General features: G+C 39.9%; 3 protein-coding genes across 3 annotated transcripts; 1 reads left to right on the top strand and 2 right to left on the bottom strand.

Moving 5' to 3' along the window:
* Positions 1 to 3212: 3212 nt before the first annotated feature.
* DCAF13 (DDB1 and CUL4 associated factor 13) lies at positions 3213 to 32051 on the bottom strand. The gene is made up of 11 exons (XM_032858545.1): positions 31786 to 32051; positions 28815 to 29014; positions 28120 to 28227; positions 23616 to 23705; positions 22158 to 22313; positions 18237 to 18314; positions 16062 to 16144; positions 13236 to 13400; positions 5651 to 5786; positions 4113 to 4276; positions 3213 to 3439 (listed from the first exon to the last, which is right to left on the bottom strand). The coding sequence occupies exons 1-11, from the start codon at positions 31853 to 31855 to the stop codon at positions 3352 to 3354; spliced, it is 1338 nt and encodes a 445-aa protein (XP_032714436.1). The 5' UTR covers positions 31856 to 32051; the 3' UTR covers positions 3213 to 3351.
* Positions 32052 to 32212: 161 nt separating this feature from the next.
* On the top strand, positions 32213 to 45149 carry SLC25A32 (solute carrier family 25 member 32). The gene is made up of 7 exons (XM_032858546.1): positions 32213 to 32546; positions 39076 to 39226; positions 41224 to 41309; positions 42438 to 42598; positions 42990 to 43103; positions 43430 to 43575; positions 44693 to 45149. Exons 1-7 carry the CDS (start codon positions 32393 to 32395, stop codon positions 44826 to 44828), a joined length of 948 nt encoding a protein of 315 aa, XP_032714437.1. The 5' UTR covers positions 32213 to 32392; the 3' UTR covers positions 44829 to 45149.
* A 10648-nt stretch (positions 45150 to 55797) lies between these two features.
* On the bottom strand, positions 55798 to 66395 carry CTHRC1 (collagen triple helix repeat containing 1). Its single transcript, XM_032858547.1, has 4 exons — positions 66101 to 66395; positions 61596 to 61817; positions 59692 to 59908; positions 55798 to 56344 (listed from the first exon to the last, which is right to left on the bottom strand). Exons 1-4 carry the CDS (start codon positions 66365 to 66367, stop codon positions 56202 to 56204), a joined length of 849 nt encoding a protein of 282 aa, XP_032714438.1. The 5' UTR covers positions 66368 to 66395; the 3' UTR covers positions 55798 to 56201.
* Positions 66396 to 72089: the final 5694 nt, after the last annotated feature.

Below are 72089 nucleotides of genomic sequence, written 5' to 3' on the forward strand. Positions count from 1 at the left end.
TGAAAGACAGTGGTGAGGGAAAATCATCCTAATGGGTAGATGTGTGAGCAATATACCAGGTTATCATTTTATGTAGAAGCAGCCTTAGATGAGATTCCTGGGCAATGGTCCATGGCAGGTCAGGATGTGGAAGGAAAGGCTAGAAGATCCGACAAGGAAGTCTGGAGTAGATGTATATGAACGGACATGAGGGAGTCAAGAGTAAGTATTTTGTACAACATGCTAATGTTCACCAACAAAATCGACCAGGGAAGAGGCACTGAAGCACTTTGTAGACAGAATAACTACTAGTTGACATTAGCCAACCTGGAAAAGGCAGACGGGGCACATGGATAGAATGGCTTGTGGCAGAGATAGAGGCTATGAATGAGCTCAACAAAATGAAGTCCCACTTACCAAAGTAGATCTAGCTATTTTGTTTCTGACTGTCCTGTTAATGACAGAGACCAATGTTGTGTTAATAGGGCACTATTCCCTGAGGAGAACAAACGACCACTTGGTGTCAAAGTGACGATATGATCCCTTTGATCCTAGAAGGGCCAGCAATTCATTTTCACAGACATACCAATGCCAGTATCCCCAGATATGTCACAAAATCTCAGCCAGCACCACTCTCTGGGCATTAACAGAATGCCTAATTCACAGGCATGAATCCCACTCCACACAGTATTCATCTAGGGAACCTACTTCAAAACAAAGGAGTAAGAGACTGCACCCAACCAAAGGACCCCACTGATCACAGCACATACGCAGTGCAGAAATAAACAATCTCATAGATTACTGGAATGGCCTAATGACATAATGTAAGCACCAGCTCAGATACAGTATGGTAAAAGGATGGGGTACCTTCCTTTCGAATTATTAAATCCACTAAATCACAAACCTTTGTGTCCAAGGACCAAGAGGGAAAAGGAATGGCTCCACCATTCCTAGTGACCCACTACTTCCCATTCCTAAAACTCTGGGCTCTACAGGGTCAGAAGAATTGGTTGCCAAAGAGGTGCATACTCTTGCTAGGGAACACTGCAAAAGTCCTACTGAACTCTTAAGTTATGACTCTCACCAAGGTACTTTGAATTTATATCCAGGGACCAAAAGCCTAGAAGAGTGGTCAGCCTCCTGGCAGGAGTACTGACTTTGACCAGAGGCAATTAGGGGGAGATGGGAAAAATACGTGCAGAACACAGGCAATCCCTTTGGGGTCTACTGATATTCCCTTGCTCCACTGCAACTTTTAAAAAGATTTTATTTATTTGACAGATAGAGGTCGCAAGTAGGCAGAGAGAGAAGGAAGCAGGCTCCCTGTTGAGCAGAGAGCCTGATGTGGGGCTCGATCCCACAACCCTGGGATTATGACCTGAGCCGAAGGCAGAGGCTTTAACCCACTGAGCCACCCAGGGGCCCGCTCCACTGCAACTTTTAATGGGTATGTATCCCTATCTGGGGAGGTTATGATTACCAAAGGTTCAGTCCCCTCAGGAATGAAGGTTTGGGTCATACTATTAGGTAAACCACCAAAACTTGCTAAGCTGACAGCTGTAGATAAGGAAAATTTTAAAAAGATGACAGAAGACAGAGAAGATGAGTATTAGTTGTGGCCCTTCAGAGAGAGGGGTTACTGACCATCCAAATTCTCTCTTCTAAAAGAGATGCATGGAAATCATGGAGGAGTTGTTCCCCAAACCTGTAAGAAGTGATCTGTATGGCACAAGGGGTGCAGCTATAGAGTCCTAGGTGAAGGGTCCCAGCTGCCACTACTGCATTACTATAAGGTCATGCTTCCCCATGGCTGCTCCCTGCCACCGACTGGGCACAGTGAGGGTAGTAGTGCTGGCCCATTCTTGAATACAGGACTCCTCAGACAAGCAACTTTGGTTCCAGGACACCCCATCAGCCTGGCCCAACCTTTCTTAAAGTGACACTGCATTCCTGAGGCTCCCCTCCTTTCTTCCTGCTCTCCTGTCACAGGTGTCAAGCCTACAGATCAGAGAGAAGGCTCTCCCTGCGTACTCCTGCTCCCGCCTCTTAGTCTTTTACAGATAGTTCCTGCCAACAAATCTCTTGCACATCTAATCCCATTTAGGTATCTGCTTCTTGTAGGACTCAAATTTCACCAAAGCTCATGTTTTTGGATCAGTTTTTGCATACATACATCTCTGAAACCACACCCAAACTAACAGCAGTATAGTGCGAAAGACAACTTGGTTCATCTTGCAAATCAAATGATAAGGCCTATAACAGATCACACGAATTAAAAGGTAGATGGTTGATCTCTTCTCAGCCTTAAGAAAAATATGGTGAAATACCCAAGAAAGCATAAATAATACAACAATCATACAGCTTAAGAAACGAACATCAGTAAGAGTGGAAGTCTCCTGTATATCCCACCTTATCTTCCTCCCACTCTCCAGATTTTGAGCATTCCTGTGCAATTCTTTATATTTTTACTACAAATATATGCATTCTTAACATATATATTTATGTGTTTTAAAAAATCTCTTCTTTCAGTTTTTTATTTAAGGAGTTTCCACAACCAGCGTGGAACTCAATGCCAGGCTTGCATCGATGACCCTGAGTTCAAGACCTGAGCTGCAATCAAGAGTTGGATGCTTAACCAACTAAGCCACCAAGGTACCCCTAAAAATCTCTTCTTTAGTTAAAATTTCCTAAAATTTGGATTATATATACTCATAATAAAGTTTATTAAACCACAATTTAAAAAAAAAACCCAACACAGAAGTATTTACGATTTACCGAGAATGAAGAGAAATTAGCAGAAATGGATCAAAGTTAAAACGCTGAGGAAAGGATGTTTTATTATCTTAACTTGACCATAAATTATAATGATTATTTATAAAAGTTATATAAATGCAACCTGATTATCTTTAAAGTCTCAAAGAGCCAAATACAAATAAAGCACAGAAAATTAAATGAATTAAAAAAAGTTCTGAAATAATTCTTCCACACATTATATGTAATCACCGGAAGAATCATTGCAATAATTACCCAAAGTAATACTAAAAGTAACAAAAGAGATGTTTGGTCATAAATGTAAATTCAAATGTACAGTATATCTACAATAATAGATCAAAGTGTATCTGCAATTTCTAGCAGTAATAAACATGTTAGTTGGCAATACTGTATTCCTCAATGAAGGACAAGCAGATCAAGGATAAAATGTTGGATAGTCTTATCTACCAGGCGATCTTTCAGGACAGTTTTTCAGAGTAGTGTTCTACACATGTAACTGAGCTGTTTGTCATTATTCTAGAGCCAGTAATTTATTTGCACAGTCTGCACATCAAAATAAAACAAATAATTATACATCAGGATTGGTAGGAATACCAAGTATTATTTCACAACTGCCACTACGTGTTTCTTCTTCTCTGACACAATTGCCACAGATCCAGGCTTGCTATGTTTGAGACGATTCACCTCCCTAGAAATAAACAAAATACACAAAACATAAGCAAGTTTATGAGAAATCACCTTAACCAAAGAAACCTTTCTTAAAAAAAACAGGGTTTTCTTTCACTAGAAAACTCCTTACTGAAAAAGAAAAATGTTTTCACAAGGAGACTGGGTAAAAAGTAGCTAGAAGTCAACTTGGCTAATTTAATTGTTTCTCCTCTCATCACATAATAGTGTCCTATTCCAAAGAGAAGAACATTCTACTGGGAAAATGGCAGTGAGCTCTACTTCAGATTCAAAATTCTATGATGAATAAAAATTTTTCTAACATGTTTCAATAAATGGATGCTATGAGTTCTTTAACTTGGAAAATATACAATACCTCTTAATTCCAGCTTCACTAGAAAGAATTTTTTAAAACATTATTTACAATACTTTTTTTTAGAATGAGCAAAAATGTTTCCTTATTTTGATGGAATTCATTTCTACTGGTTGACCTTTAAACATAATCTCAAAAAATAGGTAATAGAAATTCTCAGATAATCACTGTTTCCCCTTCAAGGAAGATTTCAAAAACATCTCTACTGTGTAACGGCACATAAATTATTCCCTTGAAAGGCATGTTTTTGTTTATTTCCGGTAATCTGAGAGGGGAAGTTAGAGAAGGGTACTGAGAGAGAATCAAATGCCCCAAATCATACTTTCGTCGGCGAGCTTCCTTCATGATCCGCTGTTCCTGGATCTGGCTGTAGATAGATTTTGGTAGATGTCGGTGACGAGCAATGCGTTTTATATGAGGATGATGTTGAAATTTCTCCTTCAACTTCTGGTTATAATCTTTGGCTGCTTTTTCTCGTGATGTAAGCTGGAAAAATGCATTTTGATATTTCAGTGAAAGGTTTGTTCTTTTCTTCAAATAATAAAGCTAGGAAGCACCGTTTCTCCCAAAAACTAAACTTCTAGGACATGCAACCAAAATTGCCAAGGTAATTCTACCCTTAACAAGGTTATGTGAATCCTATCTCTGCAAACAGTGGGCTGTATGCCTCCAATGTAGACAGATGCCACCAACTTAAAATATCAGTCCTGAGGGAGTAGGGTTATGTGGGCCACTGAATCAGACCTTCTCTGGGTATAAACAACATAGAAAAAGCACCTAAATTAATCCCTCGACATTTTTCTGTAAAAATAACTACTGAAACAGAAAACAAAAAGTGTTCAATTCTGTGATGACAGGGTCTTGTTTAACAAATGTTAAGGATATGATTTAGAGGAACTTATAATGATGAACCGCAATCTAGCATAGTGTGATATTTACCAATCACTAAGCCTAAAATAAAATTGCCTTTAATTACTGTTATCATATCTTGATTTTCCTTACTGGGGATACAGAGAAAACAACTCACACTTAACCTTTTCTTTTTAAACTTAGTATTTGTTGTTGACAAAAACACTCATGTTTGATATGAAATGTTTTCATAGCAAAAACATGAGACATTCAGAAAAATATCAGAAACAAAAAACCAACCATAACCTCCAATCCAGAGTTAGCCAGCCAATGATAATATGTGTTGTATCTTCACAGAATCTTCTTTATAGTCTGAAGATTTCTATATTTTTAAGTTAGTGTTTCACTGTTTTTGAAATTAAAAGACCTCCCAGGCACTTGTAGACTTTATGTGCCTGATTATTATTCCTTTAACAGAGGAAGCAAGCATTCTCAGTTCTAACCTACTAGTCTTTAGACGTTCTCTCCTTATCTCAAGAAAAACACAGAGAATCAAGAAGACTCAAATATTATCAAATATTTTAATTAACAAAGGCCTCTGGAGGTGCCTATGACATAAAAAAGAAAACCTCAATACAGCCTTGTCTATTTTGTTGCTAACTTATTTTTTATCACAACTATGCCAGTTTGATCAAAATACTTAAGAATATTTCTGGGGTGCCTGGGTGGCTCAGTGGGTTAAAGCCTCTGCCTTCAGCTCAGGTCATGATCCCAGTGTTCTGGGATCGAGCCCCACATAGGGTACTCTGCTCAGTGGCGAGCCTGCTTCCCCCCTCTCACTCTGCCTGCCTCTCTGCATATTTGTGATCTCTCTCTGTCAAATAAATAAATAAAATCTTTAAAAAAAAACAACAAAATACTTAATATTTCAAATAAATCCGTTACAATATAGTATTACCCACTAAATTAGAAACTAGTTTTATGACAATGAAAGAAAACGGGTTCTCTTACCACACCCAATTTTTCAGAAGCATTAGCTTTCCACAGACGAATGTTCATTTCATCAGATCCACACATAATATATTTGCTGTCAGAAGTCCATTTTACACAGATAACATGTTGCATTCTCTTTGTGTGATAGACTTCCCTATAAAAGAGGAATTAAGTAAAAATTAGGATTTTTAAAATTTAATTAATTTTATTACTATTTTTTAAAGATTTTATTTATTTGACAGAGAGACACAGAGAGAGAGCACAAGCAGGCAGCGCGGCAGGCAAAGGGAGAGGGAAAAGCAGGCTCTCTGCTGAGCAGAGAGCCCGATATGGGGCTCGATCCCAGGACCCTGGGATCATGACCTGAGCTAAAGGCAGCCACTTAACCAACTGAGCCACCCATGCACCCCTAAAATTAGGATTTTGATAACAGATTTTCTTTAACCATTGCCCACCAAGTATCTGGATAGCATTTCTGAGTCTTAAGAGAGTATAAAAGGGAAATACAAATTAATTTTAACGTACTTTTATTGAACCAGACTAACAAGGTTCTATGCTAAGCCCTGGGGAGTTAAAACAAAACAAAACAAAACAAAACTCCTGCCCTCAGAGGAATTAGAATCCAATAAGAAAAATAAATATAAATAAGCTAAACAAAACCAGATGCCCAGGAAAGTTCACAAAATTACTGAAGGCATATATACAACACAATAAAATATGCTGAAGCTAGAGTAATTTTTTAGCAAAAAGAAACTGTCTCCTCCCTCCAAATCAATTCAAGTCAATAATCATTTTTTTTTTCATTTTACTGGAAAATAAAATAAATGTAATAGCTTTCAAAGAGCACATTCTGGTATGTTGATCATAATGTATGATTTTTGTTTTGGTCGAAATGTTTAAAAAGCTTAATTAAAGTGAGAGTTGATGATTTACATGTGTGAATGGAAAGGGAGGGCTATAGAAGTGTCTGATGAGTTAAGAATCATTTAATAAATGGAGATGTAAAATATCGTACCTATTTGGAAAGGCTGTGAAACACGCTAAGTGAATTCACAGAAGATTCTATATTGGGAAAGTGTTAAAAAGAGCATTAAAAGACAAGTAAAAGGCAAGGTCAGGAAAAATAGAGACTTTTGGAGAAATGAGTTTTCCGTATCTGGGTTAGACAATTCAAAACAGAGACTTGACAGAAAGGAACCAAACTTGGCCATTTTGCACAGTAAAAGAAAACCCATACATCATGACCAGATCAGAAAGAATTCGGATTTATAAAAATTATCTGAGATACACTGTTTCTAACGGATATCTTTTGAGCTCGAATGAACATGTAGAGAAACCCAAAGAAATTTATTTCTAAAAGGGGAAGGATGGTTATAAAGAACATCCTATTATAATAAAAACTAGATGAGACAAACTGCATTTCTTTCCCCTCTCAATGCTCTGCTTTTACAAGATTCATTTCTCATAATCTCTACCTACTTAAGTGGCCCTTCTTTTCTTTAGCACTATAATGTATGTATGTATGTATGTATGTATGTAAAAAGATTTTATTTATTTATCTGTCAAAGAGAGAGAAAAAGAGAGTGAGCACAAGCAGGGGAAACAGCAGGCAGAGGGAAAGGCAGGTCCCTCACCAAGCAAGGAACCTGATGGGGGACTCAATCCTAGGACCCTGGGATCATAACCTAGGCTGAAGGCAGACCTAACCAACTTAGCCACTCAGGCATCCCATAATGAATTTAAATGACAGGAAATATGGGGCGCCTGGATGGCTCTGTTGGTCAAGTGTCTGCCTTTGGCTCAGGACATAATCTCAGGGTCCCTGGATAGAACCAGGTCCCTGCTCAGTGGGGAGCCTGCTTCTCCCTCTCCCTCTGCAGTTCCCCCTGCTTGTACTTGATCACACTCTCTCCCTCAAATAAATAAATAAATAAAATCTTTAAAAAAAAAAAAAAGATAGGAAAATTCAATCAGGATTTCACCATTAAAAATAATCTGTTGATATATGAAACCAGTCAAATCTAATGGTTAGTTCCTTAACCAAAACAGATCCTCCTTAATTGTAAAGTATGTGGAATTCTTAACCTCTAGATACCTTTATGTATGTTAAAGATTTAAAAAAGCTCACTGAAAGTCATGCTATTAGGAGATACATTTTAAAAACTTAAATTCTTTACTATACAGTCAAAGTACTCCATGTGAATACAAGTAATTTATTTGTTTGCTTAGTAAATATTGAATGAAATCCCAATAAGCCTAATTTCATTTTTTTAAGCTCTCAAATTAGTAACTTCATTGTTTTTTTTATTATGTTCAGTTAGCCACCATATAGTACATATCATTAGTTTTGATGTGGTGTTCAACGATTCATTAGTTGCATATAACACCCAGTCCTCCTTAATACCCATCACCTGGCTACCCCATCCCCCAACACCCCTCCCCTCTGAAACCCTCAGTTTGTTTCCGGGAGTCCATAGTCTCTAATGGTTTGTCTCCCTCTCTGATTCCCCCCACAATCAGTTTTCCCTCCTTTCCCCTATGGTCCTCTGTGCTTTTTGTGTTCCACGAGTGAAACCATGTGATAATTACCTTATCACAGTACTACTCTGTTTAACTTACTTCACTTAGCATAATCCCCTCCAGGTCCATCCATGTCGATGCAAATGGTGGGTATCCATCCTTTCTGATGGCTGAGTAATATTCCATTGTATATATGTACCACATCTTCTTTATCCATTCCTCTGTTGAAGGGCATCCCAGCTCCTTCCACAGTTTGGCTATTGTGGACATTGCTGCTATGAACACTGGGGTGCATGTGCCCCTTCTTCTCACTACATCTGTATCTTTGGAGTAAATAGCTAGTAGTGCAATTGCTGGGTCGTAGGGTAGCTCTATTTTTAACTTTTTGAGGAAACTTCATACTATTTTCTAATTTCAAATACTGACTTAACTGTAGTTTTTAAATAATCTATTAAAAATTTACTTCAAAAATACATGTTACCATTTTAAGGTCTTTCAGAGAAAAACAGTTTAAAAATAAAGATTATTCAAAGCACTGGCTGTGCTATTTGAGTTTGTAATAAACATTACATTACATAAACATTACATAAAAAGCAGACCACAGAACAAACCAAAACTACCTGTTCAGCAGATGAAGGCAAAGATAGAGGAAATACCACTTATATCTAAACCCAACAACAAGTACTATATATCACTACAGTGATTACAAAATCTTTAAATGACATCAGAAGGCAACTCCCTGGCAATGGGGCTTAAGAACACCTTACTTCATACAACTTTGGAAATTACTTGAGCTTTTTAGATAGACCCATGCTTGGACGCCCACAATAGCTTTGGAATAATTCAGTTTGAACTCAGCTGCGGGCCCTTGAGATGATAGGTGTCCAAACATTCTCAATTCTCTCTTTTTGTTCTTTTCCCATTCTTTCTCTCTGCTTATACATCCTATTAGAAAAGTGCTGTCCTGAATGGGAGAAGATATTTGCAAACGACATATCAGATAAAGGGATTTTGGGTATCCAAAATCTATAAAGAGCTTAGCAAACTCAACACCCAAAGAGTAAATAATCCAATCAAGAAATGGGCAGAGGACATGAACAGACATTTCTGCAAAGAAGACATCCAGATGGCCAAAAGACACATGAAAAAGTGCTCCACATCTCTCGGTATCAGAGAAATACAAATCAAAACCACAATGAGATAGCACCTCACACCAGTCAGAATGGCTAAAATTAACAAGTCAGGAAATGACAGATACTGGCGAGGATGCAGAGAAAGGGGTACCCTCCTACACTGTTGGTGGGAATGCAAGCTGGTGCAACCACTCTGGAAAACAGCATGGAGTTTCCTCAAAAAGTTGAAAATAGAGCTACCCTATGACCCAGCAATTGCACTACTGGGTTATTACCCTAAAGATACAAACGTAGTGATACGAAGGAGTACGTGCACCTGAATGTTTATAGCAGCAATGTCCAATAGCCAAACTATGAAAGAACCTAGATGTCCATCAACAGATGAATGGATAAAGAAGAGGTGGTATATATACACATGGAATACTATACAGCCATCAAAAGAAATGAAATCTTGCCATTTGCGACAACGTGGATGGAACTAGAGGGTATTATGCTTAGCGAAATAAGTCAATCGAAGAAAGACAACTATCATATGATCTCCCTGATATGAGGAAGTGGAGATGCAACGTGGGGGTTTGGGGGGTAGGAGAAGAATAAATGAAACAAGATGGGATTGGGAGGGAGACAAACCATAAGTGACTCTTAATCTCACAAAACAAACTGAGGGTTGCTGTGGGGAGGGGGGCCGGGAGAAGGGGCGTGGGGTTATGGACATTGGGGAGGGTATGTGCTATGGTGAGTGCTGTGAAGTGTGTAAACCTGGCGATTCACAGACCTGTACCCCTGGGGATAAAAATACATTATATGTTTATAAAAAATTAAAAAAAAAAATTGCTGTCCTACTATGGCAACTGTGATGCAAAGAAAATAACAGAGGGCCACATTCCCCTAATTCTTAGTATCTTCCAGGGTTGTGAGGAGAAGGCAATCCAGCAGCCCTGCTGCGGGCCTGACTGAATAATCCCAACAAACCATTCATGACAGTTTGCAGAATATCCAGTAAGTTGTAAAGGAGGCAACAGCCATATGAAAACCAACACCAGGAGTTCTACATGCAGAAAACGGAAGGAAGATCAACGTCATCAGAATACTCCAGTCATTACGCTTTTGATTCAAGCACCTTTTTAATGAGATACATAACAATGATGACAATGGCTTGCTGATAAGCAGTGATACAAGAAAGGTTAGGAATCAGTATGGCTCCCTCCAATCACAGGGTAGGAAGACACAACTACCGTAAATAAAAATACCAAAGAGTTAAACAAAAGCAGGTTGGCTGGGACCAAAAAAGATACGGATGAGTTGCCTGACTCTGAGGAGTCACTGAAAGACTTTTTTGTTTCTGGAATGAGGCTGGGATGAGGGTGAAGAAACTGAGGTGTAGACACAGGGTCGGCACCTGCACAACCCGGACAACAATGAGGAACTCCTTAAAATTCTGCACCCAAGGCCCCTGACTTAGATGCACCTGATTCCTGACCCTGCTAGAACAGAACGACCCTGAGTCAGAAAAAGGACACGATACGAACTTTGAAAATGAACATCACTCAAAAGACTCAAAAAGGTTCAGTACTATAGAAGCTAAGCTAGTTTTCAGTACAAGTAGTGACCAAAATTCTCATCGCTGCACTAAAATGGTGAGATTTCTCCAGCCTGCTATAATTAAAACACCAAATTTATGCTGTCTAGATTTATTTTTCCCTTAAGGGAAGGAAGGGTCCCAGAACAACTCTCTACTACCATAATCAAGAGCCAGTCCTCGTTAGTGTAGTGCTGAGTATCCCCCGCCTGTCTACCATCATCAATCTTTATGAAGCTGGGTACACTGCTTTACCAGCTCCATACCGTGGTCCTCTGGCACAGATCATCACCTCCCACTCTCATTATATATGTCTTCTGTTCCTTCCTCTCCCAGATTCCACTCATTCCTCTCCTTTCCTTTCCTACCTCTAATCACTGTTACCTTTCACCGAGTCCATCTTTTCCCCACTGAGCTTTAATTCCACCACGTAAGAGTAGGACACTCAATCAAGTGTATGTATTTATGCATATGCATGCGCTGCGTATATATATTTATATGGTATTTTAGAGAGAATATTCATTTATTCTTTTTAAATTTTAATGTCAATACTATTACTATATTAAAATGGAGGTAATCATATCTTCAAGTGTGAACACCACTATAATACTTTAATTATCATTTAAAAAAATTTATTTTAAGTAATCTCTATACCCAACATTGGGCTTGAACTCATGACCCTATGGACTGAGCCAGCCAGGTACCCTAAAAATCATTATTTTTTACAGGAAAATTTCCCCCAACTTACTTGGTTTTGCTCTGAATATGCTTCTAGGGACAATATAAAGCATTACTAAGGAACAACAAGAGTATGCATGAAAGTGCTCTATAAACCACAGCACACTATACAAGTAGCAATTATCTCACACATGAGTTAGGTTTTATAGTCAGCCCATAAGGCAAAAAACCAAGTGCAGTCAAAACTATCCTTAAAACCTTGAAATGCCATAGTTCTCTATTAACTAACTCAATACAGCACTATATAATAGAGATGTATAAATATACATTACATTCAGTAATACATAATATGTAGTAAAGGACCAAGCTCTACAAAGTAACATGTATCCTCACACTAGAATTCCACCGGATGTGCTTATAGAACAAGAGACAAATGGAGGACAGGACAGCTGAGTATCCTATCTCCCACTTCTTGGTCATTCCATGGCATGTAACTACTAGTGGAATGGAGGAAGAATGGTCCTCACAATTTAAACTGTTTTTTTTTCTCTTTTTTATTTTTGCTTTGAATGTATAAGAGCTGAAACTGAATAAGAAAAAAAAAGGTATTGTTATTAATTGCTCTTAAACTATATGAGGGAAAACTTTTCTACATTCTTAACATTTTTAAAATTTTTTAATAATTTTTTAAAGTTTATATTTTAGAGCAATGAAAATATTATCATGATGAAAATATATCATTGTATATTTGTTCAAACCCAAAGAATGCAGAACACAAAGAGTGAACCCTAAAGATAAAACATGGATTTAAGGTGATTAAGATGTGTCAAGGCACAGTTATTCTTATTACTAACAAACGTACTATTCCGGTGAATGATGTTGATAATGGGTGGAGGGGTAGCAGCTCTCCATGCATTGGGGCAGAGAATATATAACAAATCTCTGGGAGTGCCTGGGTGGCTCAGTTGGTTAAGCATGTGCCTTCGGCTCAGGTTAAGATGCCAGGGTAGGATCAGGTTCCATATCAGGCTCCGTGCTCAGCGGGGAGCCTGCTTCTCCCTCTACCCTCTGCCACTTCCCCTGCTTGTACTCTCATGCTCTCTCTCAAATGAATAAATAAAATCTCAAACAAAACAAAACAAAACAAAATGTTACCTTCCTCTCAATTTTGTAGTAACCTAAAAATGCCCTAAAAAAATTAAGTCTTGGGGCGCCTGGGTGGCTCACTGGGTTAAGGCCTCTGCCTTCGGCTCAGGTCATGATCCCAGGGTCCTGGGATCGAGCCCCGCATTGGGCTCTCTGCTCAGCGGGGAGCCTGCTTCCCCCCCTCTCTCTGCCTGCCTCTCTGCCTACTTGTAGTCTCTGTCAAATAAATAAATAAAATCTTTTAAAAAAAAATTAAGTCTTAAAAAAGAGTGTACTATAAACACTTAAAAACAACTCTAAAATACAGGCAAACACTAAGGTAAACACTAAGATTTCTTCTCAAGAAATTATATAAAGGTAGTTTCCTACTCAGAGAAAGAAACTGCCCAGTAGGCTCACGTTTTGCCCATAGATGACACAGTGGAAGTCGGTATCCTAAGTCACAATACCTGTATGCGAGTCCCCCGTGCACACATAACCAAACCACCTTTCAAAAAAGGTAAATGATGATCAAGATAAGAACAAACAGTTACTGGTAGTCACATACCTGCTTCTACTTTTGTCCACAGGAAAGATACGAATAGATTTATCAAAACTAGCAGACACAAACTCTTTCCCAGTGGGGGAATAATCCACATCAAGCACCGCAGACACGTGATCCATATGTACCATCACAGGAGTGTCCAGGGCGCGCATATCAAACGTATACAAGCTGTAAAAGAATGTCTGATTATTCCATACAAATAGTAATAATGCAGTACTAAAAAACAATAAGGAAATTAAGACCACTGGCGGCTAAATAATGCACACCTAAATGTATAGCTTTTTTACACAGCAGCTAAGGGATGGGGAAAAATATTACCAGTTTTTATTATTCCTAAAGATTACATTTATACACTTTCATCCTCATAAACATAAATCTCACTGTAGGAAATGTAATGCTTTCAAAAAAGTACAGAGTACAAAACTTACCTTTAATTCTACCACCCAAAGGAACAACAGGTAGTGCAGTATAATTACTTCTAATCTTTTCACTACACTAATATTTAGATATATACTCCTAACAAAATTGGTAATACTGTATAAAGTTCTATATTCTCATATTTTATGTAGCATACGGTAAACATTTATAGTTGCATATTTAAATGAGTTAAAATAATTTATGCTTAAAATTTTAAATATATTTATTTATAATTTAATAAAAAATTTCCAACTTTCAATTTTAGGTAATTCTTGAATTAAATTCCAGCATTAGAATTTCTGAAATTCAATCTGTAACTGAATGGAACAGATTCAATTAAATCTGGACAAATTCCTACAAGTAAATTACTAAGTCCAAAAGCACAAGAACTTTTAAGGTTTCGTATAGCTGACAAGTCATTTCCAACAAAGTTCCACTCCTGTCAGTGATATATAAAAGTGACTATGGCTTTTCAAAGGGTGTATTAAAATTAGAAAGCTATACTTTTTGCACAGCTGGTAAATAAAAAAAAATGAGTTCATGATTTTCAAGATTTAAAGATCCTTAATCAAGCTAAAAGAATAATGCTTCAGATGAAGCAATGCGCACAAAGGACAACAGTAACACAGCATTACTGTATTCAAGTTCCTAATATTAAATGCTTCAAGATGCTAAGATTATTGAGAAGTTTGAGAAGAAACCAGGTATCTACGTAACTTAAAAGTAATCTCTCCAAAGATTTGTGTTAATTACCAAAGGAAAAAAAATAGTAACTTTATAGTGCAGAAACTTGGCAGACACCATCTTAACTACATTACCTAGATTAATACCACCAATAGTAAGACAAAGTGACATCATCCACCCCTGAAGTGATGAACCAAGAAGGGCACATCAGTTTTGAGGTATTCTTGCAAAAATTGCATAATCTCAATCTAATAATGAGAAAACATCAGGTCAGCCCAAATTAAGAGCAGTCTACAAGATAAACTAACAAGTAAATCCTTTCCAAAAGGACTAAGTCATCAAAGACAAGGGAAGATTGAGAAACAGTCACACTGAGCAGACTAAGGAGACATGACAATTAAATGCAATGCAGAATCCTGTGTTAGATTCTAGAACAGACAAAAAAAACATTAATGGAAAGACTGATGATGGAATAAAGTCTGTAGTTTAGTTAACCTGTGTCAAAGGCAGTGTACCCATGTTAATCTCTTGTTTTTGCTAACTGAACTATAGTTACATAAGATGTTAACCTTAGAGGAAGCTGGCTGACAGATATTATTTTTGCATCTTTTCAATAAGCCTCAAATCTCAGACTTCCCAGGGAGGGAGACAAACCATAAGAGACCCTTAATCTCAGGAAACAAACTGAGGGTTGCTGGGGGGTAAAAAGGGGGAAGGGACAGGGTGGCTGGGTTATGGACTTTGGGGAGGGTATGTGCTATGGTGAGTGCTATGAACTGTGTAAGATTGATGATTCACAGACCTGTACCCCTGAAGAAAATAATACATTATATGTTAATTTTAAAAAATTTAACAAAAAATTCCACCTAAGTAAAAAATGTAAGACTTCTAAGTCTTCTAAGTTACCTTTACATGGAGTCTATACATGTTAAGGTAAGACTTGAAATTTTATTTTTCCTTTTGTCTTACTAAAGTCAATAGCGATGCTGATAACATGACTATATGAGTATCAGCAGTGAAGAACTACACATTTTGTAGGCAAATATTTTTAGTTTCTATTAAAACATGTATGGTTCAGTCACTATATGGCATAGAGATCAGACAACTTTCTCACGAAAGGCCACATAATAAATATTTTTAGCTTTGTGGGCCACATGGTCTCTGTTGCAACCACTCAACCTAGACATGAGAGCACAAAAGCAGCCATATTCAATATATAAATGAGTATCATTATAATCCAATAACTATTTACAAAAACAGGCAGTAGACAGGATTTGGTCCATGGGTCGTAGTTTACTATCTCTGGTCTCTATCACTGAGAATATTTTCCTAAAACACTCTTCTCCAGTTTGGAAGATACATTTATTTTAGAGACACAAGTGACAATTTTCTATCTTATATTTGAAGGAATACTATCTAGGAAAATGTATTTCATTAGCAAAATTTATACAGTTAAGCCACTTCACATAGAACCAAATAAGTTTTCTGGGTTTTTTTGTTTTGTTTTGGTTTTTTATTTGTTTGTTTTTTTATTTGACAGACAGAGATCACAAGTAGGCAAAGAGGCAGGCAGAGGAAGAAAGAGGAGGAAGCAGGCTCCCCGATGAGCAGAGACCCCGATATGGGGCTCGATCCCAGGACCCTGAATCGTGACAGGCAGAGGCTTAACCCACTGAGCCACCCAGGTGCCCCTAGAACGAAATAAGTTTTAAAAAGAAGAAAACTTACTTGTAATCTTCATTTGCTGCAGTAAAAACGAAAGCTTCCATAGGGTTCCAACAAATTGTATTTGTTCTCATATCTAAGATGACCTGAGAAAGGAAGAATACACTAACCCATCACCGTGAAATCAATTCCCTCTCAAATAAATTAAGTCTCCCACTTCACATCCTTTCTTTTTTAACTGATTTAAGCACATATTTAGTAAACACCTATTATGTGCACAGTACTCAGGTTGGTGCAAGAGGAAAAGAAATCAATCACTAATTGTTTCCGGAGCACACAGGCTAAACAGTAAAGACTGAAAAATACAAAAACGCTTAATAAATGGTCCCTCAACCTCGAATAACTTATCGTTTAGTCAGAAAAATGAGATATATGTAAGAAAAGTTAAAATATAATAAAAACAGTAAATGCTTAAGTATCAAATTGGGGGCAAAATTAACAGTGATTTTAGAGTTACAGAAGAAAGATTTTAAAAAGACAAGCATGATTTGAGCCGACGTGGGACGGACCAGCATAACTGTGTTTCTCAGCCAAGAACACTACTGGCATTTCGAGTAGGATAATCTTTTGCTATGAACATCCACTGTAATGTTTAGCCTCTCAGGCACATGTCCACTAAAGGCCAGTCTCTAAAATGCCCCTCTCACATTTCTAAAAATATACCCCCGGTTGAAAACTAATAAGAGTAGGAGAGAAAGGACAGAAGAAACAATGATAGTCTACTATATAGAATAATGAAATGAAAGAAAGCAGGACCTCTGCCTCCACCAAGGTGCTACATCTAAGCACGTGAAGATCAGCACGCTGGCACAGCTAAATTCTGCACTAGTTCAAGATTTAGCCAAGGCTGTGGCAAAGGTGTAACTTGCAAACATGAGTTGGAGTACTATAATAACTGCAAATAAAATTGGCACCATGTGCCATCTGTACATACTATATGTTACCTTTACTGCCTCCACCAAGGTGACCTGCATGTGACAAACCCTATTTAAATGTTGTCTCACTGACTGAAACAAATACATCAATGGAATGCAAACTGGGGCCAGATATGGAGGGCCCTGAAAGCCAGGCTATAGTTCTTTTCTTCAACCAAAAGTAACAGAGCACCATTAAAAACAGAAAATGTAAGGGCAGACGGGCCAGAAACTACTATCTATTAAACTAGATTTCATCTTAGCATTCTGCTAATAAAATATAAAATATCACGTTTTATTCTCACCAATGTACTGGAAAAATAATTATTAATATCATCATTTTATAGGAGAAACACAGATCAAGTTACCTGCTTAAGGCCTAACAGCAAAGTTTATGCAAAATCTGCCCACTAAACCACGTGTATGAGTGAAAGGATTAAAGTGGTACTTTGGAAAGATCATCATTTTTATGTAGTTCAAATCTCAATGAATATACTCTACTTCTAATATTTCTGAATTTATTACATGTAGTAAAAATAGTTCAGGAACAACAAAAGTATTAAAAGCATTTCTTTCATATGTGTACTATCACAACAGACCTATGGCACATGAATGGTGTCTAGGTCCTTCTGCACTCTTGAGTTTAAGCACTTGTCTTCAACTTTATACCCTTTTACTTATAATGGCACTCCTCTCTTTACTGACAATATGTCTGTCCCTCTAGAGAGTCAGCTTAAGGTTGTTTCAGCTTTGGTATCTAAGTCCTGGAATGACTGGAATGACTGCCTTAAAACTGCTGGGGAAATGAGCCACCTTGAACAAGATAGTGCTTATCTAAACACAACTTAGTCAACTAGTATCCATCAGCATGTAATTAAACAAATAGAGTTCGTTATGTGAATCCATTACAAAACATTCTGGAACAGAATCCTGCATGTGTCATTTGAAAACCATGGAGTGTGAAGTAATGGGATGCAATACTTGGAACTCTGAGCTCAGTAAGTACCAATTTCAGTGCCTAAAATTTACTGACATTATAGAAGATACAAAGTTGACTAGGATACAGAACTTAGTAAAAACTTAAGGGTCCCTAAAAAGCAACAAGGAGATGAGAGGATGCCATTATAATCACTTTGGCTTCTAAGAATAAGCCTATGAAAAAATTTAATTCTGAAAAAAAAATTTGTTTCACATTTTTTGGTCACTCATCTCATCGAGGAATGCATTAACAATTGTACAAAGCAGAAAACAAACTGAAACTCACCTTTTTCAGAGGAGTAGCTTGCCTCATATCATATAGTACTATATTCCTGTCAGAAGCACAACTTCCCAAGAGAAATGTCTAAAAATAACAATCAGCAGTTAAAGGCCAGGCTTGGCAGCAAACCCTGTCCATTCAATGAACAAATGATTCAATTACCCTTAATGTTTAAGATACAAAGTTATATCGAAGTCCATTTTTAAGATAGAACAATGAATCACTCATAATGACTTAGCAACCTAAGTCAAGTTATTTTCTTTGCTAAATGTGTATTTTACATGCCAGTGATGGGAGTGTTCAGATAATTCAGTGTTCTTTTTATAATAGAACAGATTTTATTTATCCATTCTTTTTTTAAAAAATTTTATTTATTTACTTGAGAAACAGAGTGAGAGAACACAAGCAGGACCAGGGGCAAACGGAGAAGCAGACTCCCCACTGAACAGGGAGCCAGACATAGGACTTGATCCCAGGACACCGGCATCACGACCTGAGCCAAAGGTAGACGCTCAATTGCTGAGCTACCCAGGAGCCCCCATTTATCCATTCTTCAATTTAAACCTATTTCCTAGCTTTCAGTAGGATCACTAACACTTCAACAGACATTTTCATAAACTCAACTCTTCTTTTTCTAAGGATAAAATTTCAGTAGTGGATTACTGAGTCAAAAGAAAGAACAAGTTTACAGCTTTTGATATTTAGGACTAATTGCTTTCCAAGGAGCTGTATCAATATACACTGCAGTGTGGAAATACGTCAATTTTACTGCAACCGGGAAGCATTAAGTAGTGGCATTTAAAAGTTCTTATCTGTACAGAAATATTTCCTAATAATATAAACTATTGCTTTTTAATAGTTAAACATTTCCTCATGTTCACTAACTCTGTATAAACTAAGCCTGTTCTTTGTCCAGCTGTTTAATTGCTGCATATATAAACTAATCTTCAAAGTTGTCAAGAGATTATCATGTTAGATGGTATAAGAGAGTATCCTGATAGGTAAGTTTTACACTCTCAGAGACTCAAAGCTAGTAAAAGGGAAAAAAAGTCAAGTCAAAGTAGCAGGGTATAAAATTGTTTGTATCAAGTATTGAAACATGAGATGCTGCAGTTATATGTGAATTTGGCCTTGTGGTGCTACTGAGAGGTCAAACGGTCAGTAGGCACCCTTCCTGCCCCCCAGCATATCCTGCCTGCAAGTCCTTAGTTTACTTATAAGTTAGTTACAGTGTTCAGGAGGCTGATATAACTAACCCTTGGCTTTACATGAGAACAAGCCCCCTACCGAGGAGCAGGGCCTGGCGGGTTTCTGACACCCGTAACTCCTGGCTTCTGCCTATCACTACCTACTGCAGGTGGAGGAAGAAGAGTTATCTACTACATAGCCCTAGGGCCAGCTACCTCCTACTGTATGCGTGTACACAGTTCAAATAAAACATCAAAAAGCTAAGGCTACAATCATGATCTCTTCTCTAGTCCTTTCCAAAACCTTCCTTTTTGGAGCGCCTGGGTGTTTCAGTCAGTTAAGTGTCTGCCTTTGGCTCAGGTCATGATCCCAGGTCCTGGGATTGAAACCCACATCAGGCCCCTGCCTAGTGGGAAATATGCTTCTCCCTCTCTTTCCCTCTACCCCCATCGCCCACTGTTCCTTCTCTCGCTGCCAAATAATAAATAAAATCTTTAGAAAAAAACAAGAACAAAAAACCCCCAAAACCTTCCTTTTTAAATCACTTCCTCTGAGACTTTCCCCTAATTAGTGACTCCTCTAAATCTTTCTTGGTTTCTCATTATGCCACCTCAAAGTCTGACTAGGTTCCATTTCTAAAAATAAAGATTTTAATCTGAGCAAAAAATTCTACCTAGACTGAAAGCCGACTTTTACGCTTTAAAATGTAGCAATGCTCAGCATAAAACTTCTGGCTTTACCAAAATTGTAGGCTTCAATATTTTAAAAGAAAATTAATTATTAATGATTAGAGGAAACAAATACACTCCATTTGTTCACAGTAACATGCCCTTCCCATTAAGTTTAATATAGGATAAGAGACATGCACACCATTTGCTTTTACCACTCAAGTTCATAAGGGTAATAAAAAAGAAAAACAGCTGAACAAATACAGTTCTGACACAGGCAAGTTTGAAAAACATGGTCACTAGGTCATCACTAATAACTAATTATGATTTTTGGAATTAACTATCAGCTCTTCTGACATAGGTGTTCACCAAAATAGAGAAGCAAAATATTGCTTACCCCTCAGAGAAGGAGGAATCAATATCTCTCTGCTCTGTTTATTTTTTTTAATAGTAATAACATCATCCTAAATTTGGGTAGCATCTTTAAAAAATATTCACATAAAATTTAATCACGGTTTATCCTCATGACAACCGTATAAAGTACACTGGAAAATATATTTAATCTCATTTTAAAAATAAAGAAGCAAATATAGAAAAAAAGTGTGACTTGTATAAGGTCACTGACAAGGTACCCTGGCAGAAAATACAGTTCCAGTTTAGCTCCACACCAAGTAGGACACAAAATGTTCCTACAAATTGCTAGTGTTTGTTGCCTGCTTCTGCCAAGGGTCACCTTGGCCTGGCTCTGCAAAGCTGGCTTGCACACCCCCCCACCATGCCGTATCTCACTTCTACAACCAAAAGGTGATGTAGGATGGAGTGAGGAAGATACAGAACAGATAGAAACGCTAGACCAAGGTCAGCAAACTTTTTCTGTAAAGGACCAAAAAGTAAATACTTTAGACTTTGTTGGCCATTCTGCTCTCACAGCACAATATATAAATAAAAGGGTATGGTTATGTTCTAGTAAAAATGCGATTTATAAAAACAGGCAGTAGACTCACAACCCAGTTTTCCAAACCCTGCTCTTGACCTGTAGCCCCTCCAGAAGTGTGCAGATAGGATATGCTGGGGGCAGGAAGGGTGCCTCTGATTGTCTGACCTCTCGGCACTACAAGGCCAAACTCACATAAAACTGTAACATCTCATGTTCCAATACTTCATATAAACAATTTTATACCCTGCTACTTTGACTTAACTTTTTCTCTTTTATCAGCTCCGGTCTCTGAGAGTACAAAACTTTCATATCAGGATAATCTCTGATACCACCTAACATTATAATCTCATGATAACTTTGAAGATTAGTTTCTACATGCAGTAATTTCCTTTTCTTTCTCCAGGAAAAGGCATTTCTACTGAGCCTTTTGGACAATGAGTTCATCTATTGTTATGTATTCAGAAATAGCTCAGGGAAAGGTCTTAAGTTCAAGGGCTAGTTTAGCTTTTAGGGCAGCCTCCTTTCCTAAATTCAGACCTCTAAACAATAAGTAGAGTTGAATCTCCAACTCTTCCCTCAGACCTCAAAGGACGTAGGATCACCATATCAGACATCTGAGCAAAGAAAAATATAACTATCACCATGCAGCATAGTACTAATCATGCATATTATTATTATAAATCATTAGCGCCCTTGTCACTTACAAATAATTAATTCTCAATGCCTCTTCTGACCTCAAAGAGAGATAAGAAATTAACATTTTCCCTAATATACAATGATGGAATCTGTGGAACATGAGCACCAAAGGCATGAGTAAACTATCATTTTACTGACATTTTACTTACGTGAAGGCACGGTACACCATTTGCTTGAATTCTACTCCCATGAGCACATGCACACACCTTCCTCTAAAGGTATATTATACTGATATATGGGACTAAACTGTGGGCAAACATGTTGAGATCTCACCAAAGGTAACAGAACTCAGATATAATCAGGAAAACGAACCAAATGCCAGAAGCCCATTACAATTTAAACAAAATTCTTATAGCATACACTCAAAGTTTCCTAAACAGAGTTGAAATTATTAAATAAAGAAACAGCAAGCAGAACTATTTCAAAAAGCAACATTACCTCAATTGGGTTAAATTTAACACTACTTATACTGTCGAATCCCCAGGTCATTGAACAGATAGGACTTGTTCTTTGTTCATCCCAAATGTCTACTTGCTGTCCACATGTGGCAAAAACAGCTTCTTTCCAGTGATGATCAATTCCTGTATACACTGTCTTTAAGAGCAAAGATGTTGTTAGAGATGGGTCTTTCTATCATTAATATTTCAAATCTATATATTTTAAATATATTTACTCACACTTTCATCTTTTTTAAGAAAATCCCTATTTAGAAAGAAACTCAGTAGAGCATATGACTCCTTATCTCAGGGTCCTGAGTTCAAGCCCCACATTGGGCATGGAACCCACTTAAAATAAAAATTGAAAAAAACCTCGGGAGGGTGGATAATAATATTGTTAAAATCAATAAAATCTTATAAATTTTGAATTATCCACTTAAAAGATGAGATTGATCTATTCAGAGCAGATTAAAATCTGTCTTTATACTATGTGGTAAAAAATGTTTGCAAAGCAAATTAAAGGGAAATATTTAGCCAACACTTTACGCTTTTAAGAACTCTTAGCAGCATCTGCAGGCTTCCAATTATTTTCTATTCACGAAGGCAAATCTGACAAACTTTTCCACAGTAAGAATTAATCCCCATTAACACAGATACAGGGGTAAGATGAAATATTTCAAAAACATTTGGAGCTCCTAGAGAGAAGACATTTTCAAGAATGAAACCAATTTTGTTTCAGAATTAATGCCTAATTTTTTTACCAGTTGCAAATTATTTCCATCTAATACTCATGTCCCACCTCCAAGTGCCTTTAAAAACATTTACAATTTCTTGAAATCTGAAAAGCAGAACTTAAATATATACCAACATAATACTAAAAATGACAAGCCCATTTTACAAATGTATATATTTAAAGATTAAATCTAACTTTAGAAGTTCCCTTCATATCAAAATGTAAGCATTATGAAACATGGGCAGGCCATATGATCTGAATTATACTTAAGCTATAACTAAACCATATCATCTGATTTACAGAATAATATTCTAAGAAATGTAAATGAGATTTATACAAAAAGCATATTATAATACCTCTTCATTGCCTAAGGGGTTCTTTCAAGTAAGAAATTCTGAGCTTTGTGTAAGATCTATGATAATATAAATCAGAGAGAAGCCGAAGCATTATTTTTCTTATAGATTTCCTCCCATGGACTTGCCATAGGAAATGTTTCATTGCATCCTCCAGGTAAACACAGAAACTGAACCCAATACAATGAACACCAAAGACCCATTCAAATTCTTCAGCTGCAAAGGACCTTAACTGTATTAAATATTGCTTAAAATAGGTCAATTGTTGCAGCCTAAAGTCTCATTTACATCTTTTATTTTTTAATTAAATTATTGAAATAATTTTAAGAGAAGAATTTTAATAGACAAAGTATAGGTCGATTTATTTCTGTACCTTTCCTAATATTGTATGTAATGGTTCTTCCTCTTCTCCGTAGCCCGGTCCATCCATTTTCCATTGCTTCACAGTTTTGTCATCGCCAACCTTGAAACATTAATGATTCAGGTGATAATGAACTACTCTTATTAACTGTAAACTTGATAACATATACATCAAATTATACACACCCTGTGTTTAAAAAAATACATGTCCCAAATCCTTCCAGTACTGTATTTGTTGATGCATTTTACGTCCCACATGTTACAGTAAAGATTTGTGACAAATACACAGAGTAGATAAAATTAAAAATAAGACAGGGGCGCCTGGGTGGCTCAATGGGTTAAAGCCTCTGCTTTCGGCTCAGGTCATGATCCCAGGGTCCTGGGATCGAGCCCCGCATCTGGCTCTCTGTTTGGCTGGGAGCCTGCTTCCCTTCCTCTCTCTGCCTCTCTGCCTACTTGTGATCTCTGTCTGTCAAATAAATAAAATTTTAAAAATAAATAAATAAAAATAAGACAATGTAAGTAGAGCAAAAGGAGAGTAGAAACAAAGTTAGGTCATAAATATGGCAAAAAACTGCATACTATGATAAGAATGGCATTTCAAATAAGGAAGAAAAGTGGATTATAATAAAATGGTATTACAATATCAGGTTAGTCATTTAAAAAGTTTGAAGCAATCTGACACCTGATATAAATATAAAATTCCATATAATTTTAAAGGTAAAAAATTAAATACAAAACATAAAAATAGTAGACAGAAGTCATTCTTATAATCCTGCCATGGGTAAAGCCTTTCTTTGCATGACAAAACTATTAAGTCAGTGGTTTTCAAACTGTGAAATGCAGACCTCTGAAGGATCCTGAGAATTTTTCAGGGATCCATGAGGTCAAAACGATTTCCATAATGTTGTAAAGACATCATTTGTCTTTTCACTGAACTGACAGTTGTGCGGATAGTGAAAAAGCCATGGCCCAAATGAAGGCAAGGTAACAAACAATGGTAATTTAGACTTGGGTATGTAGCAGATTCATTCAAGGTATTATGGGAAATAAGCTACAAAACAGAATGCACAATATAACTTAGTTTAGGGTTAAAACATAAAATAATCATATACAGGGTGCGAACAATTCTATATATACACCAAACTACTAGTTTTTAACTGAAAACTAGTATGAATGTAAAAACTTTCTAGGTTTTTACATTCATATTATACATAATCTATATCTACTTTCTAAATAAAAATATTAACAAAAATATATATTTATCTAGGACAGAAGTGTAAATTTAGTTTTCCTTATAGCAAACTCAAAGAGGGAAATCCTTCCTGCAAAACAATCCATAGCGCCCATGATATTAGAACAGGTAAGTGATTAGGGAAGAAGTTTTGGTACTAAGGTCAGATAGGAATTTCTTTTGTTGAGGAGTTGAGGATGCAATTTAGGTACTGAGGTCTTTGCTAATCTGGCCTGACCCACTGGAATTTTAGCATTTATGGAAGACAGGATAAAACTGTCATTGAGAACATCTACCCCAAAGACTGCTGCTTTCGATCAAGCTTCTTCTACTATCTGCAAACTCAAAACTGAATTCCTTTGTAATTGACTATGCTACTCTATACAGTCTGTTGAGTATAAACCTCAGCAGATCATCAATCCTGAGAAAGGTTTAACATTTTGTAGAAACGAGGAGCCAAGCAATATATGCCTGGCCGGCATAGCTTATCTCAAGGCTGAGTAAGCTGAAGAAAGACCTGTTGGTGCCACAAATTGAGATATAGTCAATATCGTGAAATTTAGCTAACAAAGATTTATCTTTTTCAACATTGTGTACTGAACATTTTTTGAAACATTAAGTCCTAAAATTCGGCCAACAAGTAGTTTTCACAGGTCTTACCTGAAGAAAGGAAATGAATAGTGAATATGAAATATTTTTCTGACTTTTTAAATTTTAAGCATTAAAAAAAAAAAAAACCCAGCCAGTAAATCCTCTGCCTGGGATATTAAACTAATCAATATAACCCAAAGAATAACCAACGGGAAGTGTAGTTATAGTCAGTCTGCTCCAACTTCCCACCAATTCCTTCTATAACATACTGTATACAGGGTGATGAAGCTTGTTTAAACCCCTTTACGGGGGCACCTGTGTGGCTCAGTGGGTTAAGCCTCTGCCTTCAGCTCAGGTCATGATCTCAGGGTCCTGGGATCAAGCCCTGAAACTGGCTCTCTGCTCGGCGGGGAACCTGCTTTCCCCCCTCTCTCTGCCTGCCTCTCTGCCTACTTGTGATCTTTGTCAAATAAATAAATAAACTCTTTAAAGAAAAAAAAGACCATCTCTATGACAATGTCAGTTTCTACAGCATGTGGAGATGCCTTTCTCCTAAAAAGTGTTAGCTAGGGGATCCTGGATGGCTCAGTGGGTTAAGCCTCTGCCTTCAGCTCAGGTCATGATCCCGGGGTCCTGGGATTGAGCCCCACACTGGGCTCTCTGCTTGGCGGGAAGCCTGCTTCCTCTCTCTCTCTCTCTGCCTACCTTTCTGCCTACTTGTGATCTCTGTCAAATAAATAAATAAAATCTTAAAAAAAAAAAACAAAAAAAAACCCTTTACCGAAAAATACCTAAATTCCCCGCCTATTAGCCAAGTAGCCTATTTTGGTTTTTAACAGCAAGTAAGTTTGTCCCTACACCAAAACAAAATCTTTTAACATTAACAACTATTCCTAAGGCTGCTATATAGGAAAAGCCCATTTCTTCTTTCACACAACAATCTTTCAAATATATATTTCTTTAAATCTTCCAAATATTTAAAGGTTTCCCAGAAGTCATCTCCTCCCTTTGCTATTCCTTTCCCATCTACCTTGGCACCCAGCATGCTACTCAAGATTTACACAGTTGATTAGTGCGTCTGTATACACGAGCTGCTATATATATATACAGGTCAAAACATATGAAAGGACAGATACCAAACTGCCAACAGTGGTAAAACTGAAAGATTAAAATCACAGGACCCTTAACTTTCTATTTTTTACAGATCTATATTCCTAAAATATTTCTTTCAGTCTTTATCCTCGTTATCCTTTGTAGTCATTCACACAACCAATGATCCTTTCCCCCTGGGACATTAAGCTCATTTACAGGCTCTTCTAGCTCTCTGGCTACTCCCAAAACTTTTCCTACCTCCTAGGAGCAGGCATTCTCCAAGGCTATTTCCCTGACATTTCTGTATTTCTACATTTTCCCTGTCACTTTCCCCCAGTGATGCCATACCATGGCTTCAATCTTTATTTCTGTACTGATGATACCAAGTTTAGTTCCAACTTTCTTCAGAACTTCAATTCCAGAGCTACATCTGTAAGGGCCTGACAGACCTCTTCACTCACATAGCCCACTGCAGTCCAGTTCATCATACCATGCCCTTCTCATTCCCTCTCTCCTCTAAAGTTTCTGACACTCCTGACTTCCCCACTCCTGGAAGGAAAAGGAATCTTCCTAAACGACCCTCAGTTGCCAAGCCTGTCATACCTCCAAAATGTTTCTAAACCTAACAACTACTTTCCACGGTCTTCCCTCCCTAGCACAGATTCATTATTGCTTATTAAAACAGCCTCCAAACTGATCATTTACTGCTGTCAAATTCATTACTTCAAAGCACAGCTTAGATTCATTCCTGTTACTAAACTTGCAATGAACTTGAGCAGATATTTGCACACCAATGTTTATAGCAGCATTATTCATAAAAGCAGGAAGGTGGAGACAATCCAAATGTCCACTGACAGATGAACGGATAAACAAAACGTATGTACGTACAACAGAGTATGATTCAACTATAAAAAGGAAAGAAATTCTGATACCTGCTACAACATGGGTGAAGCCTGAAGACATTATGCTAAGTGAAATAAGGCAGACACAAAAGGGAAAATATTATATAATTCCACTTGTGTGAGGCACCTAGAATAGTCAACTACATAGAAAAGGAAAGTGGAACAGTGGATGCAAAGGGCTGGGAGCAGGGGAATAAGGAGTTATTGTTTAAGGGACATGAGCTTGATTGGGAAGATGAAAAAGTGGTGACAGTCACACAATAATGTGAATGTACTTAATGCCACTGAAATGGACACTTAAAAATGCTTAGGATGGTAAACTGTACATTCTGTATACCTTACCACACACATAAATACTTCTAAAATTTACTATCTGACAAAGTACAAATTACTCATCTCCAACACTGAAAATCTTCCAGAGTAAACCACCTTTCCAGCCTTGCCTTGCATTAATCCCACATCTCAGTGTTCTACAGAATATTAATTCGAATACACGTTAAGTATTATTTTAAAAAAATCAAGAAGTATGAAGAAGGCTGAAGTATATAAAGAAAACTAGGACTTTTCAAGGCTTTAAGAAGTTGTACTGGGTTGTGAAACTCCAAAAGGCTCTTGGAAGAAATAAATGTATTCAGAAAACATTAGCTCAGTCTTATACAAGTTGAGAAGAGTTAATGACTTAATTGCATTATACTTACAGTAAAAAAAGAAGTCCCACAAAAGCGAGTACATATTCCTCGTACAAAACCTTCATGGGCTTGTATTGTACGGATACATTTCCGTTTAGTCAAGTTCCAAATTCTAACCTATGATAAAGCATACCAGGAAATTTTAGTGAACTATAAACATAAAATGTTCAAGCACAGGAGTACTATGTTCCAAGAAAAATAAATTCACACTGAAAAGCCTATGACTCACTCTACTAGACTGCTAAAAACAAAATCCTCTAGTTTAAAATACTGCAGTGCATATGGACAGTATATCAACAAGCAGAAAATTCAATCTGTTATGTACTCTGTTGATTCCAGTTTAAAGTGTTTCAAAACTTTCTTTTCTTGCCAGAGTGGAAATAAGTGTTGAATCATTAATAACATCCTCTGCTGGGGGCGGGAGGGGGGGGGGACCCAAAACTCACAAATACCTTTACTACTGTAAACATGCTTGAGACTTCAGCTCAATTGAGCCTTAAGCTGTTACATTTCTAATTTCTGAGGCTTAGATAAGAAACTATGTAGTTCGTAATTCAAACAGAATTCATTCTTGAGAATAAAAAAAAATAGGACACAGAAAAATGAAATCAAAGCAATTAAAATCCGCAGTAACACAAAACTAGAAAACATTTGTAACATAACTATTTTTAGTTTAAAATAGGAATGTTTAGAGTGACACTTGCCTCTCCATCACATGCCCCAGAAAGGACAGTAGCCAGGCTCTTTGGATGCTTTGCCAAGCAATTGACTCCATCTCGGTGACCATCCAGAGAAGCAAGGAATGGTTTTGCAAATACCCGTTCCAGTTTGGTAGCATTTAAAGCTCTTACGTATTCTCGTGGGACCTCAAAAGGATGTAAGGTAGGATCATAGTTTCTTGGAACTGAAATAAAAATGACTTCTCTTAATAAAATAATTCACTTTTAATATTTCCTGTGGTCTTCCTCAGCTAATTATTCAATTTGTTACTCAATAAGCCTTTGTTAGGAACACTGTTCTATGCCTAGCACTGTGAAAAATTCCAAAGTAGATGCCCTTTAACTCAGAAACCTTTCCAAAGGTTTCCAAAACTACCGGAAAATCATGGAATGCATACATCTTGCAAAATAATTAGACCCTACATATAACCTCAGCTTTTACTTTTATATGTCCTACTACATTCTTTAACTGGGTTGCAAGGCTTTGATGAGCAGGGCTTTCACCACATTTTTCACTTTACTACTTATGCCTAGCACAGTGCCTGGTACAAAACAAATCTCTGACAAATGTTTACCCAACCGAACTCGAAGCTCCTTTTGAGGCAGGTAACAGTATTAATCCCCAGTGCTAACCATTATATTGATACACACTTTTGTGATTATGATTATAGTAACTTTTTATTGAGCATTTCACACATTTGTTTACTTACTTAAAAAACAGTTTACCATGTCCCAGGCACTGTTCCAAATACTGTATATTAATTCATTTAATCTCCACAGTACTCTATGGGGTAAGTTCTATTACTATTTCCCATTTTATAGCTGGGAAACTGAGGCATGGAAAAGTAACTTGCCTATGAAGTGATAAGGCCAGGATTCAAACCAAAGCAGTCTGGTTTCAGAATCCATGTTCTTAACTATTACCCTATGCTGCCAAACATATTGTCTCAGTTTACAGTTGTGTTCTAAGCACACATGTCTAAAAAACCCTTAATGTTGAAAAGTAAATGCATCTTCTTACTCCACATCTTCAACTTGCTTTTTTTTTCTCTAACTCCCTATTACTGGTACGATATCCAACATTCAATCAAAAGTAACACCTAAACAAGAATGAAAGAATAAGAAAAGGTAACAAATGGGGCGCCTGGGTGACTTTGTTGGTTAAGCAGCTGACTACTGATTTCGGCTCACGTCATGATCTTGGGGTCCTGTGACTGAGCCCCGTGTTGGGCTCTGCGCTCTCCCAGGGGAGTCTGCTTGAGACACTCTCTCAAATAAATAAATAAATAAATCTTAAAAAAAAAAAAAAAGGTAACAAATGTCTTCCTTGATTTATGTTTTACAGAGCTCCTAAACTTCTATTTTTCCATTTTGCTATTAAAACTTCCATCTAAACGTCTGCCTTCGGCTCAGGTCATGATGTCAGGGTCCTGGGACTGAGCCCTGAGTCAAGCTCCCTGCTCAGCGGGGAGTCTGCTTCTCCTTCTCCCTCTGCCCATGCTCCCTTGCTCGCCCTCAAATAAATAAAATCTTTAAAAAGAAAACTTCCATCAGAAACTATATAGAAATAGGAAGATATTAAAGAAAATAAGACACTCAGTAACATCAGATGACTAATAACCTCCTAACATGGAGAGTCTATGACCAGCCAGTCACTCACTCATTCCTTCCTTCAGACATTTATAAAGTAAACACTATGTGCCAGGTGTTGTCTAGACGCAGTGGATATAGAAACAAATATGATTCTTCCCTTTTATGCAAGCTCAGTCTGATGGAAGAGACTGATAACCAAAATAATCATGAGACAATGTGATACACACTCTGATGTTAGTACAAAAATGTGATCGAAGAATAGGAGGATGCTTCAAATGGGCTGGGGGCGGGGGCAGGCAACCACAGGGAATAAGTAGGGAAAGATTACTGCTCAGTGGAAGGAGCTAAATGGAGTATGGGTGTGTGCCACAGGCCTTCTGAAAGAGAAATGTCCGAAATGTACTCAGAAATCCAAGGGTAAATGTAAGCTACCTGCAAGGAAAATAGTGACCAGTGAAACTAGAGAGGAAGATGGGACCAGAGGTTCAAGGAGCAAGGGTGATGTCAAGTCCAGATGACGTAACAATTTGCATTTTAAAAACATTACTATCTTGTTACTGTAAACATCTTGTGAACAGACACCACATATTTACCTCTCACAATTTATTCATATATAATGAATAATCTCTACTATTCAATCAAAATACCGAAGTATCATCTGAGCTTCATCTTCTATGGCTTATCCCCCTCACTCAAACTCCGAAGACATGGCCCTTCTCTTATGCTTTATTTTTATTCCTGCCTTAAAGCCTTTGTTATTCTCTTCAGACATGGTTAATCCCTCGTCATTTAGATATCATGATCTATAAGTGATAAGTAGTCAGGCTGCTACTGGGGGAAGAGACCTATAAAACCAATAAATAATAAGTCTTACTAATTTCACTTTGGCCATTTCCCCATCAGGCCTCTCCACAAAAGTTTAGAAAACTGAGGGCTTTACGTTTCACCTTTGTCTCTTCCCACATTTAGAAGTACGTAACTTTAAGAAGTTAAGTGGCCAAAAGTTAGAGAGGTTTAAAGCAGACTTCCAAATCCTTGAATTCACTTGCTTGGCTTTCAAGTTCCACTTCTCTACAACTGGAATCTGAGAAAAGTCAGAGAGCAGCAGCTGGAAAGGGGGAGGCGGAAGCATTCCAGGTACGACCAACTTTCTCACTAACCACTAGAAAAAGTTCTTCAAAAACGGCCTTGAAGAGAAGTTACCCGCTACCCCGTCCCGCAATATCCTTATCTGCACAAAGTTTGGCTCGGCAAAAGGGAACGGGGAAAGAACGAGCCTGGAGCGCCAGTGTTCCCCCAGATTTGCTCCGTGGCAGCCGAAGGCGGACTCAAGGCTGGCGGACTCCCTAATAACTTGTCTCACCTCTTTGTAGGTCCAGTTTGGTTTCGCGTACATAGTTGTCCGGGTTCCGGCTCAGCATCTTCACCTTCATTTTGGCTGCTAGTCGCCCCCGAACCCTCCAAGCCTTTCCTCCGCGTTCGGATTACCACCGCCTCCACAGACACATGCTACTTCCGCTTCTTCAATACTACTTCCTGTCATGTGACTTCCACGGTGTGGAAGCCGGCTGCCTCAGCAGGACCCTGCGGCGCTCCGTAGTTTTGCCGGCAGAGGTTGGCCCGAGGTGGTTCTTCAAGAGTGCTCCTGTGTCCGCCACCCTCGGCCCGAAACGGCAGCAGGTGGGGGCGGGACGGGGCGGGGGCGGGGCCTTGACGGAGGCCGGCGCCCCGCCTCCTTCGCGCTCTCCGCAGGCGTGACGTGCTACCTTTCCCCTCTCACGCCGGCTCTCCGCTGGGGTCTCTCCGCTTAGTTACCGCGTCCTAGCGCTGGTCCCGGAAGTAGGCTGTCCACCCCGCCACCCGCCTCCCGCGGTTTCTGCTCCTGGGCGGCGACGGTCGCCACGGTGGCGGCCACTGCATCTCCTACCACCTCCGCGGCCCTGGGCGCGGTATCAGCGGGCCCTGGGACTATGACGGGCCAGGGACAGTCAGCGTCAGGGACGTCGGTGTGGAGCACGATATTCCGCCACGTCCGGTACGAGAACCTGGTGGCGGGCGTGAGCGGCGGGGTCCTGTCCAACCTCGCACTGCACCCGCTCGACCTCGTGAAGATCCGCTTCGCTGGTAAGAGCCCGCTCTGACCCTGGGCTCCTTCTCCTTGCTGGTACCCCGAACTGGGTGATAAAGACTCAAAAGTAGGCCTTGCTCTCCCCAGCCCCTTGCGTTCTCCTAGGCGAGCGTTGAACCAAGTGCTGCTTATACTGCCTCACCTGGAACTAGATTTGAGGAAGGGGAGCCTGAGAAAGGGATCTGGCTGTCCTCGTCCCCGTTCCCCAAGTCTAAGGGATGGACAACAGAGATAGAAAATTCTGAGAAAAGTTCAGATTGGCGTAGGATGGGGGACTCACCTTCGTATTTGTAAATTGAGAAAGGGATTGGCACATTTTAGGGTTCGGCCCTCGCATGCGCTAATCATTCACCGTTGGAGGTACTTTGAAATCTTAACGGTAGCCACGTGTTTGGCGGTGGACCTGAGGAAAAAGTGCTTGGGGTAGGGCTAATTCTCAGCGGGTGACTGGGAATGGGTTTAGGATAGGATTCTCTTGAAGACTTGTTTTTTGGTGCTTATAGTGTGGTACAAAATCCCATGAAGGAATAGATAGCTAGAATCCAAGTGCTCTTTTTTAAAATTTTAGGGTTTATTAAGTGCAGTGAGGTAAGTGAAATTTACAAAGTACCGTAGACGTTAAACTCAACAGTGAATTCTAGAAAAGATCGTTCGGAAGAAGGTCTTGATAACTTTACTGGGAAACTATTTTCTGGCATTTGGTTTTCTTACTACTACAAGTTGAGAATTAGATCTGCAGAAGTGGTTCATCTTCAAGAATCAGACTGATTCTATCCACCTTAAATATATTGTTCCCTTAATATTTGTAGATTGCTGTACAGGATACAGAGGCACCTAAACACAGTTCTCATCCTCGAGGGAGTTTCGGTCTAACTGTAGCCATGAGAGTTAGTCACATAAAAGATAATTCTAAGACAACATAAAACCAAGGGCAAAATCCAAATATCAAAATATGAGTAGAGACAGACTGTCAGGAAAATTTTAGATTGCTGATGGCCATATGTGTCTGTATGTGTAAGGTTCCATTAGATTTTGAGGTTCCACACAGAAGGCCTCATATGTTGACAGCTGGAAAGGAGACAAGAAGCCATTCTATGGAGGAAAATCAGTGAAAATCTTGGAGTATACTCCCTAGAAGAAAACCCAGAAAGGCATATAATTTCCATGGAGTTTGTAACACATGCACAGATAAAAATTAAGATGACAGATAACATTGAGCGTCTACTAAGAGCAAGGCAATGAGCTAAGAGTTTTACATATATTATCTATCTCATTTACTACCCTGAACAATCCTGTGAATTTATTATCTCCACTATACCAATGAGAATAATAGAAGTTGACTTGCTCAAGTCTCAAGTTTATAATGGCATGGATGTGGGATTTGAACCCAGGCAGTCTAATTCTAGAACCCTTGGACTCTTAAACCACTCACCATTCTACCTCTAGGAATCCCTAGTATACAGTGACTTGAACATGAAGAAAAGAATTTTGGATTTGGCTGCAGGTACAGGCCTGTATGACTTGGTGTCTCCCATGTTTTGTCTAGGAGAAGAGGTGACAGTTGAGATGATCATTGAGGAATAGTGTTGGCTTGGTGAGTTTAAGCAGGGCTGTGAAGCAGATTATGCCTGAAGAAAGGGAATTCTTGGTACCTGAGAAGATGGTAATCTTGATGAAATGGGGAGAGTTTTAGGAGACCAGTGTGGCCAAAGTAATAGGTAAGATGATTGAGACTGGATGGAGGATAAAATTAAAGATCTGGGAATCAAAGCAGGAGTTTGTAATGATAAAGTGTGGCAGTGAAATGTGATAGAAAAGGGGGAAAATTTAGGAAGATGAATAACAAATCAAAATAGTTGATTGGCCAGCAGCACTAATGCTGTAGTTCTTATGCTTTCATAAAACTTAGGCACTTATAATGAAATTGTAATTACCTAGTGACAAGGGGTATTAGCCTTGAATGCCCCATTGAACTGAACCTGGAATATTTCCGTGAGTTCAGGTGCAAATTCAAAATTTTGTGTCCAGTGTGGTAGAAAGATTAGAAATCACTTGTGAGAAATGACTGGAAAAACTAGTTTGGCTTCAGGTGGGTGGAGGGCAGGGACAGATGACTTAAGATATTTGAAGAACTGCCATGTGTGAAAGGGATTTATCTTATTATGGGTTGATCCAAAGACTAGGTAGAGGTTGAGTGGAAATGATAGGTAAGCAGATTGTGACTGTCCCACGTGGGGGTGCTCAGAAATGAAACTGGTGATATCTGGAAGTGGTTCAGGGCTAGAAGATAGAAGATACCCCTGTGTTGAGTGGAAAAGTCAGTCAGATGAGGTGATTGATGAGGACCCTTCTAACTTTAAGATATTATTTTATTTTATTTTTTTAAGATTTTATTTATTTATTTGACAGCGAGAGAGTTCACAAGTAGGCAGAGAGGCAGGCAGAGAGAGAGGGGGAAGCAGGCTCCCCGCTGAGTAGAGAGCCCGAAGCGGGGCTCGATCCCAGGACCCTGGGATCATGACCTGAGCCGAAGGCAGAGGCTTATCCCACTGAGCCACCCAGGCGCCCCTTTAAGATATAATTTTAAATCATCCAAGAATGATGAGAGAGAGGGGTGCATGGCTGGCTCAGTTGGAGGAGCAACGACTCTTGATCTTGGGGTTGTAAGTTCAGGCCCCATGTGGGGAGTAGAGATTACTTAATAAAATTTAAAAAAAGACTGGTGAGATAGATAGAGCGTGTACGCCTCAATGAAAAATGAGGTATAACGGTAATTTTCTAAAATAACTTGAAAGCCCAATAATCCACAAGTTAATCGAGGGATGAAAGTATAGAATCAAGTAACAAGAATAGCATACAGTCCAGTTTTGTACATATAGTATAGTATTGCCAGCCCTTGTAGCTTAAATAAACTAATACGTCCTGAATGCTTTCTCTGTGCCATGCATGGTTTTAAGGGCTGTATATGTATTCATTCATTTAGCCCTTTGTATTTTTCATAGTTAGGTTCTATTATTTCTCCCATTTTGTGGATGAGTTAGTGCAACCACAGAGTAATCAAGTAAGTGACTCAGAGTCACACAATTAAGTGTCGGAGTGGAAGGGGGCTGCAAAGGAAATTTAGGGGCCAGAGAAGAAAGAAAAAAATCAGGAGAGTGTCATGTGAAATTAGGCCAAAGAAGAGGGTTTAGGAGGTAGACAGTCTTAAGTGCTGCTAAATAGTTGATGAGAAAGAGAAGTTTCCCCAGATTCACTTCAGGCTCTCTAGAGCTCTTGCAGTAATGGGTGGAGGCCCAAATCACACCGCAGTGGACTGGGGCGGTCGGGGACACAGTTCACACCATCACACCATCGCCCTGCTTTCTAGCCTAATTTCCTACCAGGCCTTCCCTCCCTCAGCTGTACACTTTATATATCGAATCCCTGATGTTCTCCCAGACAGTGCCAGGCACTGTGATACCTGCACGTATCCACAACAGCTGTTGCGCTTGTCTAGAGACAAATCTTTCTCTCCTTTCCCCAAAGACAAGTTTCTAATCAATCTCAAGGCTCTACGCTAGCATCGTCTCTCTCACATTCGCTGTCACTCTACTGCATCTCCCCAGTTCTTTCTATACAGAACATCTTTTTGTTTCTTCTGTAATCCTATAACACTTCATTCACCATAGTGCTCCTAACTGGGCAACGTGATTGTTGCTGTTTGGCCTTGAAGATTATGTCTTCCTCAGGGTCAGAGTTTGTATCCTACTTGTGTTTAGATTCCCCCTTTGCCTGGCAATAACAAGGAGTCAGTAGTTTTTAAATTTTTGTATAAAGTGACAGGTGTACAAATCACTGTTTTTCAGATTTATAGATTTGATCCTAACTATATAGTGGAGAGCAGATTATAGCATCAGGGAAGTACAGGGTGTAGAATGTTGTTGCCTGTTACTGAGATACTTAATACTCTACTTCTGTAATTAAGTGACTTGTCAAAATAATAAAGAAATCATTGGTTCATCCCCATGAAAAGCAAAGATGGTGTTTTTGTGGTTTTGTTTTTCACCTCAAGAGAGAAACTGTGTTGTGAACTTATTACTGAAAGGAAAATGGAAAGGTACTTGGAAGAAATTTATCAGGAGAATAAGAGACTTGAAATTCAAGGAAAACATCAGAAAGATTATGAAATACACAGCAGAATATTTCTTGAGAGCCAATTTGTTTTTAAACTTGATATCTTGTATAAACTTCACGACAACCTGTGAGGTGGGTCATATTTATCCCCATTTTATAAATGAGGTTGCTGAAACTCAGAAAGATTAAGGTCACGTAGCTAATTAGAGAAATTAGAGATCAAACCAGGTCTTTTGACAAAGCCTCATCTACTTTAATCTCATTTCATGGTGTAACATTGTCAGGTTAATGATGAAAGAAATTGACTTTTCTCCCTTTCCCTGGCAATGGTAAACAGTGATTCTTTGCCAGACTCCATTATGTGGTGGTGTAGTGGCAAAGGGGACAATGAACTGAGCATGCTTTTATGTGGCCAGAGGACTGTCATTTGTATAAACTTTCTAGAGGGCAGTTTCAGTTTGTACTCATAACCTTTGACCCATATTAATTTCCATTCTAATAGTTAATTCTAAGGAAATAGGGATTTGTATGTTGTACAGAATATTCTCTAGAAACCCTTTAATAATAGAAAAAAAAATATGAGAACTTACATGAATGATGTACAAATGATGGAATATCTATGGGAGGAAAAACCATCACATGATTTTTTTTTTTTTAAAGATTTTATTTATTTGAAGGAGAGTGAGAGAGAGAGCAGAGAGAGGAGAAGGTCAGAGGGAGAAGCAGACTTCCCAGAGCCGGGAGCCCGATGCAGGACTCGATCCCAGGAATCCGGGAACATGACCTGAGCCGAGTTGGTTAAGCAGTGGCTTAACCAACTGAGCCACCCAGGTGCCCCATCCATCACATGATTTTTAAAAAAACTTTTGGAAGTCTTTTTTTTTTTTTTTTAAGATTTTATTTATTTGAGAGGGAGAGAGAGAGCACAAGCAGGGGCAGCGGCAGGGAGAGGGAGAAGCAGGCTCCCTGCTGAGCAAGGAGCCCAATGTAGAGCTCAATCCCAGAACCCTGGAATCATGACCTGAGCCACCCAGGTGCCCTTGGAAGTCTATTTAATTACAAATAACAAGTCCATGATAACAAGGAGGAATTCTGACAGTATACTCTTGAGTGAAGAAAAAAGCAGTATAAAAAACTATATGTAGTAAAAGATAAATGTAGTAAAAGATAAATTTAACATTCTTTCCATTTCCCCATAGGAAACAGAAGGCACATTCAAAATAAGAACATTCAAAGGACTGTTTACAAAGATACGAGATTATAGCAAAACCACAACAAATACTGCAGAATTCTGGAGCTAGAAACAGTTTGGGCTGTTGCCACCTTAAGGGCCAGATGTCAAGGCGAGAAGGTCCTTGAGAGAGGGCCACCTTGAGCAGAGCTGCAACTGTCAGTAGAGAAATGCAGCCTGCCTGAGGTCACCCCATAGGAAGGGAAGTGAAAGAGTAAATACCTTCCTCCACTCTCTTCTATCCCTCTGATCTCTTGTCAGGCCTCCCCACTAGCCCAACTCAACTAGAAACTAGAAGACAAGGTCAGGCTGCCAGGCAGAACGTGGTAGAGAGGGATGGACCATGGGTCTGGAAAAGAAACAATATTCAGGATATAATAATTGAGCAAATCTATCTTGAGAGCCTACAGTGTAGAAAGCACTAAGATAGGAGTAGAAATATGGCAGCGAAATAGTAGTAGTCTCTGCCCTCACAGAGCAACTTCCTACTGGGAAGCCAGAATAATTGAACAATAATGATTGCAGTGAAGAGTGTTTTTATTATGGTAGGGAAAGTGTGTTATACCATGGGTGCAAAGAAACTTGAGCTCATCTAGGGGATAGGAAAGGATCACCAAGGGAACTTATTAAGCAGACTTCAAAGAGGAATCGAAGTTAGCTGTGTAAAGGAGTTAGGTGACTGAGAAGACCGAGTGTTCATGGCAGACAGAATAGTCTGTGTAAAAGCTTTAAGGTTCAGAGACTATGTAAGAACTGAAAGTTGTTGAACATTCTAGCAATTTGCATCAGATTTTTTTGTTTTGTTTTGTTTTTAGATTTTATTTATTTGACAGACAGAGATCACAAGTAGGCAGAGAGGCAGGCAGAGAGAGAGGAGGAAGCAGGCTCCCTGCTGACCAGAGAGCCTGATGGGGGGCTCGATCCCAGGACCCTGAGATCATAACCTGAGCTGAAGCCAGAGGCTTTAACCCACTGAGCCACCCAGGCGCCCTGCATCAGATGTTTTGAAGAGAAAATAATACAGAGTAAATAGTTCTGAAAAATAAAGAGGAATATTTTTCTTTATCTAAAAAGTGTTTTCTTCTGAATTTATCTCCTTACTGTGACAATGTGACGTCTAGGTCTATACGTGATTCAGAACTAGAACTTTGCTCTCACCTAATTTTGTGCCTTTACTGCAGTGAGTGATGGATTGGAACTGAGACCAAAATATAAAGGAATTGTGCATTGCTTGACTACCATTTGGAAACTTGATGGACTACGAGGCCTTTACCAAGGAGTAACCCCAAACGTGTGGGGTGCAGGTTTATCCTGGGGACTCTACTTTTTCTTGTGAGTAGATCTGGGAGATTTTACAGTATTAAATAAAAGAAGTTTGTTTTTTCAGTGATTTTTACATTTCTGTCAATGAAACAAGATGAGTCATCTCATCAGTTTCTCTGAATAGGAAGGGTCAGAAAGAGCAAAAGGCTTATTTCCTTTTCTGTCAGCTATTATCAGAGGCATTCGGTCTGGAAGAAAAGTTCTTAATAGGAAAAAGGTGAAGGATGAGTCGGAGAAAGGCTCTTACAGAAGCCACTTCTATGAGATGAATTCAGGAAGATGCCTTACCGAAGTCGTTCTGATTTGTAAGGAAGTTGGAAAGCCGACGAGGACAGGTCTTGGGGTCCTCATAAGAACACATGCCACGGGAGCTCCCTCTTAGGAACAGAACGTAAAAGCCAGTGCGTGGCTATAAGAGCTGGAGGCGCATCACCTCTTGCCTCTCATTTGACTGGCTCCATCATCTTCCTACCTCGTTCATTTCCTTCCTCCTTCACCTGTCAGGTATCGTCACCATGTGAAAGAGCTGCGATTCCATTACCAGTGAAGAAGCCGCAGAAAACACCTGGGACAGGCACACTCGGGTTACTGACTGTGCAAGAGTGTGGGAACAAAGCAGTGGAGGAGGACATGCTGCCCTGATACTTGAAACTGAATCCAGGAACGGGGAGGCTTGTCTTTGTTTTAATAGATGACAGTTTTAGAACATCAGTACCCAGTCTATTTGCCTTTTTCTCTTTTGTGTTGCATATTTTAGTTTATCTCCCATAATTTTATGGCATTCTCCAAACCACAGTCTTTTGCGGGGTGGGTGGGGAGAGGAAGAGGGAGAATCTTAAGCAGGCTCCCCACCCAGTGCAGAGCCTGGCGTGCAGCTCGATCTTGTGTCCCTGAGATCATGACCTCAGCCAAAATCAAGTCAGACGCTTAACTGACTGAGCCACCCAGGCGCCCCCCCCCCAACCACAATCTTAAAATATTTTTAAGTGAATGCAGAACAAATTCAACCTTAATATTGTTTAAAAATGTATTTTTCTTCTTTTTTAGTTCTAAGACACACTTAGATGGGTGAAATATAGGTATGAAATTTATTATGAATTTTGAGTTGTGTACGTTCTCTAAATAGAGTTTCTAAGGACATGGCTCATGGATGTAAGGTTTAGGTAATGAGAATTTCTTATAAAAGTATACTTGTTTCATGTTAGAATAGAAACGGTAAAGTTTGGATTTATGTGACTGAGCTCCTCTTCCAAGTGGAAAATGGAAATCGGAGTTAGAATAGACTGATCTGAGTCCTCTGCTGAGAAACATTGAGTGGCTCTTGATTTTCTGCCAAATAAAGCCCAGACGTCATTCTGCCACTCAAGTGTGGCTCCGTTTCCCTGTCTTCCCCCACCGCCCTTATTATAACTTTTGCTTACGCTCATCAGTTTTCCCCCTGAAGCTGCACCTGTCCCCACACCCCACCAGTGCCACCTACACAAGCCTTCTGTGATCTCAGCCATAGTTTCTCAATCTCTTATGACACCATTTGTGATGTCTTTGTTAGGTTACTTGTGTGCTGCTTGTGGTCCTTGTTAATCCACTAGGAAGGACCTACCCAGTGTTTTATCTAGCAGAATTGCCAACCACAGTACCTGAACGCTATGTGTTCAGCACTTCTTTGTTAGGGGCCCCCTTTTGTCCTTTTGCCTTGTCTGCCCCACAGCTGTGCCACTGCTACAGCCCCTCCCCCCAGTTTTCCCATTGTTGCTATTCATTGATGAGTATGTGATTAAAATATTTTGCATATGTAGTGGTAGCCATATTCATTTTGGGGGAGGGATGATAAACTCTTGGAGTAAACCATTTCCAGCAACCCATTCTTGAAACTTTCTTTTTTGCCGTATGCATTGACTTTTACTTGTGGGGTATTGCTCTTAAGTTACACACATTTTAAACAGACCTTACTGTTTTAGGACACCAATTCAAATATTTATCAAACTGCTTATGTTTAATTCTTTTAGTTACAATGCCATCAAATCATATAAGACAGAAGGAAGAGTGGAACGTTTAGAGGCAACAGAATACCTCGTCTCAGCCGCTGAAGCTGGTAAGGCAGAGTGGGGAAATGTAAAATAGCAACTTCCAACTTGATTTTCATTTTTGTTTTTTGTTTTATTTGCTTTTTCCCCCCCATTGAACAATACAGTTGAAGTATGCTTTTGTAACCAGTTATCACATGGAATTTCTTAGAAAGCAGCTACTCTTACTGGTTACTCTGGACAGATTTCGAGAATTTTAGTTATCACAAAGAAATAAAATTTAGAAAAATGTATGAATTCTTGATAGTTTGAGATGATTTGGTATGGTGTTTTCTTTAATTAAAGTATAATTTCAGTTTTCAAATTAGTTTAGTAGCCTTGTTAATTGCCTCATGTTTATGTAATATTCCAAAGAGAAAAGCAGAGCAGGACCCATAAATCTTTATTATAACTCTTAGTTTTATACTTCGTTTACTGATAGTTCTTGTCTTAAAAAGCCTACTCATTTTTTAATACCTAGCAGCTAGCACAGACTGGAATCACAGTGGGACTTAATAAATAAATGTTTGTTGAATAAAGGACTACTTAGGAGACTCAGCAAATGAGAAACTTAACCAGATGAAATTTTTTATATACAAAATTGTCACTTTCTGTAATGAATGTAAAGTATTATGTAGTTCTTTAAGTTTGGAGATGCGTTGGCTACTTTGAATAGATTTGAGGAGGATTGTGGTAAAGTTGGGGTAGATATATATATGTACATGTGGAAAATATTGAGGCGTTGGATTCCAGATCCTTTTCCCCTAATCTTTAACACCTCTGGGTTATACTTTGTCCTCCTAAATATTTATACCTCCTTACCAGCACCCGCTTCTTAGGACCCCCGTCTGTCCCTACACAAGCATACTGTTCAGGAGCCAGGACGTCTTTGCTGTCCTCACACCTCAAGGGGAAGGTGTTTCCCATTTCCATCTCCCTTTTAATTTACCTCCCACTCACCGAGTGAGGAACATTTTTTTGGCCGCCAAAAACTATGGCTACCCTTTAACCCCCAGACTTCCTCAGCGAATACATCTTACTGTTGCAGGTACAACCCCTGGGCAACCCCATTGTTTATATTAATGAACTGTTCTTAATCCGGATTGTGGGAAGTGACAACCTGTATGCTGAGTAATCTTATTTAAATTTGGTTTTAGGAGCCATGACCCTCTGCATTACAAACCCATTATGGGTAACGAAAACTCGCCTTATGTTACAGTACAATGGTGGTGTTAACTCCTCACAGCGACAATATAAAGGAATGTTTGATACACTTCTGAAAATATATAAGTATGAAGGTGTGCGTGGATTATATAAGGTAAAGAATTATCAATATATTTTGAAAAACTGACCATTGTAACTTCCCCTGACTCTCTTGTCAGAGTTCTGAATGACCTGTAGTCAGTCCTAAAAAGAAGCCCTACTGAGGCAAGAAGCAATTTAATAAAAACCGAAGTCCTAGTGTATAATATGGAAATTGTGCTTTTATCTGTTTATCCTCATTACTATAAGGTACATCACGATGCTGGCGGGTGTGAGAAGGCCTGTCTAAAATTCTGTACAGTAACCATTTCTCTGAGTCACACATTGAGGTCACCCACTCCTTACTCCCATCCCTAGAAACCGTGTCCTTTGGGAACTGGCTTAGTTTTTGTTTTTTATTGTTTTTTTTTTTTCTGTTTTTGTTTTTTTTAATTGTTCCCATTTAGGGATTTATTCCTGGGCTGTTTGGAACGTCACATGGTGCCCTTCAGTTCATGGCATATGAACTGTTGAAGTTGAAGTACAACCAGCATATCAACAGGTTACCAGAGGCCCCGCTGGTAAGATGGTTCTTCAAAAAACAGACACAAAAACAATGGATCTCATTTACATTTATGGGCATTTAATAGATGGAGATTTTGTCCACGTTTACTCTGGTAATACTGCTATGATCATGACTGCCACTAATTTAATGTACGATTAAATATAGGCCAATGACACATATGTTAAAAATAGAACCCCTTATTTGTACAGCGCTTGTGTTAAGAGGGGAAACCATGTTTTTCATTTACAGTTCATTTAAAGATTTTCCTGTACAATGTTTACTTCTGTATTTTTAAAGGACTCCTGCCTAAAGAAAAATTAATGTCTTATGTTGTCATTTTAGAGCACAATAGAGTATATATCTGTTGCCGCACTCTCCAAGATATTTGCTGTAGCAGCCACATACCCGTACCAGGTCGTGAGAGCCCGTCTTCAGGATCAGCACATGTTTTACAAGGGCGTGCTGGACGTGATCACAAAGACGTGGAGGTGAGAGCACGCGGCGTATCAGAACGGCTCTCAGGAGGGGCCCTGCATGCCTCAAACTGACTAGTTGCTGTTAGTCGGATAGCAAAGGCCAGTGTGCTGTGCTGAAAACATGGTCAGTGGCCCCTGCTTTTCCATTTCCCATTGACTACCTATAGAACCACAGACTTAATCTCTGAGCCTTGATTCCTTCATTTGTAAAACTAGAAAATCTAGGCTGACAGTGTTGTTCTAAAAATCAAATGAGATTGGGGCTCCAGGTGGCTTGGTTGGTTTAGTGTCTGACCCTTGATTTTGGCTTAGGTGATGATCTCAGGGTCATGAGATCGAACCCTGTCTCAGGTGCTGCACTGGGTAGGGAGCCCTACTCGCAGTTCTCTCTCTTCCTCTCTCCTCCCCATCCCCTGCCCCTGCTTGCAAAAAATTCTGTGCTTGAACAAATTGATATACTAAAATTTAGGTGTCCTAAGATAGTTGAATGGCATTGAATATGGGAAGTCATAAAAATCCTAGTTTAATATAATTAAACTGCTGCTTGCACAGTAACTTGCAAACGCTTGTCTCCATGTATAGAAGAGATGCTCACTCTTCAGCCTGTGGATAACCTGTTACAGATAGACATCCCCATATTTTTCTGCAATTCTGGAAGGATTCTAGAGCAGAATATTTTGGATGTTTACACTGAGTTCAGTATATATTTATTGAGAATGCAAGTGACATGTTCCAAGGCCATATTCCCATTCCAGGCATTAAGGAAATAAAGTTTTATTTTTGTATGTGCTAGATTTACTGTCGCCTGGCATTTATATAAGCTGTAAGATTTTTGATGCCTCCTTTAGTTAATCAGTTAATAGCATGCTTGTACCTTTAGAGACATTTGAAAGATGGTTGTCATTACAGCACTTTTCAGTTTGGGAGTGCCTCTGCCCTCTCTTCTGAGTCAGTCACAGAAGGAATGGAAGCCCTACAAATGGCTCGCGGACTGCATTACTTCGGCATGTTAAGAACATGGACTTGAATCACAGGGAGGCTATGCCCTATGCCCTATGCTAATGAAACTTTTGTATCTTCAGGCTAGCTATGTAGGAAATTAAGCATGTATGTATTTTTTCCTTTAAAGGAAAGAAGGCGTTGGTGGATTTTACAAAGGAATTGCCCCCAATTTGATCAGAGTGACTCCAGCCTGCTGTATTACTTTTGTGGTATATGAGAATGTCTCACATTTTCTACTTGATCTTAGAGAAAATAAAAAGTAAGCTAGAAGAAGATAATTTCAGTACATCTGCTTAAGGGAGCAACTGTTCCTTTGTGTTTGAGATGTAAACCTCAGAAGAAGACTGCACAGCAACGTGGGTCACATGGAAATCAGTCTGTAATCATTAGAAGTCAAAGAACTGCTAAGACTTTGCAATGTTTTTCCGCTTTTTGCCTTCTCCATTTATATGGGACTTGGCTACCTCGGCCAGAAATGGCTCCATCGACACAATAGTAAAACTGACATCAAGCGGAGAGTTTCACAAATTTCTGTATTTCCCTGTTCACGTAGAAGCTGATTATAGCATTTGCTAAATGGATTAGATGAATGTGCTTCTTTTTCTGAACTCATTTGCTTGGATTGGCTTTAAAATCAGTCTCTGTGCAATAACAAGAAAATGGCTTCTGAAAAGAATTATTATGGCTGTTTCAAGGGTAAATTGAACTTGAAGGATTTTGCTGGGAAAAGTACTGCTTAAATCCAGACCATTTTTGAATTGGGAAATTTTGGTGAGGGAAAAAAAACACTGTTAAGTGTGTTTTCGTTTTAATTCCATTGGAATGTGCTAATTTGAAAAGTTACATACTTCATTTGAGAAATGTCTGATATTTGTTATTAATTTTTTTTTCTCCAGGGGCTCTGTAATTGTGGATCCAGTTACATTTTTTGGCATAGGTACTTAGTGTCTCGTAAAGTTATAAAATCTGAATTGGGATTCAGCTGGGTTAGCATATTTGGCTATAAATCACTGATTGGCTGTAGGTGACTAATAGATCACTTCATACAGACACGAGAATGATTGGAATATGTTTTTGAGAAACTGTGTGGAAGTGAGAACTAACTTCCTACTTCAGCTCTCTGACGTATGGGTTCGGATCCCAAATAAATGATTAATCTTCATTGGTTGTTCACATTCAGGTTTAAATACAAATTACATTGATGGCCATTATTGATTTTACTTTTATGAGCCATTGCAAATATCTATAAAAGCCTGTCCCCAAAGGATGCCAGAAAATATTTTTATTTATCATAAACCTTTATGAATGCTGTTGCACTTCCATCTATTTGTTATAAATAAAACTGTGGTTTTCAAAGCCATATTTAAATGGGTCTTTGAAAACGGGTCTATTTTTTATATTTTGAAAATGACATTGTTTTAAAAATACAGAATAGTAAGTATCTAATTGTATTTAATCTCTTGTAACATGCACAGAATACTTTATAAATTAAATGTGATGTATTTTTTCATACTTCTGGATTTACTATAATTCATATGAAATCCTGATATTTGTCTCTACATGGAAGACCGGCTATAGTTACTGTTTGGAGTTTTGGAGGTAGTGCCATTCTTTGAATGCCTCCTGTGTACCCCCATATTACTAAAACATAATTTCTGTCTTCTAAGAGCATACAAACTTAGAGAAAAAAATAAATAAGCGTTAAGTAACTAACAGTTCTAGGCTAACAGACAAGAAGATTTCTACAAAGCTCTGTAAGAGTTCTGAGAAAAGAGAATTCATTCCACTCATTCAACAACGAATTGTTACTGAGTTCTTGCTCTGTGCCAGCAGTGGAGATAGAGCAGGAAATAAGCCAGACAACATTCCTGCCCTCAGGGGATTTTCATTTTAGTGGGAGTGTCAGAGAACATAAATTATGCATAATACAATCTCAGATAGATTAAATGCTATAAATAGAACTAGAGCAGAGTTGGAAATTGTGCTGCTATCTTAGGATGGTTAGGGTCAGGAAAGACCTCTTTGAAGAGAGAATATTTGAAATATTTTGTAAGAAAGGAGGAAGCAAGCTACAACAAGATAAGGAATTCTAGGATGGATAGACACATTCTAGGCAGAGAAAATATGAAATACAAAGGCCCTGAGGCAGGAATTAATTTACCCGGAGGGAATGAGTTAAGGATAGGGTAACCAGGGAGGAGGAGGCTAGAGAAACGGCCCTTATAGTATGGAAAGAAAGAGTGCAGGATTGGCTTCAGATTTCAGCCTTCCCATTTGCTGGTTGGCCTCAGGCCAATCAAGTTTTCTCATTTGTAAAATGTGTCTTAGATTTGTTCCTTTGCGGAGGAGGGTGATATGAGGATGCTTGGGCAAGTGATCATTGAGGGAATGCTCTTAGGATCATAGGTAATGGAGTGAAGAAAATAGGGGAAGAAGTAGTTTCAGAAGTTCACCTTTAGCCTCACCCTACAGGACACTGCAGTATGAATTGGACCACAGAGATTATTATCCTGCCCTGAGGTGAGAGGCTGTGCTATTGTGTTCTCACAGCAGGCAGTCATTCACTACCTGTCACGGTGGGAGGAGTGGAGGCTAGGTCCCTCTTTGAGGGAGCAGTCCTCCAAATAAGGTGGGGATGACAGCTGTTAGCAGCTGGGGATATGCGTGCACCAGCCCTGTAAAAAGGGATTTGGTGGGTCATCAACACAACATCTGCAAATGAGGATGTTAAAAGTAGGTAGCTCAAAGGATTATTGATCAGATTAAATGGATCAACCCATGTCAAGTGCTTAGCATTTTAGAAATATTAGCATGGACCAGCTCTTATAGGCCATGGTCAGGGGTTTAGATTGGGGGAGAGATCATTCTAGCAATGGTATGAGGAAACAGGAGACAAGAAACAGGGTTACTAGTTAGGAAGCTTTCACAGACACCTAGTGAAGAGTTTGATGGAGTTGGAGATAGTTTATAGCTCGGTGAGAACTAGAGCAGGGTTCGTGGAAGAGAAAACTTGAAGCTTGGCCTTGGTGGTAGAGATTTCAAAGGGAACCACGAAAAAAAAAAAGCACAGGTGACATGTCTTGAGCAGTGGGTTCTCAATGTAGTAAAAAAAGGAAGAAATAGAAGAGAAAGCTGAAAGACCAGGACCAGGCCATGAGAACTCTCTTACTACATGTGTTTGGGTTTTATTTGATGAGTAAAAGAGAAGTGAGAGTCATTAACAGAAGAGAGAGACACAGTTACATCGTAAGGGTGACAGAAGACAACCAATCAGATAAGAGGAGCAAACTCAAAGGGAAGGGGTTATCAACCATGTAAATATTTCAGTAAGGTGAAGATGAATGTCGCTGATAACTTTAAGCAGATTCAAATTATAGAAGCTGAAGACAGATTGCAAGCAGTTAAGCAGGTGGGGCAAAGAGCAAGTATTCATTTCACTCGAGGCTCTTCTTCCTTGGATTTCAGCAGATAAAGGAAAGGTAGAGCGAGAACTTTAGCTTGAAAAAAGTTCTGGGAGTCTAGGAGGGGGTGCGAGCCGGAAGGTTGAGGCGAAAACAAAACTTGGAGCTCAGCATCACAGAATGAACGCATGGTAGAATGGGAACCAAGACAATGTTGGCTGCCATGCCCTGTGAAAAGCAGGTTGTTATGTTTGCAGTGTGTGCTTTTGTAGCGTGGCCGTTTTAGAAAGTCGTGTTATTTAAAGCCATACTAGAAAGGGGTTATCAACTGAAAAGTGTGTTTGAATTCAGGAGTCATCAGAGCAAGGTCTGTCTGTAGAATGGACACCTTCTGAACACAGAATCCTCCAGGCAGAGTGTTGTTACTTAATAGCAAGGCCTCTTTAGTGATTGTAAAATTGCAGAAATAAAATACCATGAAATGATTTAACTATTTCTTTTCTGAAAATACATTCTTTAACATCAGAAAGTATATGAAGTTTTGGGTTACTTTGGCTAAGGTCTTAAATGTCTTTCCAAGTGAGTGAATAAGAAATAGACTCTGCAGGGGCACCTGGGTGGCTCAGTGGGTTAAGCCACTGCCTTGGGCTCAGGTCCTGATCCCAGGGTCCTAGGATCGAGCCCTGCATCAGGCTCTCTGCTCGGCGGGGAGCCTGCTTCCCCCTGTCTCTCTGCCTACTTAGGATCTCTCTCTCTTTCTCTCTCTCTGTCAAATAAATAAATAAAATCTTTAAAAAAAAAAAAAAGAAAGAAATAGATTCTGCAAATATCTCTAGTCAATACCCTGTTACCAGCTGCTTGGCGTCTGTTTCCCTTCTGAGACTAGTAGCCGGAATTTCTTTTCAGAACCTCTCTCCTCCCTCCATTCACACCTTTGTGGTTTAGATGGAATTGGCCTCACTTGGGTGGGGCGGGGGGGGGGGGGGCTGATGCTGATTAGCAGAGCCAATCTCAATGGGCCATCTCTGTTCACAATGAACGTTTGGAATTGACACAGTTGCCTAAACTGGCCCAGTTGGGGGTGACTCTTAAAAAGACTTTTTTCTGTGTGTCCTGACATAGATTCTCTCTTTGCTGTTTCACCAATTAGGATTCGTACCCGAATTCACAAAGCCCCTCAAAGGCAATTCAAGATTATGAATTGGAGAGGGGGAGTTTGGAGTCAAAATGAAATCAAAACCAAGGAAATGACGAGAAAAAAATGGAAAGAAACGGGGTCCTAAATCATGACATATGAGATTCTGGATCAATTCTGACCCCCAGCTGCATGTACCTCTATAGTTTTCAACTGAGTGAACCAATAACTTTCTTTATTAAGAAAGTTAAGACCCAACTCTTTCTATTACTCCCTGGGACTGGAAGCTTCCCAGATGACTCAGAATCTGTGATACAGACCCTAAAGTCTCTGTGTCATTTTCCCATCAACGGTGATGATGCTGACCTCTTCGTTTCTATGGAAATTGATGTTTCTTTTAGGAAAAAGGAGCACTTCATGACCCTTCCACAGGTTGTATAGGTTTTTGAAAATGTTTTTACCTTAATTGAAAAACATAAGCTATTTAATATTTATAAAGATTTAAAGAGGTTATTTAACTCACCATGAAAAGCAGTAAAGAGGAAGACTGACCAGCAGACATAGAAAAATAACTAAAATCTGCTATTGGAGAAGGTCCAACTGTACAAGTGTTGGATGATTTGAAGTTGTCTCCAATGCATTTTCTGACATCAAATATTACAAAATCGTGGGTTTATATTAAATTTCAGTATATATCGTGATGTCAGGCATGTTCTACTCAAGGCTAGAAAGTGATAAAACCAGTTCACACACAACATGTCAAAAAGCAACAAGAAGTTTTTGTTAAGTGATTCACATTAACCTCTTTCTCGCCCAGGCTTAAAATGTTTTCATAATTAGGGGGTGCCCAGGTGGCTCAGTCCGGTGAGCATCTGACTCTTGATTTCAGCTCAGGTCATGATCTCAGGGTCCTGCAACTGAGCCAGGGGCAGGCTCCTGGCCCAGCGAGGAGTCGGTCTCCCTCTGCCCCTCCCCCTACTTGCGAGCACTCTCTCTCTCTCTCTCTCAATAAATCCTTAAAAAAAAACCTAATTCATAAATTGACAAAGTAAGTGAAGCATGATAGGATATTATCATCCTTAGCAGTAGTAAGGCTGAAATTAGAGAAATGAGGCTTGTATCTGTGTAAAAGAAGTTTCGCTTATATCAAGCCTCGGAGTCATTCACACCCATGCTTCCAGCCCCAGAGAGCACTGGACCAAGACTCTTAGAGCCTGTCCTTGTAAAACACAGCAAGAAGGGGGCGTCTGGGTGGCTCAGTCGATTGGATGCCTGCTTCTGCTCAGGTCATGCTCCCTGCTTGGAGTCTACTTCTCCCTCTCCCACTGCTCCTTCTCTCTCTCACTCACTCACTCTCACTCTCACATAAATCCTAAAAAAAAAACAAAACATAACAGCAAGGGGTTATGGGGCTGAACTCATGCTGTGAGCAGCTTGTTTCCAAAGAGGAGAGAAAACACTAATGGTCACTTCCTTGTCCCCAACTCCGATCAATTAATTACCTTCTTATCAATCTAAACCCAATCTGGAGACAGAACACACAGCAAGTTTAACCAAGAGAAGTTTAAGGAATTGCTAAGCTATGATAAATATATTACAGGAACTCTTAAACAGTGCCCTAAAGGTGAAAAAGGGAGACAAGGAAGGACAAGCTTGGAAGAGGGTCCCCCTTTGAAATTCAGACCTCTTGAAGAAGGTACCATCACAGACCACCAGATGATGAGAAAGTCTGCTGGGTTTACTGAGCCAGAGCTGGTTTAGCATTATATGATAAACAGGAAAAGATCCCTTAGGACACAAGCCAAGTCTTGTTGAGCAGGTTGCCTAGGAAATTGGGATATTTTTGCAGGTGCAAAACCAGGGCAGATGTCCACGTTGGAAAGGCTTCAGAAACAACTCTAGGGCACAGGCAAGCCGAGACTTGTGGGTGGGCATGCTGGAGAATCAGGGGCACCACCACAGCAGAAGCCAGGAGTATGGGGTGTCCTCAACTGCAGGGTCTGGGGCTAGAAGTCCTGGTTAAAGGACTGTGCATTCTGGGTGTGCAAGGAGCAGAGTACCACCAGACAGACACGCACACACCACTGAGAGGAGCAAGAAAAAGCACCTTTCAGCACACTGAAACCCAGGAAGACAAGCTTCTTTCTTCTGCAGTGCCCCTCCAGTATTCTCTTAATAGGATCCTTCTAGAGGAGTCTTAAAGAGTCCCGCTCATTATCACAGTGTAGGTACTGAAGAATGAATTTAGAGCTCAGACGTAATAAATTGATGAGTAGTTTGACCCTTTGGAGTGCTTAGTTTCATTTGCAACCTTATACACACATTCCAATTCCTGCACAAGGACGAAGCAACTAACTGTATTTTAGCCCTCTCATGATACAGCTCTCCCGATAGTGCCTGCCCTTCCCCCACATGAGAAAACACAAAGCCCAACGATCATTTAATCCATGGCTGGCTATATTAATTACTCCCCAAATTCAGTCATGGCCCCAATGAATATTTTGTTAACTAAAGACTACATTGTAAAGTTGACCTCCACCAACTTTTATACAAGATAAAAATGGGAAGGAGAGAAAGGAAGAAAAGGGTTAGCATGTATAAACAGACATATAACAAAGAGAAAATATCCAAAGCTACCACAGTCCTGGCTTCTGTCCTTGTTCACAAGGTCATAGTTGATAGCTATAGCTTCCACCTTTAACCACCCATTCCACATGTTCCTTGCCCACAGACAGAACCCACAGCTCTGTCTTCTTTACCTGGTAAAGTAGATCCAAATCCTCCTCTCTGAAAGTTTTGGATGCCCAGTCACTCTGCTTTTTCAGGTTTTCCATTCATCTTTGACACTGAAGTACTAAAAAGAACTTCAGAAAATCTTCTGGGTTCCAAGCATAGTCCTTCTTGCTTTCACCATAGTAGTAACTAATTTCCCTTGGTAATTGGGATCCACCAGTAAAAACGATAGATTAACTCCTGTTTTTCACCTGTTGGTTCAGTGGTATAAAGAGTGCAAAATGGCCAGGTGGCAGTCTGTGGTAGGTAGGCTTCTAATGTGGATTCCATGAACCCTGCCCCCGTTGTAAACAACCTATTTCTAGTAGAGCATTGTTAGGGCCTGTCAATAGAGTTGGATATCAATTCTATGATTATATGATATGGCAGAAGGAATTCTTCAGATGTAATTAGGATCCCTAAACAGTTGGCTATAATCCAAAAGGAGACGAACTTGGGGAAGCCCAACCAACCCAGTCAGGCAAGCCCTATAAGCAGCAGAGTTCTCTTGCTGGTCTGGAAGAAAAACAGCCATGTCGTAAGAGGAGGTGCCACATAGCACCTGGGAGCGACCTCTAGGAGGTAAAAGCAGTTCTCAGCTGACAGCAAGAAAACAAGGTTTTTAACAACCCAGCTGCAAGGAACTGGATTCTTCAAACAAACACGTGAGTTGAGAAGAGAATCCTGAGTGTCAGATGAGATAACTAAGCCAATACCTTGATTTCAGCCTGGTGACTCCATAAGCAGAAGACTCAACTAACCTGTACCTATACCCTTGGCGCACAGAAACCATGAGATTAATAAATTTATGTTGTCTAAGTCTACTAAATTAGTTATGCAGTCAACAGAAAGCTAGTACACAAAACTAGGTCTCCTCTTCCAATTCAGTGGAACTATTTTTGTCTCCCCTGGTGGAAGCATTCCCTTCTTGGATACCAAGATCTCTAAACCAGCAGTTCAAAGTTGCCAGGACAGAAAGCAAAAAGTATACAAAAGTCTACAAAAAAAGCAAAATGGTATAATAGAGAAGCCACTCTCACTCCCACCGCTTATATTCTGGTTACAGGAGAGATGACAGCTTATGATTTCTGATCCAAGCACACACTGCATCCTATAAGGCAAAACCCTATTCTTCTAGGATGTTGTCTACCAACTGGTACCATAATGAGTCCTCGGTAAGCCATTTCACCTTTCCTTTAGACTAGCCACTCTCAAATGACGGGGTAAGTAGTAAGACCAGTTAATTCCATGGGGTGAGCCCCGTTGTTGCACTTCTCTGTCGTAAAATGAGGTTTCAGGATCTGAAGCAGTGCCGAGTAGAATGCCATGACAGTGGGGTCCATGCATAGGAGTGCTGGCAGAAGTATTATTGGCACGGTGGGGGTGGGGGGTAATCTATATCCAGAATATATGTCTATTTCCATGAGAATGAATCTTTGCCCCTCCGTGGTAGAAGAGGTCCCCTAGGTGTTTGGCTTGTCCTCTCAGGGAATGGTGCCAATGTTACATGTTCAGTAACACTAGCCCAGCCAGCCTTTTAAGGAAACTCCATGTTGTTGAAGAGCCTCCATCCTTGCCACCAGGGTCTCTTTGTTCATGGCTCCATTGAACTAGCCCTGGCGTGGCTGGGGAAAGGAGCTGACATCAACAGTGTAATATTTTGTCCATCTCACTATTAAAAGCCTGCTCTGCAGTGGATGTTCTTTGGTAGGCATTCACGTGGGACCCAGATATCTTCACAGTCTGTGCCAATTTAAAGAGGTCTGAACTAATGTTCTCGTCCCCAGCCAACATGTCCTTAATCCCAGTCCCATTTCTCAAAAATATTACCCATCTTGGTTAACTTCTCTTTTCAACATTATTTCATCCAGCCTCCTTTTCACCCACCTTTCCTTTCCAGATTATTCTGAAGCAAATCCCAGACAACATATCACTTTACCTTAAATATTGCAGTACCTCTAAAAGATAAACATTATTCAAAAATAACCACAATATGGGGCATCGGCTTGGATCAGTCAGTGGAGCATATGACTCTTGATCCCGGGTTTGTGAATCCGAGCCCCATGTTGGGTGTAGAGATTACTTAAAAATAAAATATCTTTTTTTTTAAGATTTTATTTATTTGACAGATGGTAGAGGCAAGAGAAGTAGCAAGTAGGCAGAGAAACAGGCAGAGAGAGAGGAGGAAGCAGGCTCCCCACTGAGCAGACAGCCCGATGCGGGGCTCAATCCCAGGACACTGGGATCATGACCCGAGCCACCCAAGTGCCCCAAAAATAAAATATCTTTTAAAAATATTTTATTTATTTATTTGAGATAGCGAATGAGAGAGATCGAGAGAGACAGCACAAGTGGGGAAGGGGGCAGAGGGAGAGGGTGAAGCAGGCTCACCGCTGAACAGGGAGCCCTATGTGGGGGGTTTGATCTTAGGACCCCAGGGTTATAACCTGAGCCAAAGACAGATGCTTAACTCACCGAGCCACCCAGGTGCCCCTTAAAAATAAAATCTTAAAAAAAAAAAAAAAAAAAAAAAAAACTTAGGGCGCCTGGGTTGCTCAGTGGGTTAAAGCCTCTGCCTTTGGCTCAGGTTGTGGTCCCAGGATCCTGGGATCGAGCCCCCCTGGGATAGAGCCCCGCATCAGGCTCTCTGCTCAGTGGAGAGACTGCTTCCTCCTCTCTTCTGCCTGCCTCTCTGCCTGCTTGTGATTTGTCAAATAGATAAATTAAAAAAAAAAAAAAAAAAAAGAGGTACATAGTCTGTTCCCTCCCTTTTTGGAAAGCTATCAGTCATTGACAGTCATTGCTAGATCCCTTAATTTGTGAGGGGTTGAAAATTTGTTATTCTAATTCCATCACTCCTCATTTGTTATCTATACCAATACACACTACAAAGTACACACACACTTCCATAAGGAGAAATTTCCCTTCACCCAAAATATGGTTCATATTGAGAAAGCAGAATAAATGCTTTTTTTTTTTTTTCTATTTACCAATTTTCAAAGTAACAGGTTGGTTTGCTGGTATCCTCCAAGTTGACCAATGAATTTTATGTTAATATCATTATGAACTCCTGCATTAAAACATATTTGATGTGTTACAAACCATTGCAGTTATTAAGTTTATTGACGCTTACATTGTACTGTCTTTGCCAGAGGGAACCAATTCAAGTTGGCTCTTGGATCCTTTTCGGTTATCTTTCATAGCTGCCTTGTTTTCCAGTATGCCAAGACGTTCCAGACTCACATTGTATGTTTCCTGCCCCAGAGCTGAAATCACATCTTTCTTCAAGGAGACTTAGTTCCTTTTAGAAGGAAATGGAATGTGGAGATCATATTACTCGATGGGTCATCATTTCTAAGCCTTTTCTAGGTCATTGTTTGCAGGCCAAAAACTAGGAGACTTTGTTGTTATTGTTTTATAGGCTCATTTAAGGTAAAGTACTTTAGGAGTTTATACGGATACTCCCAGTTGAAGTCTAGGATTCACTTAACTTTGTCAGTCTGACACCTGCCCTTCCTTCCTCATGAATTCTTTCTGATTACCTTGGCCAGAAGTAACAAAACATCCCTTGAATTGTACCACCCCTCCAACAACTTTTCTGTCAATCAACATATTGATCTTCGATTTATTGTTATTTTTGTATATATCTTATCCTCCCTACCAAATGGTAAACAATTTAAGGACAGAATTCCTCTTTTTATTCTTTGTTAAAAGTAACAGCTTTTTATTCTTTGTTAAAGATAAAATTCCTAAAGTGCTAATGTATTTCTTGACATGTAAATACCTCTTTTTTCTTGATATTCTTCAAAATATGAAACAGTACTATGCATGCACTAAAATTTTAAATATGATCGTTAAATGACCCCAACTTTTCAGAAAGAAAGTACTAAGAATGCTAATTTTAGTGGCAGTTAGGTTAACATATTGAAGTTGTTTGAAATAAGTTTTATTTCACAGATATAAAACAGTTCTGAACATTTACAACTTGTACAAAGACTGATATGGTAGCCTTCCTGTTTCAAAAAATACTATCCTAAGAGACCAGGAAAAGTTAAAGACCACAATGACATTCCAAATTACAGGTTCAGGGAATGGGGACTATGAAGAAGGTATTCTAATCAACTACAAAATCCTGAAACCATTTCTGATGGAAGGAAAATGAATAATACTGGATTTTCCAAACAGTGTGAGATCACACTTTGGTCTGAAATACGTTTATCTTTGTTTCTTCTTCAGTTGTATACATAAAAATGATATAAAAATGCCACTAAAATGAACCCTTTAAAGGTTTAATTAAAAAAAGAGGTAGGGAATGAAAATTAGAGGATTTATTTGGGCAGTTCTTCAATAATGATGCGAGAAACTGAATTCCATCCCGTGGAGGCATCCCCTTTCGGGTAATCCGAACAGGTCCCGACCCAGATGGCAACATCCACTAGTCCAGCTCCGATTCCTTCACAGAGCCCTTCCACTGCAGAACAGAGAGGAAAGTTACACCCTTCTTTAGAACAAAAAGCAAAAATCTTCATCTAAATGTTATTACTCTAGCAAGGTAGCTAACAAATCTACTGAACGCACAGTGAATTAAAAATTCTAACACTTAATAAGGACTTCATGAAGATAAGTTCTCTCCTCCTTACCACATAAGTATTTTTTAAAAAAATGTATACCTATCCATCCGATGATATAAGCTGAACAGGCAGTTTTCTCACAGGTTTCAGCCATAAAACCAGAATCTGTTTAGTTACCGGAAGTTACTGTTCAGGTGACCAGAAACAAAAAAAAAGCAGTTTCTTTAACTAAACTGAAGAAGCCCACACTTTTGAAAGCCATGACTTTTGGGGGCGCCTGGATGGCTCAGTGGGTTAAGCCTCTGCCTTCAGCTCGGGTCGTGATCCCAGGGTCCTGGGATCAAGCCCAGCAGGGAGCCTGCTTCCCGCCTCTCTCTCTGCCTGCCTCTCTGGCTACTTATGATCTCTCTCTGTAGAATAAATAAATAAAGTCTTAAAAAAAAAAAAAAAGAAAGCTATGACTTTTTATTTGATATGCAGGACTTTTTGATATGCAAGCCTTTTCCAACACTTACCTATACACTTGGTGCATAGAAGGACTTTTGTAACATTAAAAGAAATGCTAGCATAATCATTATACCAGCCCTTCAGTCTGGGAATCCCATTTTACGTAGAATTTCCTCACAGTGAACAAACCAAACACCCTGCTTTTCCTCAGTGTTCTTATGCTTTATTAATACAACTTTTCTTAGGGTCTCTGGACTTCCACATACAAATGTACAACTTGCATTCCATCTTACCAAGGTCCTTCTATATTTAAAAAAAAAAAAATCCCTCAATGGTCATTTTAAGAAACAAAAAGATATGTGTCTGTGTAAGGGGGAAAAGGAACCCAAGGTTGCCAGATTGTTTCAGAAAATGAGTCCTGACGTAGAAGTAGTGAGGGATGCCACCATGTAACCAGTCAGGTTTCCCATTTGGTAGGTTAGTACGTTCCAACTGAGCCTCAGGGATGTAGGTCTGAAGCAATCTTCTTCCTTGAGCTCACACCTCAGTGAATCTAAGGTAAGTCCCTCAGAATCCAGGGATTTGACTGTGGTTCGGGCCCCTTTCAAAGCTGGGAGAACAAAGCAGTGTGATCACAGTCCCGCTTAATCTAGGGCCACACTGGGTGAAAATGTCCAGAAATACTCATGTTCTCCCAAGGTCGGCACACCCATGGCCTAGAAACTTGTTCACCACACGTACAGGACGTAAGACAAACTTGAGTCTACCCCTAGTCTCACATGAGGAGGGTCAATTGGTCACTTCATGGTTTTGAACCTGTGAAATAATGTTTTTAGAATGAATGAGCATATGTACTGGGATAAGGTAGTATTGCAACTTAATAAGCACCCGAAATATGTTGGATTAGGGGCTTCTAGACCTATTCCCCTCCTAGCCCCAGGTAATAAGGTGACATTTAAATGTTTTTCAAACTCCCATGGGCATATCCAAGGCTTTAAGTCATCCTCGATGTGCTAAGTGTATCTCCTTTCTCTCAGGAAAGAGTATCTGTGCGCAAGGGAAAGTGATTTCATTACGGAGGTAAACTTCTACCGTCTTAATACAAAAACTGTTATAAATACCAAATTATTTCTGACATTCCACCCAAGTGATCACACCAAATAACTTCCACACCGTGGTTGGGAACTGCTATGTTAAATAATTTATAAAACATATGCATGTATAGGTCACAGTTCCTGAGCCTAAAGGCTTAAATTATAGCAAGATATTAACACAAACACCTTAAAGGTAATACAATAGAAAGTTAGTTGCTTATCCCAACTACACATATCCCATACCTACTATGTAGTATATAATATCTAGCATATATACATATACTATGTCCATGTATATATTATATATATACTATGTATATATACTAAACATATATCACTTCCTAATCAAATTCTGATTTTCTATCTAGGTTTTTCTTATTGCAGGGAATAAGATAAGCACCCATCTGTGCTTCTCAGATGGAAAACCATATCCTTTCCAGCACAGGTATCTAAGAACTTGGTGATGAAACTTTTTAACTTGATCAAAGAGAGGGCTGGGGAGACAAGAGGGCAGGCAAGGAGCTGGTTTCTGCTTGCCGGAACACTGATTGTACTGTCCTGCCTAACACACTTTATTTCCCTGGACCTTTTCTATGTGCCAAGAGAGGGGGTTCAAATATCTTCTTTGTATCTCAAGGATAGTGCGGGGATTTGAGGAAGAATGCAGAAGGGATGGCCATGATTTCTTAGGAATAAATGTGCTATGTTAATTTTTGGGTTCAGTATCTGACTTGGGTCCCCAAAGCATGCTGAAATAGAACTGCTTCTGATTGATAGGGAGGGACCTCTTCTCTTCCCTCTGTCATTGTTACGTACAAGGTTAGTGAGACATCCCTGCAAGACATGAGGGGAATGAAGCCAGTGATATATACATCTTGTGATTCTCCCAGCGTGGACCGTCACAGTGTGCTATCCCACTGCAACTCAAGAAACCGAAATGGCTGGCAGTCAAATACAGTGGTGTGTCTTGAGTGATAACATTAACAGAAACCTCCCTCCCCCTCTCTTTCTTGGTATCTTCCAAACTTTCTTTAATGAACCTTAAAATCAAATAAAACAAACTAATAATGTTTTTTTTTCTTATAGCTTAATGACCACTGGTTTAAATGATTGTCCTTTCTCTTACACTAGGCAGAAACAAAGATATAAAGAGAACTATAGAAATGTTCTCTTTACAAATTCAGCAGACAATATCTATCCTTTTAAAGGACAAGGCAGAGAAATGATCACCTTACCAAGTGGACCTCAACCCGGGATGAGCATTAGAAATTCCAGTACCTTGGCTGCATCTAGCCCCATGAAGTCAGACTCCTCAGAAGGGTGGGACCCAGGTGTGGGGATTTAAGTGCCCTAGTTGAACCTCATGTGCAGCCAGAGTTGGAAACCACTGCTCTGTGGTATTATGGGCTGTTTTGCCATTTCATCTAATTCAGTGATTTTCAACTTTGGGGGTCTTTTAAGAAATATAGTCTTATCTCCAGAGATTCTGACTCAGTTGGTCAGAGGCAGGACCTAGGCATCTGCATATTTTTTTTAAAGATCTATTTCAGGGAATTCTGAAATGTAACCGGATGAAGAGTTAGGTGCTGAAAACTTGCTATTGGTCTCTTTATCACAGGCTGGTGAGCTAACATGATAGCGGGTTCCAAACCAGTCTTCTGACTCTAAAGACATCAGGCACACCCTGCAGTCGCTATTTTACATACCAGAAGAAGTACGATGAATATTAATTGTTGAATTGAGTTCAGGGCTTCCTTGGTCCAAATAAATGATGGCTTCGATGGGAAGAGGTCCAGAACATTCAGCTCCATTGAACGTGAAATACCAACGCTGACAGCATGCACTTCTGCATTTTAACCGAAGGGAGCCACTGAACAAAACTCTCAGAGCGCTGTTTGAGCGCATTTTTGTGAATGTACACTCCTATCACAAACACAGATATAGGGTGTAATTAGCATTTTCAATTTCCATTTACAAGATGCTTTCAAGTTGTAGTGTGACCGTTACTCCACTTTCCTTTTCCTCAAACTACATTTTAAAAAGCTTAACTTTTACAGAAGGAGAGAGAGAAAAGACTCCGATATTAGGAACTCTAAGAAAATCAAATTATGGCATTCTTAGAATTCTTCACGCCACTGAAGGGATCTTTTAGTTTTACTCAAAACAGCTGGTCTTCAGTATTTTAAGCCAAACCAGTCTATATATCTACTTTACTTTTTTCACTCCAAAACTACTTCCTGGGCCCTACGTGCTGGGCTTTACAGTTACCACAGTAAATGAAACAGAATCTACCCTCATGGTCCTTACATTCTAGACTATATATTTATTCTTAACCGGTCTCTTTTTGACCAATAGCAAACAGTATCAGGGATAAAGCATAGGTAGAGGTTTTAGTCTTTACCTATAATGACACAATTAGAAGACCCCGGTTTTTTTTTTCTCTAATGGCTCTTTGCAAAATTCATCTCTCTACTGGCTCATGGTCTACTATCTTTTACTTTCAGAAAGCACCGAAACTCATTCTGACCGCTCCTAAAAGAAACTTAAAAACACATTAATAATTCAGAGTCGTTTTAGAGAGAACGCAGCAACTTCTGATAAACTAGAAATAAGTAACCAGTCTGTCAATGTCAGGTGTTTAAAGAAGCAGGTAACATTCTGACACATTTTAACAAAATGCTTTTTAAGAAGTCACATAGGAAAACAAAGCCTGCGGTAATACTAGTACACAAAAAAATCAAATCAGGGCGGTCTCACGCAATTTCATAGTTAATCAAGCAGACAGTAAAGAGCTGAGATGAGGTCCATCTCACAGTTTTGTGAAAGTAAAATCTCTTCTACTTGCATTTGCCTGGTGGTAGGAGTGGTTAATATCAAGGAATAACGTAATGCTGAATAATAATAATATATACACGGAACCATCTACAACTGGTCCAACAAAAGAAGAAAGAGGCTTAGGAATAGCCCCAGCTTCTTCAGTTCTGTGCCATCCCAGTCACCTCGCCAGTTGCTTTCGAAGCAAACACTAATTAAAGTGACTGAATCATTAATCAAAATGTTGCAGAAAAATTTTAAATGCTCACTGTAGTACATCTCTGGACCATTCCACTTTTCTTAAGCTTAGCAATTTTAAGCTACACGGGCTACCCAGAATGACAAATACCAACACACTTTCCACTTGGAGGTAATTCCTATCACATGGTTAATTTCTTGGAAATTTCTTCCCACCCTTATGCCTGGGACCACAGCAGAATTTCTTACACTAATTCAAAGTTAAGTTCACTTTTAAACAAGACTAGAAAGTTGCTTACTGTCCAACACAGATACTTATGCTCTCCTTTTTTGTTTGCATTTTTTAAAAAGGAGTAAGTTATTTTAGATATTATTAGGGTTAAAATAACATGGTGATTTATCTTAGAAATACCTTTATAAAACTAACTCTGAAATGTTATCTTTTTTATTCATTAATTCTAACTTAGCTACAGGGTCCCTACTCCTTAATTTTGTAAAAAGTCTTTCAGCAAAAATAAAATAAAATCTTCAATTCATACTCAACTGAGACAACTCAAAGGCTTTTCTTCAACTTTAAAATAATTCAGGCTTTACTTACCGCAATTTTCCCAAGATCTATGCCATAATTGAGCGAACTCCATGAACATTGCTTGTAGTTCGGTGTCCAGGACTCCTCAAAGCTTTCCCTCAAGCATTCGCCCTTTTCTCCTTTGAATCCATCCCGACCTGGGATCCCAGGGGTACCAGGAATGCCATTGGCCCCAGGGTTTCCATCTCGCCCAGGCACCCCTGCTGGTCCTTGTAAGCACATTCCATTATACTACAATAGACAAAGGAAAAGGGGAAAACCCCTCACTGCTCAAGATTCAAAAACTTAATGATTAGAACTGCATTTTTTTAAAGATTTATTTTATTTATTTTAGGGGGAGAGAGAGAAAGCAAGGGGAAGGGCAGAGAGAGAGGGAGACAAGCAGACTCCCTGCTGATCATGGAGCCTAACACATGACTCCACTCAGGCTCAGCTGGGGACTACACTGGGGGTTCATTGGGGAGGGGGCTCAATCTGAGATCATGACAGGAGCTGAAACCAAGAGTTGGTCGCTTAACCAAGTGAGCCACCTCGGGACCCCTAGACTTGTATTTATTTGGAGCCCTTGGAGTCAAGAAGCCTTTCATACCACTTGCTCATGTTCTAGATGAGTTATTATAGAGAATTGATTTTAAAGTTATTTCTAAAATACTGAGATTTCTTTCCATTGCACAGACTGCTCACACACACAGAGAGAGAAATCAAAGAAGACAAAATGTTTTCATTTGCCTGCTTTTTTCCTATTGCTTATTAAAAGCATACATAATTCTTAAATTGCTGTATACCAGGGTGAACATAATTAGATATACTGCTTTTTTCTTCTAACCCTGTATGTTGTAAAGGACTATAGAGTATCATAACGATACTTTTAAACATTTTATGCAAACATTGCACTATTTGGAGATGCTTAGGTTATTTCTATTTTTTCTATCATTAGTATTATTGTAATGAAAATCTTCACCCATATAGCGATGTCTTTTGAATTATTTCCTTAAGACATAGTCCTAGGGATATATTTATCAAAAAATCTTAGCTAAGAATTCTCTTACACCAGCAATATCTTTGAATTGGATTGCACATCTCTTGCTTCTCTATATTTTTATGTGAAGGAAGTGGCCTCCAACCTCACTTCTCTTCAGGAGCTAATGGCCTGGTCACAGGTGACCACTGGCCTTCAATAGGGGGCAATAATCTGTCAAACCTCTTAAGTGCCCAGATTCTCTCTGGTCTTGGTGGGCAGGCAGCAAGAGTATCAAGTAGAAATTAAGAGCATAGATTTTCTGGATTTTAATTTGTTTATCAGCTATGTGAGATAAGGCAACTTGCTCAACATTTCAGTGCCTGTTCCTTTACCTGTAAAAGAGGGAAAATGATGAAGATTCTTATGTGGTAGGATTCATGTGAGATTTAAGTGAGATCTTATATGAAACTGTGCTTAGAACAGCGCGGGGCACACAGTGAACACTGCCCATGTCGGCCATGATGATTCTTAACTATTCTCCCAAGACCATGTGAGGCCATGACCCTGGGTAAGTGTGTCTACTCCCTTGGGTGGAGGCTACCAGCGTCTAGACCCAGGAAAGACAGCATTAGGAAACCTGTCGGCCAGCTCACACACAGAAACCATGCACACCAATACAGTGGAATAACTAGTAAAGGTAACATTTTATCTCTAATTCCCTTGTCTATTCCGGAATGGGTCCAACCCCAAATGCAATTGACTTAAGTTTTGACTTTAACATTCCCCTATTGATATAACTTGTACTATCATTCTGTATAATGATACTGTCCAATGAGAACAAAAAAATCCAAGATTCCTTATATATTAAAGTTACTTCTGGACTTAGACATGGTCATATTATAAAATCCAGTGATGCTGGTGACTGGGAAGGATGCGCATATATATAAGGTTTCCCAATCAATTTCTTGTTACATCACCAATTTCATTTGTGTTTTGATAAATGATTTTTGTCATGACTTTGGCCACTACCATTTTCCTGGTGTAAAAAAAGGCGCTATTTATTTATTTATTTATTTATTGCCAAAGAAATAGTAAGAAAAGTATTTAACAAAATTGCAAATGTATTTAGCAAAATTTGAAGACAAATTAAAGTATAAAATACGCTAAAGCAGTTTGGTTTATTCTAGTTTACTTTTCATTTTAGTAATCTCACTCGCTTTCACTAACAGATACATGTTTAGACATAGCTTTCAAGTGGGAAGGGAGAAACAACAAAACGTCTGATTTTTTTCATTATTATTCCCCCTGAGACAAGATGATACACAAAGTTTTATTTTTCTGTATATCACTAGTTCTCAATCACGGACGATTTTGTCCCCCAGGGTGTACTTAGCAAATATCTGGGGGCATTTTTGGTTGTCACAACTTGGGAGGGGAAGGTATTACTGGCATCTAATGTGGATAGGGACCACAGGTGCTGCTAAACCTCATACAACGGGCAGGACAGTCTCCACAACAAAGAATTATCTAGCCCCAAATGTCAGTAGTGCCAAGGTTGAGAATGTTTATTCAGATTTTTATCTAAAAATTGCATTTCAATGACCACAGAATTTTACTGAATTTGGTTCCACGCATATTATATCAGTCTTTCACTTTAAAAATGCTAACCTAGGGGCACCTGGGTGGCTCAGTGGGATAAGCCTCTGCCTTCGGCTCAGGTCATGATCTCAGGGTCCTGGGATCTAGCCCCGCATCAGGCTCTCTGCTCAGCAGGAAGCCTGCTTTTCCCTCTCTCTCTGCCTACTTGTGATCTCACTCTCTCTGTCAAATAAATTAACAAAATAAAAATAAGAATAAAAATGCTAACTTAGCACAGGCTTAGTACTAGGTGGGTGTTCTATGAATGTCCGTAGAATGAACCCCTGTTTCTTCCACTGGCCACCAGGGGGCAGAGCGTGCTGGAAGCTTGAAAGGAACGCTTTGAAAACTCCTGTACAGAGAAGTTGCTTTATAGCATCTGTTGAAACCTTCTCAAGGACCACATGAACATTTTTTTTTTTCTCCAGCAAAACCAATCCAATCTACAGGATGCACCTGAGCTTGGCTGCACAACAAGCTTTTCCAAGCTGGGCGAGAGTTGTGGGAAACCACAGGTACTGCAAATCCGTGGAGGAAAAGAAAAAATTGCTAGCTTTATGGAGCAAAGGGGTATTTTGTGTATCATAATTACGAATCCATAAAATGCAAACTGCACATGAACCCCAGCCATTTGGTACAGTTTTAGACAATTTGGACACTTAAAATAGAACTGTAGCCCTGAACACATTGTCTGCTTTGTGGGGCAAAATTACATAGCACATCACCAAAATGTGCAGTGTGCAATGGCAGGAATTTTTTTCCAGAGCTTTTGAATCTGGCATAGAACTAGCTGCCAGGGAGTTTGGTTTATTAGCTCAGTTTCTAATGGCAGCTTAACAAACTCGAAACTTTTTTTTTTTTTTTAATCAAAACAATGCCCTCCTCCCCTTAGGTCCTGCAATGCTTGTGATATTTGTCTGCAACTAAGATTGGCCTAAGGACTGAAGTTTATTATGTGCCAAGGAATATGGTAGTTGTGAAAGGACAGCTCTTGACACAGAACGGAGGATTGCTCTGCCCTCCATTGGGTTTGTTGATTTTGGAGGGAAGGAGCTTTAAGCAAACAGACCTTCCCATAGATTAGCCCTCAGAAAGCACTTGAGGTATTTATCTGCTCTTCTGAGAACTGTCTTCTTCCTTAGCTCCACTGTGATGCTCCTGTTGGGTGGCCACAGGCTGAGGACCCAGGGTGTCTGGAAGGATGGTCTGTCCATCTGTCTATAAACAGAACAGTGAAATGGGTCCTGGGAGGGTTAGTGCAGGGTCTTTTCATTTTCCCCTTCTGGCCTTAATCCCTCGGACCATTCCTGTCCTGGGCTGTGGTCGTCCGACAAAGTAAATTGCAGTCCACATTCCCTAGGAAGATGACCCAACATGACTCATAGGGTTCAAGTTACAAAGAGTTGGACGGATGCTCTGTGAGGGTTGTTATTCTCTCCTGCAGGCAGACGTGGCCACCAGCCCCAACAGAGGACACATCTCAGGGCTCTGGCCCAGGCCCACCCAGGGGATCAGCTCCAGGGTCTCCTAGACAGCTCCCAGACCCACCTTCTAACCTACTGGAGCTCCTCATTCGCCTCTCATTGCCGCACTAACCCTCTCCGTCTTCCCAGGGTGTTGGGGGGGGCGCGGGAGGGGGGATGACGGCTCTCAGAGGCCAGAAATTATTGGGCCACTCCCTGTATTCTGGGGCGTCCCACCCGACCCACGTCGCATCTCCGCTCCACCATTTGTTTCTCCACGTCCCCACCGCTCGCCTCGCCCAGGTCCTACCTTACACGTGGACTCAGACAAAGCGGGACAGCCAGACGCACGCACGACCACAGGCGCAGCCGTACAGACCACCCCCCACCCCACCAGACCGACCGCGTCCTCCCCCTGCGGCCCGCGGCTCTGTCCCCGCCGCCGGACTCACCAGGTCCACCACCTCCCTCTGCCGCAGCAGCGCCTTTTGCTTCCCCTTCGGGAGCTCGGAGGCGCTCGACGGCGCCCGCAGCTGCAGCAGCAAGAGCAGCAGGAGCCCGAGGAGCCGCTGCGCGGAGACGGCGGCGGGGCCGTGGGGGCGCATGGCGCGCGGCGGCCCCGGGACGCGCGGAGCAGGAGCAGGAGCAGGAGGCGGCGCGGAGCCCGGACGTGACCAGAGTCTGGCCCCGCCGCGCTGCGAGGCCGCCGCAGGCTGCATCAATGCCCCTTTCACCCGCGCGCCTCCCTCCCTCTCTCCCTCCCGCCCCTCTGGACGCCGGAGTTTCCATCCAGTAATAGGCGAGAACCCCCACCCCGAGCCCGACACTGGGCGGGCGGACAGCCGGGCCCGCCCCCTCCGGCGCCGCCGCCGGGACCCTTGCGGAGAAGCCGCGTGCGGAGTCAGGGGGAGGGGCGGGGTGGCGGCGGTGGGAGGCCACAGGTGGAGGCTTCGCGGCGGGAGTGGAGCTAGCACCGCCTAAATGAACATGGAGAGGCACGTGCCTTTGCTGGGGTCCAGGAACCGCCTCCAGGCAAGCTATTTTTCCGAGATGGCATTTGGGGGCGCAGCAGGGGTAAGGGAGGAACCATAGGTATCATAGGATTCTCCCAGGGGCCCGTGACCCAAGTGATAAGAACCGATGTTCCATAAACCAAAGAGCAGACTCGCAAATACATAGAACAAACTGGTGGTTGCCTAAGGGGAGGGGGGGTGAGATAGATAAAGGGGATTAGGAGATACAAACTTCGGGTTATGAAATAAATCAAGGAGGTGGAAAGTACAGCATAGGAAATATAGGGGATACTATTGTAATAACTTTGTATGGTGACAGATGGTGATTATACTTATTGTGAGCACTGAGTAACGTACAGAGTTGTCGAAGCCATATGTTGTGCACCAGAAACTAATATAACATTGTATGTTAATTATACTTCAACAATTTTTTTTAAAATACATTAAAAATTTTAGTAGGGAAGGAAAAAAATGAAACAAGATGGGATCGGGAGGGGAGATAAACCATAAGAGACTCTTAATCTCACAAAACAAACTGAGGGTTGCAGGGGGAGGGAGAGGGTGGTTGGGTTATGGACTTTGGGGAAGGCATGTGCTATGGTGAGTGCTGTGAAGTGTGTAAACCTGGTGATTCACAGACCTGTACCCCTGGGGCTAATAATACAGTCTATGTTAATAAAAAATTAAAAAAAAAAAACATTCAAAATTTTTAAAGAACTGATGTTTCCTAAGCGCTAACACTCACTAAGCACCAGGAACCACACAAAGTCTTTTATACATCCTCTCTGTCTTCTGGGCAATCCTATGGGGGTTTATACCTTCTCTATTTGCCCCGTTCACAGATGAGGAAACTGAGGTTCAGAGAGATTAAGCAACACCAAGTTTCTCTTTAGAGACCCATCCAGTTTCCTGGAAGTTATAGTAGACCCAACTGATGGATATTAGAGAAGAGGAACAGTCTGGCAGGGGAGCATGCCAGAGCATTTGGAGGAATGCTCCCTCCCCGGTCACTACCTAACTATAAGTAAATTTCATCCCTGTTTGTCAGAAGCAGCAAAAATCCAATGGGTTCTAAAGCCAGGACGGGCCACCTAATTTGCAGGGCTCAGTGCAAAATGAAAATGCAGGGCCCTTTGTTAATAAAAAATGAAGAATTTCAGGATAGTATTAACAGAACTATACACCAAGCATGGGATTCTTTTAAGCATAGCTACACAGGTCACTCACCCATGAAACAGCCCTGTGTAAAGCAGAACAAGGTCCCAGCCTGTGCCTTTATGTGGCAAAGCACTGTGGTGACAGCAATCTACAGGCTGGAGAGGAGGGGAGGGCAACCCCCAGAGAGTATCCAAGCACAACTCCCGAGGCTGTTACCCCCTAGGGACTTTGAATGGTCCTTCTCCTTGTAAATTTGGGGTCCAGATTGGAGTTTCAGCAAACAGCTAATCCTGTATGAACATCCATGCTTTTTTTTTTTCCGTTTCTTTTGCCTTAAAAAAAAAAAACAACTTTTTAAGCTGAAGTATAGTTGATACACAATGTTGCGTTAATTTCAGGTGTACAACAGAATGATTCAAGGACTATGCGTTATGCTATGCTCACCGCAAATGTAGCTACCATCTGACTCCCTAACATCAATACATTTTAAAACTATACATTCACAAATTATACTGTAAGATATATTAACTAGATATCATTATTTATATTTCAAAGGTAATTTATAATAATGTATAAGTGTCTTACACATACCCTGTCTCTCTGGTCCTAAAATGACCACAGATCTATTCCCACTGTGGGTTTGATGAACTTCTCTGTCTCTGTGCTTACTTCTATATACCTTTGTGTTTGCAAAGTCATTTTTTCCTACGACCTCTAGAATTTACTATTTCAGTCCAGTTGAGTTTTCTTGTTCTAAAACTTAGGTCCATTCTACTATTATAGAGTTAAGTTCTAGTTAGAGATTAAGGACTAGTTTAGTGTCTTAGATGTTATTTCCAGAGTGACCTTTCCCAAAGATTTCCAAATGTTTCGCATATTTCCTGTTCAGATATTTTACTTCTTCTATTGGACTATTCATGTACTTCTTATCTATCATAAAAACTACTTTAAGGTTGACATCTTTAAAACATTTGGTCTTCCCATTAGGGACATAATATATCTCCCCAGTTTTCCAAACCCTCTTTTATGCAGGATTTTCTTTACATATTTCTTATTGTGGCTATGATGTATTTTGCGGCGATTGCCAGTAGAATCTGTGCACACGACCCACAGACTGTATTATTTTTCTATTACTGTGTAACATTACCACAAACTCAGTGATGTAACACAACACAAATTTATTACCTGCCAGTTTTGTGGGTCAGGAGTCCAGCTCAGATTAGTGTTACATGAAGCTGAAATCAAGGAGTCAGCCAGGCGAGTCCTCATCAGGAAGCCTGACTAGGGAAAGATGCACTTCTAGTCCTCCTTACATTGTTGATAGAATTCATTTCCTTGTGGTTTATAGGACTAAGTTCCCTGCTTTTTGGCTGTTTGCTGTCTGGGGACCATTCGCAGCTACCAGAGGCCACTCTCATGTGGCCCCTTCCATAGGTCCTCCCAGTAACCCTTTGAATCTGTGGCGGGAAGGGTGTAGTACCTTTTTAAGTTTAAGTCAGGCGCATCCAGGATAAGTCAATGTCAACTGATTAGGGAACCTAAATACACCTGCAAAATCCCTTCTGTCATATAATATAACATTATCATGGCAGTGACATCCAACAGCTTCACAGTTTTGCTCATACTCAAGGGGAGGGTTTATTCACCACAGGGCAGAAATCTTAGGGAGCTGTCTTAGAAATCTGTCTACCCCATGCATCAATGGGCTTTAGCTCGGAGCTTTTGATTGTCATCACTTGTTTCCTTATAGGGTAAAAAGGGATGTTTTATAACGTAAAAAGTTCTGGCAGGTGGCAGGAAGATCAAGATGGTCAGTAAAAATATTGTAATCACACTAGTAGTAGGAGTCAGTCCACGGAATTCTGCATTTCCCTTGCAGGAAAGCAAGCACGGGAAGTCCTCCACTTTTAAATTGTTAGGCATTTGCATTATCTCTCAGTCGCCCTTGTTTGCCAAGTGCTTCTCCCATGCATCACTTGATAATGAACATTTCCAAGTATCACGTAATCATAGCTCGCCAGTCAAAATTCCCTTTCGGCAGCATCTCTATCTTCATAAACAGGATTAAAGCAATTATTTGACAGCTTGTCTTTGCTAGACCCCATGCCCAGCGTGGAGCCCAACACAGGGTTTGAACCCACAGTCCCAAGATTAAGACCTGAGCTGAGATCATGAGTCGGACGTTTAACCTCCTGAGCTACCCAGGCGCCCCCATTCTTATTATTTTCTAAAGAAAAAAGAACAAAGGGGAAAAGAAAGATAGTGATGTAAAAAATAACTCATAAAGTGAATATGGTTGAAATAAAATAGAAATAAATGGGCTGAAATTACTATTTTTTAAAGATTCAAAGGGACACTTAGGGACAATTAGGGTAGAAGAGCCTATGTATTGGTCAAGGTCTAGTCAGACTAACATAAACCATGCTGGCAAGTTCAACCAGAGGAGATCTATCAGCTGCTACCAGGAGAAGCTGGAGGCTGAAACTGTAACTATCCTCTGTGTAGGGACTTACTAAGTGCTTTTCCCTGGTACTTATGGAGCGCCCTCTCTATATTAGCTATTATTATTTTTATTATAAGAGTTGGGGATTCCATATAAAATTAAAGGAAGCCATGGTTCAGTAAAGGACACTTAACGCATCATTGAGAATCCAGTGAGGAAACAGGAAACCACTGGGAGTATGTGAAGAGAATTTACATGTAGGAATTAAGGTAGGAAATTGATTGCGAAGTCTTAAAGGTCAACAGAGGACAGTGAAGCGTCCCACAATTGACCATGACCATAAGTTGTTCCACTCTTAAGCTGGAGAGACCTAAGAGGACCAGTCAAAGCTGGAATATTATTGGGTTTATCCATTGGAAGTTGGAACTGTGAAAGAGATGGGAGGGAAGGAAGATGAGTAATACCGTGGCTGTTCCCTTGTTCCCCCCTCCAATCTTTGATTGGTCCAACCCAGCGAGAGGCCCCCAGATACAGGAGTCTGGGAAACAGCCTGCAGAGGTCAGCCTCCTGAGATACACAGCGGAGCTGAGGAAGCTTGAAGAATGATGTGAGGGCAAAGGGCACCCATCAGTTCTGAAGGGGGTCCTGAATTCCTCCCTCCACTGGCTCATGCCTACATGTGTACACACAGGCAGCTCTCATATCCAACATTCTGGTGGCTTGGTCACAATCTGAAATACGTAGATTACCAGACTGTTTGGAATGGTATGAAACCATTAATCTACCCACATCCGGCACTGATAAACAGTAAGTAACTAGCATCCTTCCCAGCACATGAGTGATTCGGATTTTTATAGTTCTACGAGAAGAAAACTTGATGGAAAGTCATAGAACCCAAATCATTGGTAAAAGATAAGGGTAAGTCTGTGATTATGGTAAGTACATTCTTCATGTATCCTTTCTCATTTGTGCACATTTATACAACGGGAAGCTGGCGTGCTTTGCCGTGCCTGAGGGCAAGCCCTGGTGATCTATATGAGACCCGCAAGAGTTATATTTCATTTATTCTGAATCATAGCATACAATATGCTTTCAACGTGGGCAGTCTTTCATTTCCTGTCGAATTTTCTTCCTTTTCTTAAGTTACTCGAAGCTGTGCACTTTCTGCCCATTTTCATTGTGCCTTGTGTACCGAGGCTTTGAAATCAGCATCCTCTGAACAGACTCCGCATTGTAAGAATTCCTTAGAAAGTGGCTCACCGTGGAGATCTGTGTTTGAGAATGGTCAAGATTAAAGACATCTCTGGGTGGTTCAGATGACTCTTCGCAGCCTGTGTGTCTCTTTCGAGCCACAAAGAGCCGCCTGTTTTCTGAAAAAAAGAAAGCCAAAGTAAGCAGGATATTTGGAATTTCATCTTAAAACATTTAGGTTTACAAAATGCGTCCAGCTCTCCAGCTTCCCGGCACACTTCTCCAATCCCATCAGCTAGACCATGGTTTCTGGTTATTGCTTTGTTGCTATAAAGTCAGGTCACTGGAGTGGAAATAAAAAACAAGCCAAAATATTAATCCCCTCCCTCATCTATCAGAGTTTTTAGCAAATAACAAAGCAAGGTGAGTGCAGTTTGACTTCCTTCCGAAGTGCCCAGTAGAGAGAGCTAGACTGGGACAACATGGGAATTGATTGGTGGCAGGAGGGAGAAAATCAAGAGGTTTGGTTATAAAACAAAGAAATGGCCAACTGTCCAAAAGAAAAATAAGAGTGAATGGAATAATTCACTATTTGTTATGGCATGGAATTACCAGTTGCACCATTTGCTAACCACC

The sequence above is a fragment of the Lontra canadensis genome, unplaced genomic scaffold (genome assembly GCF_010015895.1).
Source record: "Lontra canadensis isolate GAN:19392208 unplaced genomic scaffold, GSC_riverotter_1.0 scaffold15, whole genome shotgun sequence".
NCBI classification, from domain to species: domain Eukaryota; kingdom Metazoa; phylum Chordata; class Mammalia; order Carnivora; family Mustelidae; genus Lontra; species Lontra canadensis.

Bases quoted from the DNA above. Each gene is read 5' to 3' on its own strand.
- SLC25A32 (XM_032858546.1), top strand. From the start codon at position 32,393: ATGACGGGCCAGGGACAGTCAGCGTCAGGGACGTCGGTGTGGAGCACG. The intron at 43,104-43,429 runs GTAAGATGGTTC...TTGTCATTTTAG, and splicing joins GGTTACCAGAGGCCCCGCTG to AGCACAATAGAGTATATATC. The intron at 43,576-44,692 runs GTGAGAGCACGC...TTTCCTTTAAAG, and splicing joins GTGATCACAAAGACGTGGAG to GAAAGAAGGCGTTGGTGGAT.
- DCAF13 (XM_032858545.1), bottom strand. From the start codon at position 31,855: ATGAAGGTGAAGATGCTGAGCCGGAACCCGGACAACTATGTACGCGAA. The intron at 22,314-23,615 runs GTACAGAAATAA...TTGCTCTTAAAG, and splicing joins TACATACAATATTAGGAAAG to ACAGTGTATACAGGAATTGA. The intron at 4,277-5,650 runs GTAAGAGAACCC...GCATTTTTCCAG, and splicing joins CTTCTGAAAAATTGGGTGTG to CTTACATCACGAGAAAAAGC.
- CTHRC1 (XM_032858547.1), bottom strand. From the start codon at position 66,367: ATGCAGCCTGCGGCGGCCTCGCAGCGCGGCGGGGCCAGACTCTGGTCA. The intron at 61,818-66,100 runs GTGAGTCCGGCG...TGTCTATTGTAG, and splicing joins AGAGGGAGGTGGTGGACCTG to TATAATGGAATGTGCTTACA. The intron at 56,345-59,691 runs GTATGTAAAATA...TCTGTTCTGCAG, and splicing joins TATTCATCGTACTTCTTCTG to TGGAAGGGCTCTGTGAAGGA.